This window comes from Curcuma longa, chromosome 17 (assembly GCF_044706935.1).
Source record: "Curcuma longa cultivar G26 ecotype Majalengka, Jawa Barat chromosome 17, ITB_CL_G26_1.1, whole genome shotgun sequence".
Classification (NCBI taxonomy): domain Eukaryota; kingdom Viridiplantae; phylum Streptophyta; class Magnoliopsida; order Zingiberales; family Zingiberaceae; genus Curcuma; species Curcuma longa.
This window is the reverse complement of record NC_133877.1, coordinates 8,797,737-8,863,693: the sequence shown is the minus strand read 5'-3', so window position 1 is coordinate 8,863,693 and position 65,957 is coordinate 8,797,737. Positions and strand designations below refer to the sequence as shown.

Sequence of the window (65,957 nt, the reverse complement as noted above, 5' to 3'; positions counted from 1 at the left end):
GCACCAGGCGGAGAGTCTAAGTGGGTCAGTGGATCGGACGTCAGTAGATCGATAGGTCAGTGAGGATCGAACATCGGAAGGAAAGTCCTTTTAGGGTCAGAGGATCGAATACTGAGCAGGAAGTCTAAGTAGGTAAATGAGAAGTCTACTGAGTGACTAGTCTTAATTGAAGATTAGGCAAGAAAAAGTCCAAGCAAGTCTAGAGGATCGAATGTTTGACAAGTAGAAAGTCTATCGAGTGACTAGTCCTAACTAAATGTTGTTGGGACCGATGCGTTCGCTAGAGGGGGTGAATAGCATTTTTCGCTCTTGCCTGCAAGACTGTCAGCGGAAGCACAAAAACAAAAGCAAGATAGAAGAAACCAACTCTAACCCGGTTTGTTTACTGGGTATATCCACCTCAACGAGGTGACTAGTCCAAGGATCCACACACACAGACGACCTTTTCCACTATGAAAAACCTCCTTTTCAAAGCACGTTTTAAAGGTGGAGAAACCCTCACACAATTAGTCTCTTCCTTTCACAAGATCTAAGTGAAGTTTTGAGGAAGAGGAGAGAGATGTTACAGAGTCAGAATTTTACCAGAAAGGTGTAAAAATGAACTGTACTTTTCTTTGACGTCGTCTGTTCTTTTTATGTACATCAGTCGACTGCTCCAAGGGCCAGTCGACTAATGGACTTCAACGGCTCTTTAATATGTATTTAATCAGCCAACTGTTGCTCCAACAGTCGTCTTTCAGTCGACTGCACCATCACCAGTCAACTGCTCTAATCGACTGATGGACTCGACTGATTTTTCTATTTGGTCACCAGTCGACTGATGAACAGTACCAGTCGACTGATCCTTCTGAAACCTCTGTGTGTGCTTTTGATCAACCACCAGTCGACTGCATCAACAGTGCCAGTCGACTGATCAAGCTGAAACTCCCCTTTCAACTTCTTCTTCAGCCCTTAGCCTTGACGCAAACCTTCAAATGTCTTCCATAAGCCTCGTGCCTTTCCTTGCACTAGCTTGAGACGTTTTTCTCAGCTTCGTCGTGCTAAGTCTTCCTTTGCCAAGAGACCGCGCCTCTGGGACTTCATCCTTTGCCAAGAGGTCGCGCCTCCGGGACTTCACCAAATGTCAAGACTTCATTCCTGGACTTTCCTGTGGACTCAAACCATATAAGTTAGATCACCAATATTGCCTAACTTAAATTTATTTTAGCCAAACATTAAAATTCAAATCACTTGGGGCAAGATTGCACCAACAATCTCCCTCTTTTTGATGTTTGATAAAAATTCATTTAAGTTAGGTCTTTAACATAGCATGTATTAAATACTAACAATTTATTCTAGTGATAATGAATCAATAAACATTAATAAGCATAATGAATCAATAAGCATGAACAACATGAGCATTAAATCATGAATAGCATTAAAGCTTAACTTTAAACAATTCATTCTCTCCCTTTTTGATAATCATCAAAAACATGGGAATCCAAGGAGGTAGAATTAAAAATATATTGAATAAAAATCCAAGAGGGAGCTTAATTTGTCAAAATGACCAATTTTGGCACAGACTCCCCCTAAAATGGCAATCATCCTTCTTCTTCTTATCCTTCTTCTTCCTTTCTTTTGAGTCTTCTTTCTTCTTTAGATTCAGACAGTTCGGCTTAATGTGTCTCTTCTTGTTGCATTCATAACAAGTTACGTTAGAGTTATAATTTGAACTTTGAGATTTACCTCGAGGTGGTGTGAACATCTTCTTGACATCTCTCCTAGTGAACCTTCTCGACTTCCCCATCATCCGTTTGACGTAGTGTGCCACCTCTCTAGCCGACATCTCTTCGTCACTGTCGGAGGATTCTTGTTCGGACTCGGATGATGCTTCCTTCTCCTTCTTTTTCTTTTTGTCCTTCTTTTCTACAAGTAAAGCTATACCCTTCTCTTTTATTGACAAGTTAGCTTGCTCATGTAATTCGAATTCACAAAATAACTCACACTACAAAAAAACAGGTATTTTGCGACGAATTTTTGGGACGAATAGTTTTCGTCGCCAATCAGCAACGAATTTTGGGACGAATCAAAATTTCGTTGCTAATCTACAACAAACTTTGCGACGAAAAAAATATTAGTTGCCAATTTAGCAACTCAATATATTCGTCGCAAACTTCGTTGCAAAAACTTATTCGTTGCCAAATTCGTCGCCGAATTGCGACGAACAAGAAGTTCATCGCCAATTTGGCGACGAATAAGAAATTCGTCGCCAAATTGGCGACAAATAAGAAATTCGTCGCAAATTTGGCGACGAATAAGAAATTCGTCGCTAAATTTGCGACGAATTGGCAACGAATAAGGTTTTCGTTGCAAAACTTCACTAAAATCTGAATTTTCCTTTTCTTCTCCCAAGCGAACTTGGCGACGAATACACTATTCGTCGCCAATTTGGCGACGAATTTAATTGTTCGTCGCCAAATTGGCGACGAATAAGAAATTCGTTGCCAATTTGGCGATGAATTTGGCAACGAATAAGGTTTTCGTTGCAAAACTTCATTAAAATCTGAATTTCCCTTTTCTTCTCACGCCAATTTGGCGACGAATACACTATTCGTCGCCAATTTGGCGACGAATTTAATTGTTCGTCGCCAAATTGGCGACGAATAAGAAATTCGTTGCCAATTTCGGCGACGAATTTGGCAACGAATAAGGTTTTCGTTGCAAAACTTCACTAAAATCTGAATTTCCCTTTTCTTCTCCCACGCCAATTTGGCGACGAATACACTATTCGTCGCCAATTTGGCGACGAATTTAATTGTTCGTCGCAAAATTAGCGACGAATTTTATTATTCGTCGCCAAATTGGCGACGAATTTGGCGCCGAATTCGATTCGTCGCAAAACTTAACCCTAGATCCGAACTTTTCTTTTCTTCTCCCACGCGAACTTGGCGACGAATGCCCGATTCATCGCCAATTTGGCGACGAATTTTATTGTTCGTCGCCAATTTGGCGACGAATGGGATTATTCGTCGCCAATTTGGCGACGAATTTGGCGACGAAGTTGGTTTCGTTGCAAAAAACTTACTAAATCCCTAACTCCGAACTTTTCTTTTCTTCTCCCACGCGATCGAAGTTTCTGCCGCAGCGAAGTTTCTGCCGCAGCTCTCGCCGAAACTCCTCTCCCTCGCCGGATCTCTCTCACTCGCCGGATCTCTCACTCGCCGGATCGCCGGAGCTCTCCCTCGCCGGATTTCTCCCTCGCCGAAGCTCTCCCTCGCCGGATCTCTCCCTCGCCGAAGCTCTCCCTCGCCGGATCTCGCTGATTTCTGGCCGAGTTCTCTCCGAAATCTTTCCTCCTCACGTGGTAAGCTTCCTCCTTCCTTTTTGTTTTTTTTTTTCCTATGTTTTTCACCGCCGGCGCTGCTGGAGAGACATCGTCCACGTTAAATTGCCGATAGTTTGATGCGTTGTTTATGATTACTACAGACATGCAGAGACAACTTGTTTGCAATGGTTGCAGGAGCGTTCTTCTTTACCCTAGGGGAGCCACTAATGTATGTTGTGCAATATGCAACAACATAACTGCAGTCCCCCCTCCAGGTGCTTCTTTTGGATTTTTTTTTTCTTATTGAATGGGTTGATTTCTCTACATGTATGTTTTCCTTGGGTTTGTGTATTATTGTTGCAATACTATCTTTGCTACAAGTTCTAAGGCTATGCTTGTATTAGGAATATTTTCTAGGGGTTAGGTAGCAAGTCATAGAATCAATACCCTGAGTTTCTTGATGTTAAAGTACAACCATGGTTATCCTCCTCTCTCCACACTTATTATATTATTTCCTCTGTTCTTAATGTTTTAACTAAAATGTGTATTTTAAAATATGGTTGCCAAAGAAGAAGCTTTGAATTTGTTTCTTCCACCATGATGTGTATGGGGTGCAGAACAGTTTAATCTCATATCCTAGTTCTCCACCATTTTGTAACAGTGCAATTCTCCCATGCCTTTTTGCCGCATGTCTATCTTTATGAGCATTTGTTAACAATGGTAATACCATAGTTCAAGGCTACACCAATGAGTTAATTATGTTTTAGTTTTACAAAATGCGCCATTCCTCTCACTTCATAATTGTGCATTGTTACGCCATAGGCCACTCTCTGCTTGTATATTATATATGTCAATGTGGAAGTTTAAATCACCAGGTATGCAGGAATGGAGATGGCACATCTTGTATGTGGTGGCTGCCGAATTCTATTGATGTATAATAGAGGTGCAAAAAATGTAAGATGCTCCTGCTGTAACACAATCAATTTTGCAAGACCAGGTCTGTGTTTTTTTTACGTTCTGTTAACTTTTACATATAATTATTATAGTTCGGTGACCCCATAGTACTTACCTGTATTTTGTACTAATGAATTTATGATTAACAAGACTGAATGTTTGTCATGCATATGAACTTGCTAGTCATTCTAGGTTCTCTAATTTGCATTTTGTTGGCCCTTTGGATTGAAACTTTGTTGGTCCTTTGGATTGAGTCCTCTTGTTCAGATGATTTGTTCTTAAAATGCTTTCTATTTTCAACAAGATAGCCATCTGGCAGTAACAATAATAGGATGCAAATGTTCATCTTTTTAGATCTTTGAAGACGTGATGTATGGAGAGAGGAATACTTAAGACTAGAGGTAAGTAGTACAAACTTTGTCTGAAGTCCTTTTTTATTTTTTGTTCTTATTATTAGTTTAAATTGGTAAATTTTGATTAGGAGGTCCAATACTTGTTAGAGATTATTCAATACAAAGCTTTTTTTGTATTATATCATGTTTTAGAGAGCTACATTCTCTACCAAATCTGGCATCATATAGGTGATAGTCAAAATCATTCATTTTAGTAGAGAATAATTTTTAAAGTGTATTTTATTTAACATAAAATATTTCCTAAAATATATTTTATATATTTCCTAAAGTGTCTTTACATATTTAGTTTATAGGTTTAAGTTTTAATTTTAAGAATGATACTTTTTCTTTATCATGTTTTCTTATGCAGGAGAAAAAAAGATACTGACGGAGAAAGAAGCAGAGTCTCCGGAGAGCAAAAACGAGCACAATGATTCTATTGCATCTTTTTAATTCTTTATCCTCAACCCTCTTGACATTACATATATTGATATATGTATGTGGATGTGGATTGATATGTATAATAATTTGTAGAATGTGGATTGACGATATATATAGATGTGGATGTTTGTGATTTTAATTTGTGTGAATTGATATGTGTATGTGGATGTGGATTGATATTAATATGTGTACAGGTTATTTGTAAAATTTGATTCGATCCGATTGGATCGTGTATTGTATCTATGGGATAATCATCAAATAAAGGGGTAGGAAAGAAAAATTTTGATTTTGCGACGAATTTTGCGACGAAAATGATTCCGTCGCCAAATTCGTCCCCAAATTCGTTGCAGATTTGCGACGAAAACTAGATTCGTCGCCAATCTGCAACGAATTCTGCGACGAAAATGATTTCGTCCCAGAATTGTCGCAAATCTGCAACGAATTCTGCGACGAAAATTATTTCATCCCAGAATTCATCCCCAAATTCGTCGCAGATTTGCGACGAAAATCAGATTCGTCGCAGATTTGCGACGAAAATGGAATTCGTCGCTAATCTGCGACGAAAACATTTCGTCGCAAATCTGCAACGAAAATGATTCGTCGCAGATTTGCGACGAATTCGATTTTCGTCGCAAATCTGCGACGAAAAAATTTCGTCGCAAATCTGCAACGAAAATGATTCGTCGCAGATTTGCGACGAATTCTATTTTCGTCGCAAATCTGCGACGAATTTGGGGACGAATTTTAGTTTTCGTCGCAAATATCTGCAACGAAACGAGAAATTTTGTCGCCAAACTTGGCGGCGACTTTATAGCAACGAAAAATAATTCGTCGCAAAATTCGTCGCAAAATATTCTGCGACGAATTTTTTTTTAAAATTCGTTGCAGAATTCGTCCCAAAATCAGTGTTTTTTTGTAGTGTCATCTAACTTGACAATAGATAAATTCCTTGACACTTTATAAGCATCAACCATAGATGCCCATAGAGTGGTTCGAGGGAAAGCTTGAAGAACATACCTCACCAGATCACGGTTGTCGATCTTCTCACCTATGACATGGAGACCATTCATGATCTCCTTGAATCGCCCGTGCATCTGACTCACCGTCTCGTTTGGCTTCATTATGAAGGATTGGAGTTGTCCAACCAAGAGATCCCTCTTGGCTCGTCTCGATTCGCTTGATCCTTCATTCAGTTCGATGAGCTTTTCCCAGAGTTCCTTGGCCGAATTGAATGGACCGACCTTGCTTAGTTGCTCCTTTGAAAGTCCACATTGCAATGTAGTCGTGGCTTTCGCATTTGCTTGTGCCTTCTTGCATATGTCTTTGGACCAATCTTTTATAGGGAGAGGGGCTCCAGAAGCGTCCTTCGGTTTCTCAAACCCATCTACAACACTGAACCAATTTTCAATATCATTCATAAGATAATACTCCATTCTACCTTTCCAGTATGCAAAGTCATTGCCGTCGAAGTAGGGCGGTCGTGCGGTGTTGTATCCCTCTTGAAACGCCATTGATATATTTTTTCGGTTGAACGTTGATTCTTCCGAAAAGAGCCTTGCTCTGATACCACTTGTTGGGACCGATGCGTTCGCTAGAGGGGGGTGAATAGCATTTTTCGCTCTTGCCTGCAAGATTGTCAGTGGAAGCACAAAAACAAAAGCAAGATAGAAGAAACCAACGCTAACCCGGTTTGTTTACTTGGTATCCACCTCAACGAGGTGACTAGTCCAAGGATCCACACACACAGACGACCTTTTCCACTATGAAAAACCTCCTTTTCAAAGCACGCTTTGAAGGCGGAGAAACCCTCACACAATCAGTCTCTTCCTTTCACAAGATCTAAGTGAAGTTTTGAGGAAGAGGAGAGAGATGTTACAGAGTCAGAATTTTGTCAGAAAGGTGTAAAAATGAACTGTACTTTTCTTTGGCGTCGTCTTCTATTTTTATGTATTTCTCGTACATCAGTCGACTGCTCCAAGGGCCAGTCGACTGATGGACTTCAACGGCTCTTTAATCTGCATTTAATCAGCTAGCTGTCGCTCCAACGATCGTCTATCAGTCGACTGCACCATCACCAGTCGACTGCTCCAGTCGACTGATGGACTCGACTGATTTTTCTGTTTGGTCACCAGTCGACTGATGAACAGTACCAGTCGACTGATCCTTCTGAAACCTCTGTGTGTGCTTCTGATCAACCACCAGTCGACTGCATCAACAGTGTCAGTCGACTGATCAAGCTGAAACTCCCCTTTCAGTTTCTTCTTCAGCCCTTAGCCTTGACGCAAACCTTCAAACGTCTTCCACAAGCCTCGTGCCCTTCCTTGCACTAGCTTGAGACGTTTTTCTCAGCTTTATCGTGCTAAGTCTTCCTTTGCCAAGAGGCCGCGCCTCCGGGACATCATCCTTTGCCAAGATGTCGCGCCTCCTGGACTTCACCAAATACCAAGACTCCATTCCTGGACTTTCCTGTGGACTCAAACCACACAAGTTAGATCACCAATATTGCCTAACTTAAACTCATTTTAGCTAAACATTAAAATCCAAATCACTTGGGGCAAGATTGCACCAACAGATGTTAGGCAAGAGTAAGTCCAAACAAATCAAGGGATATTTATGACATTCATATAACGATCCATGAAACATTCTCATGGCAGGTTAATTCAATACATATTCTCTAATATATACTCATGTGTCAACTTGATATCTTATATCTATGACTTGTGAGATTAAGTCATCAGTTAACCTACATGCTAGTCTCAACGCATTAATATTGCCCTTATATTAAAGTTTGACTAGAAATAATTAAGAATAGTATTCTATATATATCTTTACAACCTCCCACTATCAATTCAACCAATTGATACGTTGTAGACTAGAACTTACTACCCTAGGACATTATTATACTTATTCATTTGACACAGATCTGAAGTAAATATAATAACCATAAATTTTATTTTTTATTAATGAAATATGATACAAAAATTTTCTTATTAATCATCTCATAATTGGCTCTAGGGTTAATACTAACACAATCGACTGATAGGAGGGAATCAATCCTGACTTAAAGGCTATAAAAGATGGGTTTCGAGGAGCTTTTTAACGCCAATTCTTGGGGGGTTTGGAGTAAAGTGTTGTTGTATTTCTAGACCAACAAGAGGCATTTCTAAGCAACAAGAAAGCATCTAAAGCAAGTTTCTCATTATAAAGTAGTTTTCGATTTTATTTGTTTTTGTATCTTATTTTGTTATAAGAGGCTTCTCCAACTCTGGAAGGTATCCGAAAATGAGAAGATTATAGTAGTAGGAGATCGTTAGAGCTAGGCCTTTGATTAGTTGCCTTAAGAGGCGGATACCACGTAAATCGCGAAGTTGTGCATATGACATCAAAGTTTGAGTCAAGTTTTCTGTTGCACATTCAAACGATGAGCACAAGATCGGGATGAGCAATCAGAGCTATTCACTCCTTCTAGCTCACAAAGTCGTAACATTTATGAGAGCACCATAGTATGCACCACAACCTACCCGTGGTGCATTCCACGATCGTGGCACTTCAAGATGGTGTCTTCCCTTATTTTAAAGAAATTTTGTTAGTCTCTCATTCTTTTTAAGAAATATTATTAGTTGCTCCTTTATTTTAGGAAATTATGTTAGAGTTGCCCTATATTTTAGGAAATTTTATCAATATTCTAAAACTATAAAGGAGGCAAGCGGCGATGGCTACAAGACATCTGGTGATCAAGGAGGGATCTCTAGACTATGACATCAATGACTTATAACTCTAAAGGTCATGAAGTAATTTTCTTAATTCTAGGATTATGAAATAACTCGATGGTGAATTAATAATTATAGTTTATTATTCTTCTCTTTTATCGTATGATATGCTTGATCCTTGATTCAGATTTTAGTATACTTAACATGCTAATATGTATTAATGTACGTTAACATATATCTTAGAGAAAAGGGGAAGAATCGAAAGGTGAATTCTGATCTCGAACCTCTAAGAATTGGAATTGAGGGTCACGAAAATAGTCCAAACTCTCTCGATACCAGTGACTATCATAGAGTGTAAAGGATCTATCATAATTCGACTACCATGAAAGTAGGGGCTATGTTAGGATAGATACACTAGTGTTCTCGAAAGGGAGCATATAATATCTTAGAATAAACCATCTTCAAGCATGATCTAACATTGACTTAAGAGAGAGATTCACAACTAAATTGTTAACAAACGTCGTGATGAAATCGAAGCCCTAGGATTGTCTCTAAAATTGGTTTTCTCACTATTTTTAATTCTACTTTCTTCGTTTGTTTGCTTTCTTTGTTTGCTTGTTTTCATAATAATTCTCTCATTTTGATCTGTCTAGATAACCTCCGTTATATGTAAATTAGTAGTCAATAATACGGTCCTGAAGGATAATATTTTTTTACTACTTGACGACGATTGTGCACTTGCAGTTAGCACGCATCACCTCGCAGGATCGAGCTCCTCTCCTTGGGCGAGTCTGGATCGGTATTATGGTAGTTTACTATTCTTATCATCTTCCCGACCTTGAGTGATCGAGTTCCTCTCCTCGGGCGGGTCTAGATCAATGTTTAGTACTCTTCTTATTTGCTATGAATTAACATCCCACTTGAGAACATCCCCAGAAAGACGTACTTTGGGAACATATTCGCTTGGGAACATCTCTGGAAAGACATTGTGTCTCGAGAACATTTTCTCTTGAGAACATCCCTGAAAAGTCATTACAGCTTGGGAACATCCTCGAAAAGACGTTGTGACTTGGAACATCCCCACTCAGAAATATCCTTGGAAAGATATTGTAAACTTTATGCCTTGCAGCCTCGTTACCAGCTAGAGCATAGGAGTATTGTTGTTCAAGAACGTCCTTTATATACCCCATTCGGGTCACAGGAACATTTCATTCAGGAATATTTCCCCTAGGCTAGCTCCCTCCTACTCATAATTCTAATTGTCTCTGACAGGTAGCAAGCGTGAGCCCCACACTAGCCCATGCCTTTGGCGGCTTGCAGATGAATGTGATAGCTTATGTGGACAACTTGCTCCACGCCTCCTAAATCCAACTTGGTTTGACTTCGCTCCTCAGCTCAACTTGGTGGGGGGACTAGTGATGCTATCAGGCTTTGCTCTCCTTCCAGCTTAGCAAACCTAAGGACCTGAGATTTGATAACCCATTATGACATAGTAGCTCACCTCTATAAATATGATAATAAGGGAAGAAAAAAAGGATAACGGGTAACAACTTCTTACTGTGCATCTTCTTTAATCATCAAACTCTTCTCCCTTGGAGAAGGCATTGCACTTTCTTGCAGCTCTTCTTTCTCGTGAGAGCACCACATTTTTCTTTATTTCATCTCTGTGCTAACTTTCTCTTTTAGATCCATACGACTTGACCGTCTGAGGGGTCACGTTAGCTCTTAGATGACTGATATTGACGTGCAAGTGAAAGATGCATTCGAGTGTGGGTGAAAGACTCATTCGGGTGCAGGAGCACAGTAGGAGTTGTTGGTGTGGCAGTCTCATAGCAGCTCGTTGGACGTAAAGACTCTACTACATTTGAACATGAAGGGAAATTAATTAAGGTGTGGTTGGGCATCTAAATGGAGGTGAAATTATTGGTCCGCATAATTTTGTCGTTTGTGTACTATCAATCAATTTCATGCTCATGATGCTGAAATTCAAAAGAATACCCGATCGACATGCATGCACCAATCATGGCAGTGTTGAAAAATCGACTTGTACCTTTCAACATCTAGAAGTATATATATATATATATATTCACTCTTGCCAAAAGAACATGTACACCGTTGACAATTGCATTAATTTAACTGTTTGTTTCGCAACTAATCGGATCGTGACAGTGATAAATTAAAGAAAAAATATAATGTTCCATTGCTCACATTTAATTATATATGCTTTCCAATTAATGGATGGATATATTAAAATAATAAATGAGAGAGTTCAAATTTTTTTTAATGCATAAATATATTGACCAAAAAAATCATATCATATTCTCCATTCGGAAAAAGTTTTGCAATTTTGGAAAAACTGTTTTTTTTATTAAATAATCTTTGATTTTAACTTAAATAAGGTACATATCTTTTTCTTGTGCTTAGAAAATCAATCACCATTTGTATAAAAGCTATATATTACTTTTTTTTTTCTTTCAGAATTACTAATAAAAAAAATTTGTATATATATATATATATATATATATTTTGTTTTTGTTGGAAGAGCTTGTTTGAGTTTTTACTTGGACGGTAGCGAACCATCCGAGTAGCGATGCCATACCACCGCTGGCTTTTACCCTTTCTCACTCTTGATGTCTTGGTTCTTCAAATCCCTCCACGTCTTCACTCATGTACATGCAGTGCTAAAATGATCTAGTTAGAATCGGGATGGGTTAACGATGTCAATGTTAATCCTAGCTAGAGTGATTGATTAGAGAATTTTTATATTATATTTTATTAATAAAGGTAAAATTTTGATTATTATATTTACTTTATGTTTGTGTCAAATGAATAAGTATAATAATATCTTTGGGTAGTAGGTTCTATTCTATATATATCAATTGGTTGAATTGATAGTGAGATAATGTAGAGCACTACTCTTAATTATTCCTAGTCAAATATTAATATATAAGGGCAATATTAATGCGTTGAGACTAGCGTGTAGGTCAATTGATGACTTGATCTCATAAGTCATGAATATGGGATATCACGTTGATACATGGGTATATATTTTTCTTTTTGCAGAAAATATATACTGAATTGATCTGCCATGAGAAAATTTCATGGATCGTTATATGAGTGTCATAAACTTTCTTATAGTAACTATTAGTATGAATAGTTCTTAGACCTGAAGTTACTACGGTTCCCTACATAAAGAGTTGTATAATTTGATATCGTCAAACGTTATCTGTAACAGGGTGGACTAGTGTAAAGTCGATCACTGGATATGCAATGAATTATGCTGAGAAATGTGAGTGATGTAGATGATATCTATCTCTCCCATATGACGGGAGTGATATCTATGGACCCTTTGATCAAGTAAGAACTATTAGAATGCATGACTATACTCAAATGAGTCAATATAAGATATTGAACTCATTTACTTGAGTGAGTCTACTCAGAGATCAAGAAACACAAATATTGATAAGAGGATGACACGGTCTATGTCTCATTGATTAATCTCGATATCGAGGATAGAATGACAAAGTCATACATTATAATAGATACAGAAAGGTTAGGTCAGATCTCGACATTCTCGTCATTTGGGTAGCAATGATGCATTGCTAGATGTCACTCATTATTTATGTGTCTAAAGCGGTTTAGATGCATTACCAACGTTACGAGAACCTATTGGGTCACACACAAAGAACGCAATGTTTCAAAGATAAGTTGATTTTAGTTTGACTAAAATGTGATCTGAAATTGGATTAAAGATTAATTGAGTTAAACTCAAATGAATCCAATTGGATTATGAGATTGAGTCTAATCCAAATTAGACTTACTTAGATTAGACTCAACTACTTAATAATGGATAATATTCATTAAAAGAGTTTAATGAAACATTATTAAAGAGGAAAGCTAAGAGACATTCTATTCATTGGATGAATAGAAGATGAACAACCAAAAAGAATACCAAGAGTTTTTGGTATTCATTGTGATTTATGGGCATTAAGAGGAGGGAAAGTTCAAGGGGCAAAGATCCTTTGTATTCATTGGATGAATACAAAAAAACTTCTTGCAATTTTGAAAGAGAGAGAGTGCTCATCATCCCTCTTCTTCCTCCTCTCCTTCTTCTTGGCTAAAACACACAAGGTGTGTTTTTGGTCCTCTTGTCTTGTGAACCATTCTAAGTTGCTAGCACAACTAAGGTGGTTTATCTCCGAGATTGAGATCGTGTTTGTGTGGATACTATTAGAGGCATAACCATTCTGATCATGTAGAGATCCGACGAACCAAAGACTAGCGGGATACGCTAAGGGCACGCAACAAAGGTATAACTCTTAGTTAGAACTTTGTATGAATTTTTCGCATGAATCATTGGAAGGGATCCTATTTTTCACTGCGTATATTGTTATTTTTCGCATAAGAGATCCCAACAGATGATGGGCAAAGAGCTTGAATAGATCAGCAGTATAGGTCGACAGTAAAGTAGAAGTTGAATACCAAACTAGGATTAGGGTTGCATTTGGATCGTTGATATCTTGTGCTTAAAAGAAGAGAGTTGGAAGGGGGTCGAGATAGACCTCGACGAGAGCTCTCCGATACTCAAGTCAGATCTCAAAGACTCAAAGAAGAGTAGCAAATAAATGAGATATAAGTAGAATAACTTACCTCTTGATGTTAACATCATTACCTTATATAGAAGGGAGAGTGGTGAAAAACTCTCTCCTTTTCTCAAAGGACGCACCTCTTACATTTGTACCAAGGGCTCCTTTGTAATCGTTGCAATTGTTTCGTAATAACTGCAACTACTACATAATCATGAAATATAAAGCCTTCATAAAGACCCTCATGTATCAGAGCTAGCGTTCTATTTGGGTGCTCAAGCACTCAAGAGTGTAACCCACTCGGCAGGCGACACTCGACGGTCGACCCTTGGTAGGCGACACTTGACAGTAGTAGGTGACACTTGACAATTAGCAGGTGGCACTCAACACTCGATAATCGATACTTGGAGTGCTTGTCCATTCGACTCCTAGGGTGCTCGACCACTCGATAGGCAGCACTCGACACTCAACACTCGGACGCTCGACAACTTGGGTCCCAAGGTGCTTGACCACTCGGTCCTGCTCAGGAGCTCAACCCATTCAGACTCAAGTTGCTCCCACTTAGGCTCAGGCTCGAGCAGACATTTGATACACACAACCCACTCGGGCTAGGATAATAAACCCATTTGATAATCTCGACAGATCAGTTGAGTGATGTAGGCATGTTCTACTGACCTAGCATAGATTAGATAGTGATGTTATCGAATGGTGGATAGGAATGTGGCATGCCTCTATCATTATTGAATGGTTTAGAAATGTAGGGTGTTAGAAAATTCTTAAATTTGGTAAAACACATAATTGCAAAAGAATCATTTTTTAAGAAGCTCCCATAATGACACTTTGTTGTTTCAACTCTAATCTAGATATTATAGACATAAAACAATGGCATTGGGGAATCTTGTTTCCTCCTATATGATTTTAATGTTTGACAATAAGTTATAGTAAGTCGGTTAGATCTAGTGATCTTTATTAAATTTGTAGTTCTAACATCTATAGTAGGTCATGGAATTAAAGACAATTATATGGGGCAAGTTTGTGTAGGATCATTGTGGTTGATGGCTACATTATGGCAAAAGGTTGAAGTTGTCACCATAAGCTCCTTCAGAATGATCTCACACACTTTGAAATGGAATAAATCACGGGGGATGTTTATCCTAACACAATGATCCTTTTGTATAGGAGAGGTTAGGCACCAAGTGATGTATTTTTGCATCTGCTGGGAATTGACCCCAAGGTTGATGACACATTGACTAGAGGAAAGGGGATCATGTCGAATTAGATCACCATAGAAATAAAATACAAATAATAAAAAAAAAATATTAACAATGCAATTTTATATGATTGATAGTCATGTTCTTATTTCCATGGCCTATCGCAAAGACCACTAAGAAAAGATATCATTTATTAGAGGTGGAAAAATTGCAAACTTAATGATTAGAAACATTGTGGTTATTCAAAGTTCATGATTGACTATAGAAACATTGCAAACATTGTTGTTATTCAAAGTTCATGATTGAATACATTGCAAACTTAATTACACCCTCACAACCCTAGCTACTCAAAGCTCATGATTGAGCTTGACAGCCAACTACACTCTAGAATATAAATTCTAATTATAATTAATACTTTCACCAGTGTTGATGTTACTTTCACCAGTGTTGTCGTTATCAAAGATGGTATTTGCATTTGAATGCTAAGTCAAGTGTGGAATTATCATTAAAATATCTATGGAAAGATCCAACTAAATTAATTATTTAAAAAAACAATATGATAAAAAGGTAGAGACTACTGTTGGCAAGATTGGAAATAAAAAATATCAAAAAGTGTACATCCTATTTTTTTTTCATCTTTGTTTCAATAATATTATATAGTTTTGTCAAAATTATTCCAACAATATTAGAATAATTCAATTAAGATAAGAAATTTTAATTAATGTTAAATTAATTTTGACTAATATTGGACTAGTTTTGATAAATTAAAATTACTTTGAGTAGAGTTTCATGTTGTTATTTTAGCTAAAATTATTATAACAGTATGTAAATAAAATTATTTTTATATTTTTTATTTTTTTTCATAATTAATATATTTAGTGAAGTGATTGGAAGAATAACAGTCAAACACGTACGTTGGCTATAGAATCCAATAATAACTCTTGGCCAATAGGAACACACTGTTGACAGTTGCATCTAACTGTTTATTTCTCAACTAATTGGATCGTGATAGTAATAAATTAAAGAAAAATGTTCCATCGCTGACATTTAATTATGTTTTCCAATTTATGGATGGATTAAAATATTAAATAAGAATTAAATAAAATGAGAGATTCAACCTTTTTTTTCTTGATGCATAAATTGACAAAAATAAATAAATCATATTCTCCATTCGGAAAAAGTTTTGCAATTTTGGAAAACTGTTTTTTTATTAAATAATCCTCGATGTCTTTTTCTTGTGCTTAGAAAATCAATCAGCATCTGTGTAAAAGCTATATATTACATAAAATTTTTCTTTCAGAATTACTAACAAAAATATTTTGTTGGGTTTGTAGTTTATTAAAAGAAGAATAATTACGTTAGAAATATGGATGAAAAAGGTGGATGGACAGAAGAGATTATTTTAATTTCATATTGAGAGTTTTATAGTTAGATAATTAATTTATATTGTTGCATAAATAAATATATATATATAATTTAGAGCCTGAATTGTACTGAATTAAGTTGATGATTCATATGAGAGCACAACTTATGCGTGTTGAAAGTTATATGGGTTAGGGCAAAATTTGTTCAATTAAATCTATTTTTGTTATTTGCTAATAGAAGAATTAATCAAACGGTTAATCATGAATTCGTAACCAGTCGAATAATGATAGCCGACGATAGCATTTTGATCCAAACATTAAAGGTCATAACTGGCCTTTACTTGATCATTAGCTAAGGGAAGGTGCTCTTATATAAGGAGAATAAATCTTGAGCAGAAGGAGGAGCGAAGCTATAACAAAAAGATCTTCATCCGCCTGCGTTCCTCCTTGCTCTTATTCTCTCTATCATGCCTCTCTTGCTCGATAGAATACCCATTATAGCATTCGGGTATCTCCCTGTTCGACGTGGCTACCAATGCTTGGTGTGAATCGTGGTTTGCCGTTGTATCTTAGGAAACAGACAACCCACAACAACCTCGAACACAGTTGGAGATGAAATAAATCTATTTTAAAGAAACTATGTTGAACACAAATCTCAACTTTTCAATTTTCGAGATTAGGAAACTTGGGAATCCTTTCCTGAGCACTTGAACTCCATGCCCGAGCACTTGGCACAAAAGTAACAATTGGTAGTCGGGCGACTTTTCTCCCAACTCAACATTTGACATTCCACTCAATAATCAAGCACACATATTCTCGATTCAAGTAGTTGGGTGACTCACACCTGACTTGGTACTCGGTGGCTCGACCACTCAGCATGGACCCAGAGGCACTCAACCTCCCCTCAAGAGTACTTGTCAACTTTTAGAATACTTAGTGACTCAATGGGTACTCGATTGACTCTGCTCTCAGAATATTCAGTGACTCGATAATTGGATTACTCGACTACCTCAGTGCTCACTCTATTGCTCTGCCTTCCAACTAAAATTCAAGAGCACTCGAACACTTAGACCTGTTAACGATTATTGTTCTGACTCGAGAAACATCCCTAAACTCTAAACCCTAAACATCATAGACAAATACTTTCTGCATGGAATTCGAAGCATGATATTCACGCTGCTCATCGAAATACCTTACTACTGCATCATGCCCCAAGAGGCACGCATTCACATCCATGAATCATACTCATGTTCAAAACAGCACCTACATCCACTCAAACCGAACCACTCCGTTACCTGAATGGTGTTGAACATTAACTTCTTATTTACATGATAAATTAATTTATAATGGTGCACTCGAAATAACTATCCAAGTTTCTATCCGATCAATTGGTTATAAAAATTAATTTTCAACCATTCATAATAAAATTGTGCCGCCAAGGAGTTAGATTCAATGATCAAATTCCTCAACCACAGAATTGATGCTATTTCAAAAGCCAATGACCCAGACTTACCATGTTCGCGGATTGCGATCACTGTCGAACTGTTGGATCACAAGCGAATTAAAAAATAAAATAAAATAGAAGGGTAAATTAGAATTAAATCTTAGTTTTTTTTTTAAAAAAAACTTTACTAAACCTTCAGAGTATTTTATAATTACCTAAAAATTAATAATAAACAACAAAGTGCAATCCCGTTGACAATGCGACAAAAGGAAAGGACTAAAAAACAATCTCTCTTCTTAACTAACTCGCTAAAAAAGAACCACTATAAATTACAATATACAACATGCAATGCAACAATATGGGTTGCATTGAAGAACAAGAAAACGGATAAAAATGTATGGACTGAAAGGGGCATAGGACTTCAGGGCATCTGAACTATCACTAACCAGCAACATACGCCTGAAGAACAAAGTGGAACTCAGGATGAACAACAAATTTTTGGCATTAGAATACAGCTACGATTCATCTACAGCTTCAGCCTGTTATATATCTACCGAAACTGGAGAATCTTGTATTGGTGAGTGAACTAGGTACTATTGTATATTGTTCCTTGCCTCCAAATGTACACTCTGATTGCTAGGCATATTTCTTCACATGCTTGTTTCTCTCTCTAGCAACAAACTGGGTCAAGAGTTGGATGCCACTGCCCATGAATCATTCAGTCACCACAAAGGCCAAAAGGAGGGGTTATCCTCAGGAGTGAGTCATCAAGAATTCTTTCTGGTTATCATCTAAGTGTTGTACCATGAATGGAAGATTTTGTTTCAGGAGCCTGTAAAGTTGTGGGAACAGATGGCCTTGTATCATCTTGTGTTTCATCAAGAAGACCCAGCACCTTCAGGGTTTGACTGCTCATAAAGTTAAATAACAAAAATAAAATCAGAATAGAAAGGAAAATGTAGCATGTCCTTTGTAACATATATACTATCATTCTCCATCAACCTGGGTTCATTTGTCGTAATTATTTGGTCAGTTACATGGTTTGAAATCACTAGATCACTCGTGATACTATGGTTTGAAATATTTGCACGTTCAACACATGTTAAAACATGTCAAAAATGAATTCAGTTATTTTTTATAATTAATCCCTCAACAATTTTAATTCACTTAAGTATCTAATTCCTATATTCTAATTTTTTAAATAAATAAGTTAAAGTTAAATGGAAGAAGATTAAAAGAGTGAAAATTATTTGAATTTGCCTTGACAAGCACTAAAGTAAAAAAAAAAATAAAATAAAACTCTTATTTAATTCATCAATCTAATTGATAGTATTATTTTTTTTAAAGTAAAAAATTATGTAAAATTCATTTGAATCTATCTTGGCACACTTTATCATATGTCAAATCATGTTGAGTATTGAGACAGAATATTTCTATTAGATTATGTTTCATTTGCCTATGTAATTGTTTTAATGGCTTTTAGAAGTGAAATTAAATTGAAGGAGAGTAAAGGAGTAGAATTTATCTAAATTTATTTTGAAAAAGCTTGATGCATGAGAAAGCATGATGAGTATCGGCATATAGTAAGGTGGCCGAAACCATAACAATCTGGATGGGACCAAAACCCCAAAAGGAGCAATATTTTAAACCATAATCTTAATAACATTAGGCTCTTGCATCTTCACAATGATTTATTGTATAGATTGAAATCATATTAATATATTTCTCTCATGTTATTCTTTATTTGAGCTACACTTAATTGCTACTATTTTAGCTTTTATAACTTCTAATAATCTTGTGCATCCATCTTAGGACTCTCATTGAAATATACATAAAATTACCTCATGTTTAATGGAGATTGGAAAGTAATATAGTGTAAAAGGCTGTCAAATGAGAGTTTGGATCAGTATTTAATCCTCTCTTGCAAGCAATAAAATAGGTCACTTTCATATCTTGAGCGCATTAAGGCTAAAAAACACAAGAATCATTTACAATATTATTTGAGATAAAAATAATCCAAAAACAAGCAATCAAGGTTAGTTTTAGATGCAACATTAACCTACGATGGAGAAAAATTAGGCCCTGTACACTGAATAAACATTTGTTTAGCCCAAAAAATCATGTTGACAGCAATAGCATTGAAAGCATCATTGTGGCCCCATGTTACGGCACTACTTTGTACTTATCTTCTAATTCTACCCTGCATTAAATGTTGTCTTTTCTGATGCATTTCTCTTTGTGTCTCTATGTGGCTGTAAAATTCTTTCTTGTTTGCAATAAACAGTAATTAGATTGGCAGATGGGCAATTTATGTATAGTGAAGGTTTCAATTTAAATCAAGAGTTTCAATCTTAGACCAGAAAAATACTATTTTGATATTGTATCATGTTGTGCTAATACAATTTCAGTATTCTTTTTCTTTTTAAATATGTGGAAATATTAATTAAAAATATTTTCATTAATATTTTCTGTAAATGTTCACTATTGAGTTTATATTATAGCTTTTATATTTCAGATGTTTATTGTTGAGTTCATATTTTGATATTACCTTGTAAGTTTGTAGCAACTATCAACAAGGTATAAATTCAAAATCTATATTATTATTATTATTATTACACATAATGAAAGTCTTAATCACTCATCACTTGAAGTTTTATTGTGGAGGCATTGAATTTGAGAACTTGCATTTCTAGAATGTTCAATCTTCGATTTCAACATCTTTAAATAAAGAGTTCTAAATTGTTAAAAATTTGGAGTTTTGGTGATTATGAGCATTGTGAATGTTACATTTATCTGCATCTCTTAACCTCAAATTATTGTTGAAATTTAATGTAATTTTTGTATTTCAAGAATATACAAAAGTGTCATCTAAATTTGTTTAAAAATGTAGAAAAAATATTCATATTGCATAAGTAAAGCACAAGTGGATGATGACTATGACTTATTGATATAATGTATATTATATATAATAATAATAATAATTTGTAGATGAATGAATGTTTATATGTTTTTGTTTATTTAAAAAAAAAACTTTTTTAAGTTATGTGTATCAGTATGTCTTGATTTACCATTGAGAGTTGGACTTGAACTTAAACTGACATCATTTGAATTGGAATTATACAAGGATAAGGCTATACATGCCCCCAATCATGATGCATTAGAGTTATAATAACAAGGCTATGAGTATGTTGAGCTTCAATCAGAATGAATCTCAGATTAACTCTCGTATATCTCTATAATTAGAATATTTTGTCAACCACCCTTATATCGACATTGATATTGACTCTTAGTAGTGCTAGTGTCATGATCATCATCTTGAGTTGCATATTTATAAGCTTACTCACATGTGTAAGGCTCAGGCATAGTCAAGGGAACATAAGTTTCACAATCACTAAATGTATTGTCACCATCATCATCTCCATCAATAGTTACAATTCTATCGAGATCACTATCACCATATCAAACTTCTTATCAAACTGCAGTTTCAAGAGGCAATGATATTTCATCACTCTCATCATAATCTTATTCATCAATTGCATTTAGTTGATTTTTAGTTAATCCTCAAAGCTTCATAATCATCTTCCTCACCAACATCTCTTGCAACTTGCATTTTTTAAATATGTTAGGCAAGGAATTGAGATGATTGTGGTGGATCTCTTCATCAACTAATGAATTCTCAACCTCGAATGCACTCCAATAATCCATCATTAGATCATTTTGACGAATCCAATAAAATATATAATGGGTCTACATCAGTGGTGTCTTGCTCTTCCTTCTCTTTTATTATGTCCGTTAGTTGAAGACGCATATTATAATGAACGTTGGTCATCTTCTTCAAACAACAATAAGAAAGATGATTTCTTCACACTTTTATATAAATGAGAAAGAAAGTTGACTAATTTCTTGCATAGCCACCTGAATATATCTTTCGAGAATTCATATTGCCAAATGAACATCTTTTGTCATTTAGTTGCCCCATCATCCAGTGATTATGTTGCAAGTGATTATACCAACATAATATTATAACTTAGTTGATGAATGTAGGTGTGATGCAGGAGGATTCGTTGGATCTATTTTATTATTTTTAGTAATGTTCAAGGTTTTTAGTAATTAGGGCATTTTTTTTATAATATTTGTCTTTTGTATTTTAGGATTTTGAGTCTGTTTAGGGATTTTAGAATTGCGAGTTTGTTAAGAATTTTTTTTTTCGGTAAGGATTTCTTTCTTTCTTTTTTAATTAGAATTTTAAATCTATATATACGTCTTGTTAGTTGATGTTTAAGAAAAAAAAAATTAGTTAAATAATATTTTCGGTAGTGCTGTTTATTTTTCTATTTTCTGGTATTTTTCCGAATCAACAGGTTTTAGAAGATTGATTTCGGCGTTCGCAGTCGAACCAACAGAATCAATATTGCCTGTAGGATAATCATCATGCCATCTGGAATTAGTCGGTATCAAAGCTCTTAGATGTCATGGATGGTCGTCGTGATCGTGATCATGACAGACAGATTCTAGTCGAGGAAGTCTCGCACCGTGATCGTAGCACCCAAGATGAGATACTTGAAGATCTACAAAGACAAGTTACAAAATTAACTTATATTTGAAACCTTGCACCGTTCTGATTTCACTTTTCCTTGCACCGTGGTCATCTGACGACGTGAGATCTTGAAGGTTACAAGCTCCCTTATTCTAATTCTGATTCCACTTTTCAAATCCCTATCACAATCGCAGAAGTTGTGGTCAAGAGGAACGGTATGGAGATATTGGATTTTCAGTTGATCTTCCCGAGTTTTCTGGTACGTTCAAGATGAGGAATTCATTAATTGGCTTAACAAAGTGGAAAGAATTTTTTATTATGAGGAAGTGCTTGATCATGTGAAAGTCTAATTGATTGTTATCAAACTCAAAGATCAAGCATCAGCATGGTGGGAGCAATTGCGACGCTCACGAGATAAACAAGGCAAAGTTAAAATCATTAATTGGGAGAAGATGAAGAAGAATATGAAGAGTCACTTTCTTCCTTTCGGTTGCACTCAATATTTGTCTCAACGACTTCATACATTAAGGCAAGATGCAAGATCAATCGATTATACGGAGGAATTTTACCAGTTGATTGAGGAAGACATGAAAGACAAGACTAAAGTGATTAACAAGCCGGTTTATGACAATGATGACGAAGAAGAAGACCTTGACGAAGAGGAGATAGACCTAGACGATGCACTGATCGAAGACCAGAAGCCCACTCTATTTGACGACAATCAACAATCTAGTTCTTCGATCGACAAAGCCTCAGTCCCCATCGTCTCTCCTTGCATCGATCCGACTCCTCAATTTATTCAATATCCAGATGGGACTATTACTCAATCTCCAACCTCTTCAATTACTAATGAAGCAGGAATTCCAGTTACGATGAGGGCTCGACCAAGACCACCTCTAGATCCATTATCTGCTGCTGAAATATTTGTTGCAGTGGCAACAGTTCGAGCTGCTGGAACAACTCCAGAGGTGAGAGATAGTATGCGGTTCATCGAAGCTGTACTGTTGGAACCAGAGAAAAATAATATTGTTGCACTGGCTGATGCATATTACTTCCCTCCTTTTCAATCTTCACGACTGCCATGAACTAAAGGCTCTCCTGTCATCTCCACAACTCGAGGTGGCCATCACAGAGGAAAAGTCATATCATCTGAAGTTGTTCCTGACGTCCAACCACCTATGGATGCTATGGAATATGCAGAATGTGGAGCTGCTGTAAAAAGCAATCCTTCATTCATAGAGGCAATGAGAAAGAGAGGGGTGGAGGATATGGATCTTGTAATGGTTGATGCTTAGAGTGTTGGTTGCTATAGCAATGCTGATGGTCATAGTCGAAGATTTGCAAAACCATTAATATTTTGCAGAACTGAGAGTGATTGTCCAATGGAGAATGGTTATGCACGTCCAGGTGAGGGCATTTATGTTCTTGTGGATATTCAAAATAATGTGATTATTGAATTTGAACACAGAAAAGTAGTCCCTCTACCTTCACTAGATCCTTTGAGGAACTATACTGCTGGAGAAACAACAGGAGGTGTTGATCGAAGTTATGTGAAGCCTATACATATTCTTCAGCCTGAAGGTCCAAGTTTTCACATTAGTGGTTATTTTGTGCAATGGCAGAAGTGAAATTTCCGGATTGGCTTCACCCTGATGGAGGGACTGGTGATACATTCTGTGGCATACATTGATGGTAGTCATGGAAGGAGACCTATAGCACACATATTAAGTTTTGTTGAGATGCTAGTGCCTCGTGGAGATCCTAATGAACCTCATTACCGAAAGAATGCATTTAATACCGGTGAAGGTGGCCTCAGAAAAAATGCACATTCTCTCAAAAAAGGATGTGACTGCTTGCTACATCAAATACTTTGATGCCCATTTTACAAACTATCTGGTAGTGCAGAAACTATTGAGAATGGTGTATGTTTGCATGAAGATCATGGAATCTTATGGAAGCATCAAGATTGGAGGACAGGCTTAGCAGAGGATGGTAAAATTGAGGCTGAAGTAAAATTGATTGGAATATTAAGTTTGGGAGCATTACAACCAGGTGAATCAAGAAAATATGGTACAACAATTGCTCCAGGACTATATGCACCAGTTCATCAGCATTTCCTTGTTGCTCGTATGGATATGGCTGTTGACTATAAAACAAATCAAGCCTTCAATCAGGTTGTTGAGGCTATGTGTGATATCAATCCTTCTTGTGCACGACATTGGATTGTACAGAACACTAGGACTGTGAATCAAACTGGTCAACCTACTAGTTATAAGCTTATGCTTGACCCCAATTGCCTTCCATTAGCTGGTCCAAAGGCAAAATTTTTTATAAGAGCTGCATCTCTAAAGCATAACCTTTGGGTTACCTCATATAATTGTATTCGTGAATTTTATGTAAAATATCTTAACATGCATATGGTGCCTCTTCATCAGGCGATGAATTTTTGTACATATGTATCTCACTTAGTGCATCAAAATCAATCAACAATAGCAGCTAATAGCAATACCCTCACATGTGCCGAGTTAATACAAGATGATTTTCCTCCTGGACTATCACCTGATACTGTTTTAGACTTGAGAACGAGTTTTTTTAACTCGGAACGACTGATGTAGGAGGATTCGTTGGATTTTTTTTATTATTTTAGTAAATTATTATTTTTAGTAATTTTCAAGATTTTTAGTAATTAGGGTTTTGGTAATATCTATCTTTTATATTTCAAGATTTTGATTCCATTTAGGGATTTTAGGATTGCGAATTTGTTAAGAATTTTTTCGTTCTATTAGGATTTCTTTCCTTTCTTTACAAGTTAGAATTTTGAATCTATATAAGCGTCTTGTTAGTTGATGTTTAAGAAAAAAAATTGATTTAATAATATTTTTGACAGTGTTGTTTATTTTTCTATTTCTTGATATTCTTCCGAATCAATAAGTTTTAGAAGATTAATTTTGACATTCGCGATCGAATCAACGGAATCAATATTGCCCGCAAGATAATCGTTATCTTATTCGGCGTCAAAGTGCCTCTAAATTTTCCTTTTAGCTTCATAAATTAAATAATAAACATTGTCCATTTGTAACTTCTTGTCCATGTTGGCTTTGTGTAGAAGAACATATAAGGACTTTATAGTCATAAAAATATATACAGTGTAGTACTAAAATCTAGCACATATATAATATTTTGTATCTCAATATCTATAGAGATGCTAGAGCACCGAGAGGCTTTCCAATCCTTAGAAGTGATCATGATCTTCAATCAAATTTTTTTCTAGGACAACTTTAGCAGAAGAAAGTGATTCACTTGCTACCAATCAAAGAATTTAAAGTGATCATGATCTTCAATCAAATTTTTTTCTAGGACAACTTTAGCATAAGAAAGTGATTCACTTGCTACCAATCAAAGAATTTACCCACTAAAAAATTTTCATTAATTAGTAAACTATGATAATGAAGGAACTTTATTAATGATTATCCTCTTTTCATTACCGTATTCACTATAGCGAGTTTACTCATATTTTTCTATCATCAAATCAATGCATTGTGTTGCATATGGAGTACAAAACAATGTTAGATGGTCTTGCTCCAATAACTCTCCAACCCTCTTAAAATTGACATCATTGTCTATAACAACCTACACAATATATTCTATACTTATTACTATCCATCAGGATGCATATACAATATGCATCATCTATTTCAGTATAATAGAAAATTGATAATGCTCATCTATGTAAGTCCTATCTAACACATTAGCATAATTCTATATAGGCTTTATTACATTTTGCATGATAGAAAATTTATATATGTTGTTCTCAAGTTTGTCTAGATACACAGATCTGAGGTTAAATACCAAGATTATACTTTTGAATGTTGAACACTATACTATATTATTGGATGAATTTTATGAAATTAATTCATAAGAACATTTGATTTTCTAAAATGAAGTTATCTAAAATTTCTAAAACATCCTAAAATTATTGAAGAGTTTAAGGATAATTTTAAAAATTATGTTGATGGTTTCAAGTTATCTTTTGAATATATATATATATATATATATATATATAAGTTCCCAACCTTTTAAAACTTATTTGAAACCTTTAAAATTAGAATTTTGGAATTATATGTTGTTGTTAAGAGTATCTTAAATTTACAATAATTCATGGATTAGAAAATCTAAATTATTTTGCAAATTAAAATTATTCAAAAAGTTTGAATATTTTTAGAATTTTAAAATTATTTTTTAATTATAAAAAAATTGAGATTGTTGTCTCAAAATTTTAAATTAATTTTAAGTTTGATAAATCATAGTTCAAATAAATTTGAATTAAACGAGAATGAATGTAAATAAGTTGTATTTAATAATTCTAACTTTAATTGATTAAGGTCTAATTCTTTCTAACACTAAATTAAACTTAACACAACAATGATAACAACAACTAAGCTTTGCCCCACTAGATGGAGTCGGCTATATAGATCGTTCTACGTCATTGGACTCTATTTTCTACTATATTATCATCTACATTTAAATAAGTTTTATTTTGTTTTGTTGTTGCTAATCAAATTTTTTTTGGTCTTCTCCTTCCTCGTTTGATGGATGTATTTGTTATAGTTTCACATCATCTAACTGGAGCATTTATTGATCGTTTAAGTACATATCTGTACCATCTTAAACGTATCTCTCGAAATTTTTCCTCAATAGATGCAACTATAATTTTTTCTATAATGCTCTCAATTTTTACCACACATCCATCTTAACATTCTCATCTCTACAACTCTCATCTTCTACTTATATGCTCGAGTCATAACCCAACATTCAACGTCATATAACATAGTAGGTTTAACCGTCGTTTTGTAAAACTTCCCTTTAAGTTTTAGAGATATTTTACGATCACATAAAATACTCGATGCTCTCCTCTATTTCAACTATCCAGTATGTAAGACATCTCTCTCAATCCTTTCATCGTCTTGCAAAAATGATCCTAAATAGTTAAAGCTCTTAATTTCAGACAACTTATCATCTCCTATCTTAATAATTGTTTTGTTACGTCTACAATTACTAAACTTAAACTCCATATATTTTGTCTTTATTCTACTAAACCTAAAACATTTCACTTCTAGTGTTTCCCGCCAAGATTTTAGTTTAATATTTACTCCTCCATATGTCTCATTTATCAAAACAATATCATATGCAAACAACATACATCATGGTACTGTATCTTGAATGTGTTCAGTAAGTTCGTTTATAATTAGTGTAAAAAAAATAAAGACTTAAAGTTGATCCTTGATATAACCGTATCTTTATTAGAAATGTTTCAATTAATCCGTTTGAAGTCTTCACTCTGGTGGCTAAATCCTCATACATATCCTTAATTAGTTCAATATATATTATGTTAACACCTCTCTTTTCTAGAATTTTCCATATAATTTCTATTGGAACTCTATCATAAGTTTTTTCTAAGTCAACGAATATCATGTGTAGATCTTGGTTTTACTCCCGATATTTTATAATTAATTGTCTGAGAAGATGTATAACTTTTATTGTCGACCTTTTAAGTATGAATTCAAATTGCTTTCGGTCACCATGGTCTTCTTAATCTCTTTTCTATTACTCTTTCCCAAAGTTTCATAGTATGACTCATTAGTTTAACACCCCTATAGTTTGTACAATTTTGTACGTGTCCCTTATTCTTATATAAAGAAACTAGAGTACTTACCTTCCATTGATCAGATTTTTTTTTTTCAATATCATGTTACATAAGTTTATAAGTCATTCAAAACCTTGTTTCCCTAAACACTTCCATACCTCTATGGAAATATTATCTGGTCCATCGACTTTCCCATTTTACATCCCATTTAAAGCTTATTTTACTTCTGAAGATTGAATTCTATGATAAAAATTTAAGTTTTTATACTCATTTAACCTACTTAAATTACCTAAGCTAAGTTAATCACCTAAACCTTTATTAAAAGTTGATAAAAATAACTTTTCCACTGCTCTTTTATTTCACCATCATTTACTAGTACTCTATTGCATTCATCTTTAATACATCTTATTTGAATAAGATCTTTTGTCTCTCTCACTTTAACTATTGTATAAATGTTTCTTTCCTCTTTTTTATCCAAATTTCGATATAACTATTTAAAAATTTTATTCTTAGCTTTATTCACTGCTTTCTTAACCTCTCTCTTGGTTATTGTATATTTTTTTAAGTTTTTTTTCGTTATTACAAATATATAATTTATTATAAGTTGTTCGTTTTTCCTTCACTTTCTCCTGTACTTTCTTATTCCACCACCAAGATTCCTTACTTGATGGTGCATGCCCCTTTGACTCACCGAATACACTCTTTACTACTATTTTCAACTTTGATATCATCTTATCCTATGTCGTATTAGAATCACCGTATATTTCATCTAATACTTGTACTCCTACCTTCTCCTTAAATATGTTTTGCTTCCAATCCTTTAACTTCCACCACTTAATTCTAGTAGTCGTATATATTTTTCTTTTATTAATACTATGTTTGAGATGTATATTCAACACTACTAACCTATATTGGATAGTTAAGCTTTCTCCAAGGATGACCTTGTAATCTTTACAAATCTTTCTCTCTTCCTAACCATAAGAAAATCAATTTGCGATTTATTATTCCCACTTTTAAACGTGATCAATTGTTTTTCTCTTTTCTTAAAAAATCTATTAGCTAGAATAAAGTCATATGCAATCGCAAAATCCAATATTATTTTTTTTTTCATTTCTTGTTCAAAACCCATAACCCCCATGCACCCTCTCATTTTTCTTATGTTTTACTCCGACATACCCATTTATATTGTTTCCTAATAAAATCATTTCATTTGATGGAACATTTGATAATACTTCATCAAGGTCATTCCAAAATTTTGATTGGTATCTTCATCTAATTTTGCTTATGGTGCATATATACTAATTACACTCATAGTTTCTTTCTCTACTACTATCTTGAGAGTTATAATTCTATCCCCTTTTTAACTACTCTTACAACCTCATCCTTTAACGAATTATCTACCCACTCCATTTCTTGTTTTATTCTTTCCTGTGTATCATAATTTAAAACTCGAGTTCTCTATCATCTTTGTTTTCTTGCCTATTCATTTTGTCTTTTGTAAACACAAAATACTAATTCTTTTCTTAATCATCGTATCTACTACCTCCATTGCTTTACTAGTGAGAGTTCCTATGTTCTATGTTCCAAATCTTAGACTATTAGTTTTTCTATAATATTTGTTCTTAACCAACCTATGGTATGAGAACTTTGGTCTATTTACAGTCGGACCCTACAATACGTTCTTTTTAGGGAACAATCTATCATTAGCACAATAGTTTAATAGATCCATTTATTATGTATTTGCTTTAGTTTAACACTGACTGGCAACCTAACACAATCCTCCTTTATCTAGGCTTGAGACCGGCCATGACAAGGTTAATTCGTCATGAGCAGAATTCTAAATTAGACTTAATCTCACTTTAATATATACAACTTTCTCTTGTCACTCATGGGCTCATCATGTAGTAAATAAATAAATAATAATAACAATAAATAAATAAAATTACACACCACTGATATATTAATTAATTATATCAATTTAATTAATTAATTAATAATATATAACACTGATATATATATAAGAATTACAATTATATAACAATTATTAACTGATATTACTATTATATTATTATTAATTGATATATATATAACCTTTATAGTAGTCAAAACAATATTATAAGTAAAACTATTATAATATAACAAAAGTTGTTATAATTATAATTAATGTACATATATATACATATATAAATTTACCTAAAACAGGTATTAAATAATAATGCTAGATTCCCCCTTTCTCATTCTTGCAATTGCTCATTTTCTCCCCTCTGGCTACGGTTCTAATTCAACCGATGACTACCTCCTCCAAGGCTCCGACTAACACTCTATCCTTTAATCACATCTCCCACCCTCAATAAAACCCAGTACTTACGCATATTGTTGCTCTGAAGCCAAAGGATCAAACACCAACCATTGCTACTTGTAGCAAATTGTTGAGCCTCTTAGCACAACAACTGACCATGAGAATCCTATGCCTTTTCTAGCCAGTTGGCCCCCACTTGTATGATTGACACAAAGAATTGAGTGATTCAATGTAGTATTCCGTGTCGGCTACAAACACATGAGAAAACCAGTAGTCGACCATGGGAATCCCATGCAATATGATCAACACAAGTTTGCTGGTGGGATTTGGTATTGGTCCCGTATTGAAACGATAAGGCAGCATGGGTCTACACTGAACGTCATGGTATTTGTTTTATCTTTTGCAAAATGTAAGCATATTAAAAACTCAAAGGGATCTTTGTGAAACATATCAACCTAGAGATGCTAAATATGGATTCTTTTAGCTAATGTTTAGATTGTAGACTTTTAATTTCCATTGCATGTATTGTGTGTCCATCTCTTCAATTCTAATAGACAAGCGATGAAATTTGTGTAAAAATAAAACTCCACCCAGTTGGATTTCAAAGGAATCTCAACTTTGATGTTGGTTCTATATTTAATAAAACTCCACCCAGTCAATATTGTTTTTTTAAATGAGAATTCGTTTTAAAAATATTAGTTTGCATATAGATTTTTTTTAATGTAACCTCTTATATTATAATGGACTAAAATTATTTGTGAAAAAATATTGTAGTTATAAAACTATTATCTTGTTCCTAGTAAAGCATGTCAAAATCTTCTGAGATGCCCGTTGTATAATGAAATTTATTTCTTATTTATCTATTAATAAAGGATTTTTGATTTTGTCAAACAAAAATTTGACAAGCTTAGTCATACAAAAAATATCAGAATAGATTTTTAGCATATTACTAAATATAATTTGATTTATGTCCAAGAATAATTTTGCCAAAAGCAATTAAGCATCCTAGGAACATGAATTTACATACCTAAGGATCCCTAAGTGCGCACTTATAAGAATAGCACAGCTAGCATCTTAGTCATGATAATTGATAAGCAGATGTGCAAAGAATTCCTTTCCCAACTATGTAGATGCTCTAAGTTATCGTAGATGTTCAGCTATTTAAAATTGGATTCATTAAAAGTTTGACTATCAAAGTGCGCATACTGAGAATTTGCAATGAAAATCTATATCACAATGATAACACAGTACAAACTTTGATGAGAAATCATAAGAACTTAAGAAATGTAAATACCTCGGCAATGAGGTCCTCATGTTTGGTTGATTGGCGTATGCAGAAAGTGGAGTTCGTAATTGAGGATGCCGAATTAAAGCACTCTCAAGGTGGGGTGATGGCAACTGTTAGAAGTAATTTGAAATAAGCAAAATACTAAAAGGAAATAAGGATATAATTTGAATGGGGAATTAATAGACCTGAAGTAGAACATTAAAAGAACGTGGTTGTGTCTGTGCAGCACATTTCAGAAACCCCACCCATAATTTTGGCATCTTCCATATCTGCATGAAAAAAAAAGAAAGAACGGAATGTTGTATGTAGGCTTTGGTTAATCAATCGACAAATCATTAACAAAACAAACCATGAAAATTCTGTTATGGGTGACAGGGTAGAAGCCACCAAGAGAGTAGTTAAAGCAAAATAATATCTATAAGAATGCGCTAGGATGTCTGTTATAAGGAATGGAGACATCGTAGTTTAATGCCACGTGGATATTGTGGGCTAATAAACAAGGTCTACAAGCGTCAATAAGTGAGCTATTATTAACTCAGGCTTGAGCTTGTGGTGAAATTACCAAACTAATATTATAGTTCCCTCATCTATGCAGATCATAACAACTTGTTATATAATTTTAATATAACAATTGTACCCTGCAAGTTATTGTACATGTAGAACTGGATTCCATGGTGGTACCAAAGCTTGTCATCCTTGGATTTGATGACTTCAATGAGGACATTGTTAATGCTAAATAAAGTAATTATTTAAAATTTTATTGCAATAAAAAACACTAGGTCTCAATTTAGAGATTTATGGCTCGATCAACCACATGGGGGCTAAAATGCCTCAATCCCTTTTGAGTTCTCCAATAATATTTAATGTTTGTGAAATCTAATTGCCATCAAGTAGAATCAATTCCAAAACTCAATGTAATTCTTTTAATGCGCAAACATATCTTAGAAGTATTTGGGTAAAAACATATTTCAATATTAATGCATCTGCAATTGAGTACTTGAGCAGTTAGTTTGTGAAGTAATATAACTACATATAAGTTTTAGGGAAGAAATCAAAAGGGCATCCCTTACTTTTGTTATCGTAAAAAGTGCATCTTATTTTGAAAAAAAAAATATCAAAAAGGTGTCCCATCCTCTTGTTCATCCTAAAACTATACCTATTTTAGTTATTGTAGCCAAGGTTTAAAATTTCGAGCCATATCGAGGTTTGAATGCGAGACCAAAACGATTTGATGCCGCATCATGCCGATACAATTTCGAAACTTTTTTCATTTTTAAATAGCGTATATAGTAATTAAAAATTATTTTTATTAATATTTGATTATTATAAATACTCACTATTGATTTTATTTAAGGTGTTTATTGCTGAGTTTATATTTCGATATTTTCTCATAAAATATTTGATATCTATTAAATTTTGCAACAAATATAAGAAGGTATAAATTCATAATTATATTTTTATTATTATTGCACATAATAAAAGTCTTAATCATTTGAATTTTTATTACAAAGAGATTGAGTCTAAGAACTTTTTTTTAATCCTGGAGGTTAGCTTCCGCCGGCCACCAAGACAAATCCGGAGGTACGAACAACACGTCGCTCCACAGTTAGCGTCATGGGGGTGTCTTCCCATTAGAGGAAATTAATCCACAATATGTCACAGCTAAAAATCGACCCATGAGTGTCTAGTTAACTGTAGAACCTCATTGCCATTACACCATAGCTTGAGGGGCGATTGAGTTTGAGAACTTGTATGTTATGAAGATGGGTCTTCAATTTCAAATTGTGATATTGATGATTATGAATATTGCTTATATTATATTTATATAGATGTATCAAATTCCCACAATTTTAATTATTCTTGTATTTTAATGTATTTTTTTGTACTTCAAAATTATTTAAAATTGTCAATTTGGTTTACGAATGTTGATAATATAGAATTGTATATTATCCAATAAAGAGAAAATAGTAGAATGGTTTTGACTTATTAATAAAATGTATATTGTATTTATATATATAGTAATTATTAGATAAATATGTGTTTACTATGTGTATAAAAAAAGATTGTCCGGTGCATAAAACTCTCGTCAATATGGGGTCCCAAGAAAGGTTATATTGTATGCAACCTTATCCTGCATTGCAAGAGGATGTTTCTGCTAGAAATAATGATCACTAGGTCATACGACAACTTTATCATTCCGCCAAGGCTCCCCCTCATGTATGTACTATGTATATTTTTATTTAAAAATATTTTTTATATTGATTTTATATAAGTTTTTAACTATTGAACAACTTAAAATTGTTACACAAAAATAAATAAACATATTTTTCTTTAAAGAAAATTAATATATCATTAACTCAAATTAAAATTGATACATCATAACACGTTAACTTGCTAATATCAAAAGGAGTGTCATGAATCCGATGTAAACATTGGTTCTTGCAACATCCCAATTAGATCAACCCATAGTTCTCTAACACCCAAATTAAATAATTATATCATGATATGCAATATTAATATTGATTTCTCTATATGTCCATCAGCATGTCTCAATTTACCAGTGGAAGTTGAACTTGAATTGACATCACTAGAATCAAAATGGGTACAAACACAAGATAAGGATAAACATACATCCTTGAGTTATAATATGATGGATCACCATATGATGCATCAAAGTTATAATAAGAAGACTGAGAGTATGATGAACTACAATCAGAATTAATCTCAGTTAAACTCACTTGCATAACTCGAAAGTCATGACTTCCCTTTGTCTCTCACTCTTATATCAACGTTGATATTGACTCCCAATAGTTTTAGCTCCATGATCATCATCTTGGATTTCATGTGTAACCTTACTCATATATCCAAGGTTTTGATGTTGGAGTCGGGGGAATATAAGTTTCACAACCACCAAGTGCATCATCACTGCTATCACTTCTATAAGTACTTGCATTGCAATCGATATCACTATTATCACTTCGAACTTCTCATCGAACTGCAGCGTAGTGATGTTTCATCACTATCATCGTGCTCTTGCTCATCAATTGCATCACATGGATTTTTACCAATTTTTAATTGACTTCTTCCCTTAAAAGCAAGAATTTTGTCTTTTCCTTTCTCTCTTTAGTAAATATTGCAAGAGTGATGCCTTTGCCTTTATTTATGAACTTTGGTTGGATTTGGGCTTGGGGTTGGGATGTTTATGAATGTCTAGGTCGAGATCCAAAAAATCAAAATTCTTAGTCAAAAGCTTCATCATCATTTTCCATTTAGCTTGTACTTTTTCAATCCACTAGGTACGAAAGTGAGATGGTAGTGGTGCATCTCCCGCTTCATCAAGTAATGAATTCTCAATATCAAATGGGTTTACATCACCCTTCTATTATTGCTCTTAGTTGAAGATGCATATTATAATAAACGTAGACCATCTTCTCCAAGCGATTTTGAATTTTTGTAGGAATGAGAGAGAAAGTTGATTAATTTCTTTCGCAACCACTTGAAGACGTCTATGAGAGAATTTGTACTGCAATCTTTTTCAAATTTGAGACTAATCCTCTATATTATAACCACCACTCAGTTGTAAGATAAATAAAAATAAAATTAAAATAATATTTATATTTGTTGATAATAATTAGTAATACTTTGTTATATTTACTTGCATCATTTTATATCTACACGGAGGATTGCCAAAAGAACAATATTTCTCTCAAAATAATCGACTTTCATTAATAGTCTTAGCAGTTAATTTTCTATTTGTTTGTAGTCATGATATTACATTTATGAGGATCACTAACAAATTGTCATTTGTAGCAAGACGATAACGGTATTGATATGTCAGATTAAAATAATATCCTAAAATAATTCAACATATATAATTATTAATAGCAATATTAAAAATTCTTTATTATTTAAAAAAATATGCACTATAAAATGAATATGTGTTTCCATTTTGTTGTCCCATCTTGATTATATCAATATAATGTTGATACTTTGTTAATGATCGTAGATGTCTCTTAATTTCCTCTTTTACTCCATGAATTAGGTGGAAAACATTGTCTATTTATGGTTTCTTGTACATATCGACTTTACGTAGAACGACATACAAGGGCTTTACTATGTAAAAATATCTACAGATTTAATAATTTTTTGCACCTCTCTACCTTCGATTGTGCTAGAGTATCGAGAGGCTTCCCAATCCTCAAAAATGAATATGACCTTCAATCCAACTTTTTTCTAAACCTAGTTTAATGGGAGAAAGTGAGTCATAAACCTAGTTGCTCTTAGTAAAAATTCTCCCCATTAATAAATTTCCTATTTAATCCATGAACCCAATGATGATTATAAAGAAATTTTGTTAACGATTGATCTCTTTCCACTACCTTCTTCACTATATCAAATTTATCGATATCCTTCATCATCAAATTGATACAATGTGCTACGTATGGTGTCCAAAATAATATTTAACACTCTTGCTTCAATAACTCTCCATCCTTCTTGAAGTTAGTACCATTATCTGTAATCACCTACATTATTATTCTACACTTATCTCTTGAACTATACTATCTATCAAACAATATATATAAGATGCATCATGATATTCTACAATTGCATCAACAAATTTATAAAATATCTTTATATTACAGTATAATAATATTCATCTGTGTAGATCCTGTCTAGCTATCACACAACAATGTAACCACGTAAAAGCCTCATTGCTTCTTGCATGAAGGATCCAAGTCTTGGTCCTCTACACTTGTTTGTCTAAATACGGACCAACAATTTCATATGTGATCAGAGGTTGAATACCAAGACTAAATATTTGGATGTTAGATGTCATGCTGCGGTAATATGTATTGTTTGTTGCATTGGAAGGAATTCAATTGTGATAAAACAAAATTAACAATAGTTTGACCGATTGATTTCTTCTTCTCCCTCGTATAGACATCATCAATCCTAGTGTATTAGTTAGTTTGGCCTGGGAATATTTGCGGATTAATATCAGCAATATCAACTACACGCCTTCATCCCATAGAAGGAAAGAAATGATCAATATCACCTTGTGTTAAAGTAACATAATCACTTACACTCCTCCCCAATGTTGTAGTAATTGAATCACTTCCACTAGCGCTAACTATATTACCACTATATCACATATATTGCTCATATTCATATTGAGTTTGAGAGTCACTAAGAGCTACTAAAAGTTCTTCATTTAGACCTTCACCACGACCTTCAAATTCATCATAGATTAGTTCTCCAGAGGCCTGCCTATCCAAAATTTCATGTTGTTGTTTATACTTTAATTCTTTTTTACCGTCAAGTTCCTTTTTCATTGCACGACGAATTTCTTAAAAAACTTTTGGACATTTAAAAACATCCGGATATCCATCAACAAGATATTGTTTTAGGCATGTGACCCCATCGTCACATCCAATCATATCGTAATGCAAACATTGCCTTATTTTGTACTCAAATTTCCACAATGAGTACTAAAATTTTCTTATTTTGTACTCAAATTTCACTTGCTCTTGACATAACCCAAACTAGTGAAATAAAAATGGTTAGTAAAATCTTGACATTGTTTCCACCATGGTTACTAGACCATACATATGTGAGGCCGCATCAAGAGTAAAATAATACAAAGTAGTGGAAAAATAATGGTGAGTTCACTCTTGACATGTTTTCCTATATGGTTACTAAACCATGTACATGTGAGGTTGCCTCATGGTCATCATGGTGGGGGTGTCATCTCAACTATACTCAAATTTCTTAAAATCATACTGGATCTCACTCGATTTATACTGTAATTTTCACAATGAGTATTGAAATTTCCTTATTTTGTACTCAAATTTCACTTGCTCTTGGCATTCCCTTCGTGGTGAAATAATAATAGTAAACTCACTCTTGACATGTTTTTCTACATGGTTACCAAACCATATGTATGTGAGGTTGTCTCATGGTCATCATGTTGAAGGTCTCATCTGAACACTATACTCAAATCTTCTAAAATCATACTGGATCTCACTCGATTGATACTGTAATTTTCATAATGAGTATTGAAATTTCCTTATTTTGTACTCAAATTTCACTTGCTCTTGGCATAGCCCAAACTAGTTAAATAAAAATGGTTAGTAAACTTTTGACATGATTTCCACCATGGTTACTAGATCATACATATGTGAGGTCGCATCAAGAGTAAAATAATTCAAAGTTGTGGAAAAGTAATAGTGAGCTCACTCTTGACATGTTTTCCTATATGGTTACTAAACCATGTACATGTGAGATTGCCTCATGGTCATCATGGTGGGGGTGTCATCTCAACTATACTCAAATTTCTTAAAATCGTACTGGATCTTACTCGATTTATACTGTAATTTCCACAATGAGTACTGAAATTTCCTTATTTTGTACTCAAATTTCACTTGCTCTTGGCATAACTTAAACTAATGAAATAAAAATGGTTAGTAAACTCTTGACATGGTTTCCACCATGATTACTAGACCATATATATGTGAGGTCGCATCAAGAGTAAAATAATACAAAGTAGTAAAAAAGTAATTGTGAGCTCACTCTTGACATGTTTTCCTATATGGTTACTAAATCATGTACATGTGAGGTTGCCTCATGGTCATCATGGTGGAGGTGTCATCTCAACTATACTCAAATTTCTTAAAATCGTACTGAATCTCACTCGATTTATACTGTAATTTCCACAATGAGTACTGAAATTTCCTTATTTTATACTCAAATTTCACAGAACTCAAAATCCAATCGACTATCTTGAGCATTTTTCGCCACAGAACCAACTCCAGTTGACTGAGATTAAATCTCAGTCGACTTACCTCGAACAGTGACGAATCTGACTCGACTGGGATCATATTCCAGTCGTTTGCGTGTTTTTCCTTTGAATGCACGAAAATCTCACCTCAGTTGACTGATATTTATTCCCAGTCGACTGAACACGAATAGAGACAATTTGGACTCGACTGGAGACCCTCCTCAGTCGACTGCGTGTTTTTCCTTTGAATGCGCGAAAACCTCACCGTAGTCGACTGAGATTTATTCCCAATCGACTGACCACGAACAGAAACAATTTGGACTCGACTGGAGACGCTCCTCAGTCGACTGCGTATTTTTCCTTTGCATTCGCGATAACCTCACATCAGTCGACTGAGATTTATTCCCAGTCGACTGACCACGAACAGAAGCAATTTGGACTCGACTGGAGACCCTCCTTAGTCGACTGCGGTCATTTTATCGTGTTGTTAAACCCAAATCGCAAATCGCGATCGAACTCTAACCACGCAGTCGACTAGGGTTATTTCTCTTCCTCCGGTGATTCCTTCTCTTCCGACAGTGATTCCTTCTCTTCCGCCGAACTCTAAAATCGTGGCCGAACTCTAACCACACAGTCGTCGGGAAGAAGAAGAAAGTCGGACAATTGATGTCACCGGGAAGCCTTAGCTCGCGAACAGTTGGGGAGAAGAAGAGAGGAGGCTCTGCGCGCGTGGTGAGCAAAGGGGGAGAAGAGGAGAGAGGGAAAGGGTAAGTTTGTAAAATCATGTATTGAGGAGTTGAAACTAAAGATTGGGGAGATTGGGGAGTGCATGTAAAGAAATTCATGGGTGGGGACTGACCACAAAGATAAGTTTTCCATTGGGTATTTTTAAGCAAGTTCCCATTGGAATAACGGTATTTTTGAGATGGAGAATAAGGATATTTTCGTGATGGAAAATAGAATGGATCCCTTTTGATATTTTTTTTTTCAAAATAGTGTTCTTTTGAAGATAATGAAATTAAAGGGCGCCCTTTCGATTTTTGTCCTAAGTTTTATACAAATTAATTTACAAAATTGGATTAGATAATCTATTATCAGAAACAAATTTTTATCAATATTACATATAACACAATCTTACAAACAAGTCTATAAACCAATCCTAAATTAACTTTATTTGCAATTAATTGGCATATTTACAGTCAACTAGCAAGATAGGCCCCTCTAAATGGATTGTCTTAATTATAAACCCAAGCTTAACTCTACTGAGCTAAATAAAAGCTTAAGGTTTACAACCATTTTAATATGAAGCCTGAATCAATGTCTGAGCTCAATTGGTAATGAACACTGCTCTAGTTCAATTGTGCATAATAAGCAAGGCTTGAATGCAATTGAGCTTGGCTAGATACTACTCTTTTACAGCCTAAACAGGAACAGCCTGCTCTACCCTAAATCTTCAGAGTTATATTTTTGATGTTAGTATATCTTCGCTAAACAATATGTTGATCATGAGACAAACAATGGAAATTGCAATGAAAAAAACCAAATAAGTGAACAATCATGTACTTCAGACATTACAAGCACAAAGTACAAAACACAAAAAATATATATATATCGACGTGATAAGAAAAGAATAAGTCGGTGTTTACCTTGAATTGGAAATGCATTTATATGATCATGTACTTAAGTTAAAGTGTAGAGGAACTGAAGCAAGTTTTAAATTTAGATCAATTTGAGGACAAACAAGCCGATCCCACCTAGTGGAATAAGACTTGTTTGTTATTTGTTGAGGGCAAACAAGGGTGCGGGTGCTTGAGGGGAGAAAAAGTTTTATCACAAAATGGAAAAACTAAATAGCTAAAAACATCACAGCTTAATCCACTATAGGGAAACAGTGGTTTCAAAATTTGCAACTGTCAGAGACAACAATTTGTGTCCAGTATGAGCATCATTGCTAGTAATGATTATACTACACATACCAGGACAAGATCAAACCAGTAGGATGGATTTTGTTCACTTATTGATACATCAATGCAGAGAAATTAGAAGAAATATTAGTAAATAAAAGGAGCATAACAAATAAGTAATTCCTTCCAAGAAATTAGAACAATTAAAATATTTAAATAATCTCTTTAATTCAGCCTAAATATATATTTCCAAAATAATGATTTCAGATATGGTAAACTAACCTCATTGTATCAGTAAACAAGATTAGGATCAGCAAAATTACAAGAGCACCTTACTCCATATGTTTACTACTTGCGATATTTTACACCACAGTATATTTTTAGTATAAAATTGCTTCTTATCATTCATTATATCCTCATCTAAGAGGAAAATTTTCCAGACGGTGCACCTTCACCATTGCACATAGATTGTTAAGGAGTTAGATATAAGTGAACATATGCAGGGTTAAGGGATTATCTGTAATATCATCTATTCGACAAATAATATATAAGGTAGAAAGCGTTATCTAGAGTTCCTAAGGAATATCTAGAGTTCCTATGGAAATCAATTTTTCCCTCAAATTGGTATAGTAAATGACTCTCTCTTGCTTAACTACTCTTCTCGCATTCATAAGCACTCTACCCAGTTGCCAAATTGGCCACTGCAGATTCATTCTCAATCGCATGGATCCATCCATGTACCTTCATGCTACTTTGCGTACAAGGATACCTCAGCTAACACAACCACATCTCTTTACAGACACAAGCTCTTCTCTCCATGTGTCACAACTTAGTCAAGATAATCTCCTTCTGGACAACATCATTTGTACATTTCATCTCGTCCACCCCACGACATCCCTTTGTGTTCCTTTGCCTGCATGCACACACCCTTAGTTTTTTATTTTGCATGCCTCAGTGCGTCACTATAGCACCTTGTTGTTCAACTGCTCCTGACCGTGATCAAACAGCCTGCTTGATTCTCACATGTGTGTCCTTCCATACAACAATTTTGCCTCTCTCGCTGACATAATTTGTCCTGCATACTCTACCCTAAGGATAGTTGGGTTAGATTTATGAAACCAATACTGAGCCCAATTTGAGCTCTATTGGGACAAATATAAGCCTAATTTCTAGCACATTGTTTCCCTGCCATTATGTGCATCATCACCATCAATTGTGCCCTTACATGTGCATCATTTTTGTGTATCATTATTTCTAGTTGACTATGCAATGCCATCTATGTGCATCATTCTATAGATCTTAAATCAGATTAGTTCTTTGTGTGCATCATTCTGCAGAAATCTCAAGTTGGAGCAATCCTTTGCATAGGTTTCAAGTAGGATAAGTTGTCTCTCTGAGTGTCATTCTGCAGACATCTCAGGCTAGATCTATCCTCTCGCCACCTGTCGTTCCATGGAAATGTTCATTGAGTATATATGTAATAAATTGGTCTCTACAATATATTCGAACGAGATTAGGAGGGAATCTTAGAAAGTTAGATATCAATTTGTAGGGTTCTTAAAAAGGTAGAGATACTAATATATTTCCTATTCATCAATAATACATAAAAGCGGAGAGGCTACTTGGTTCCTTATAAAGTGGAACCCTAATTTTTTCCTCAATATAAATTTTTCTTAAAATAAAGACTTATGGACCAATTAAAGATTTAATTATATGTTAATGATTTTCTATCCTCGTAAGTATTTATTTTATTAATTTAACGTTGACTGCATATTATCTTTGCATACATATGTATTATGTAGTGAGTCCACATACCATCACATATTTTAAAAGTTTGCTTACTTATAAAACAACGGGAAACAGAACATACAAAAGAAGAATATATCATACATCTTCAATGGTGAAACAAAACAATGTAATACCTGCTTCATCACTAGCTTTGAAAGAATACTCATAACAAAATCAACCTGCATGTGGAGCAAAACATCAAGCCTTGAGATCATGCATTTCACATTCACAATCAATTAATTGAGAAATTCACTTCCAGGGTATAGAGGAGAAGAGAAGAAAAGCGCTGCAAAAAGAAGAATCAAGGAGAGATGAGAAAGAAGAGGGCATCCAGGACATAATTAACCCAATTTAGTGTAACATAATATAAAATTATACTGACAATTGCAGAATTACTATTATTCACAAGATAACACACCACAAATACCACTAAGAATGCATAAGCAAAAAAACAAAAGGTAATCCTGCATCTCGAGTACATATATAATACATGTTCAATAATGAATATGAACCATATTTGCAAGTGTCCACAAGTATGGAACAAAGAAGGTTAGGGATTCTCTAAATTGAAATTGGATTGTTTAAATTTGGTCAGTCAAGGAGATAGCAAAGACAAACAATTTTCTCCACAATATAAGGTGGACTAGTAGCTCGAAGCTTAAATCTCATAAATGGTGCATTAAGATATTCAAGATGCTTTTAAACAACAATATAATCACCCATGTCTTAGCCTTTCATTTCGTTTTGAAAAGTAGGAGGCAGTTTATAATGTTCAATTGTTCATCATAAGTGGACATTATTAATTCGTGCAAAGTTTTCAAGTGATTCGGATAGGTGACAATGGATGTGGAAGTGATTATTCACAATATTAGAAATGCATAGTGTTTTGACCATTAGGACCAATATTCTCGCCTTGGTTGGTACTATTTATATCCAAGTTTTAGAATCTCGAGTCATGCAAGAGTTTCAATCTCTAACCAGAATGGTATAATTTTGTTATCGTATCGTGATGTATTGAAGTTTCAATCTCTGACTGGACCAATACGGTTTCGGTACCATATCATGTGCTTGTACAATCTCGATACTTATTTAATTGAATTATTAACAATAACATAATTATAATTTTCTATTCTGTGTTGTTAATTAATATTTGTTTTTCTCTTTACATTTGTTGATTAATTTGATCACCTTAGTCTTTAGAGTTAAAAATGTTTGCAACCAATTAAGTTTTAATTTTTAACTTTAATCATTTGTAATTTTTATACTTCTTTTCTTTGCAAATAGACATTGCATTAAACAAGAAAATGATAATTTCCTTGCTGCTCAATAAATTGAAGCATATTTTACTTTCAAATTCTACAACATAGGATTTCATTGTTAAGAATGTAATTTTATTTGAAATGAATATATTTCTTTGGGTTTCTATGAGTTTTTGTAATTGTTTTTGGAATTTATTCATGAGCATTGATAAAAAAAATTGAGTATTAAATATCCTTTCAATTTTTCTTTATAAAATCTAAATAAAACTCGAAGATGTAATATAGTGAAAAATAATTCAAAATTTTGTTATTAGGTTTTAATTTAAAATTTGTTTTGGTCAAACCTTTGAGTTATGGCCACAAATACATAGCAATACTAATGAGTAAAACAACAAAAGATAAATTAATAATTACCAGAGATGGAAAAGCATCAATTGCTTGAATAACAGTTCTCATGAAAAGAAGAGGGAGGGGCACTTGCTCAACCTGAGTCAGGATATTTGATTAGCACAGTCTATGAAACCAACCTAAAATAATGACACATTATTCCTGCATACCAAATGGTTCAATGATTTTGCTAGAACATGCTGAGTGAAAACTATTCGCTGCTCGAAACATGCTGTGCAAGCATCCGTTATCTGAAGACAAAAAAGTATCCAATCAAAAAATAAATTTAATCTCAATAAGCAATATTATAGAATAATATATGAAAAGAGAGATGACTTGACTGGCCTTCTTAAGCGCAACACCATCTCTCTGAGGGTCAATATTATGAATTGCAATCAATACTTCGGCAGGGGTTAATGCAGGACCAGTATGTGCAGATCCCTAAGAATTCCAACAGTCAGTCTAATATATGATCTAAAAAAAAATCAGCTTCCAGTTAGTTGCCAAATGTTACATTTCTTCTCTGAATGTTGGAATCAACATACCACTTTCAAGAAAGAAAATAAAACATACGTCTAGAGGTTAAAACAATAGGTGTAAGACTAACGAGATTATGAGAAGCAAGATCAAAATAGAGCACCTGTGTGAACAAAGGAACAACTGGGAACTAGATGGCATGATAATATCTCCATCTCAATATTAGAAAAGTAATTTTCAAAAGAGAATAAGCAATACAACACAAAAATAGGAGAATCCTATTATAGAGATAAATTAGAGAATATATAATCGCATTATAATAAAAAGAGCTCCATTACAAAGTGAGACATCCATTGTTCTAAAGAGAAACTTAGTTGCGACCTAAGCAATTTTGACAAGGACTGCTTCAAATACCTAATATGTGTGTTCTTTGACAAACAGGTGTTTCAAAAAGCAGTTCAAGCGTACTGATCAGCAAAAGCATTCAACAGGCTTAGGTAGAATTTTTCACAAATTTCTCTTCTACTATTGTTGCTTTGTATCCTTTGGTTTTATACTTGTAATTGTAACTTGTTTGATTGGGTATACATTATTTGTTATGTTTTATTGTGCTATGTGTTTCTTTACAATGAATAATGGTGAATTGTAAGTGTTTCCATATCACTTGTTTGTGATTTACTAGTTAATGTAAACTAGCTTTGATTGATTAATATATTTTATTGGATATATGTTGATCATTTTTAATGTTTATACAAATTTAACTATTATTTTAAATATTTTTTACTCCTGACCACATATGCTCCCACAGACAAATATGAACTATGTAATTGGTTTGTCTCCTCCCATCTAATACCCCCTTTTAAAACCTTGGTGACATCAAGCATTTCCTCCAAACCAAGAAGAAAAAACACCTACCATGGAAGAATGTTTTTTATAAAGATAAAAGCTAACTCTTTGAATGCATACAAGAATAATAACCAATATCCTTGGCAATAAAACAAAAGGAAGATAAAGTGTATGAGAAAGTTATCTTTCTTTGGAAGTCAGAACCAAAAAATTAGAACCCTATGTTAATCTAGAAACAAAGACTAATAATGATTCCTATATTTATCAAAATATTATATCCTATGAGAAGCAAAAGGTTGAATGTGCATAAGGAGCCAATTTTTAAATGGGTGCACCACAAAGAAAGCCTCATAGAGCTCCTATTAGAGTTTATAGCCACTATCTAAATTCAAAGGAAAAGAACCTTATTGCAAACGATTTCCCATCTTGTTTGTAAGTTAACAGTTAGAATAGTTTGTCCCATGTGGGATATTGAGTAATAGGGCTACTATACAATCAATTGAATCTATCTATCTCTCAATAATACAATTTTCTATTTCAACTCTATCAGGGTTAGGATAATCTTGTTAATGTTTTGCTTTTATCAATTTTCTTAGGTCTGAGTTTGATATGATAGAATGTGTCTTCACCTTCTCTGTGCCATACTTCCCTTACCTCATTAGCACAACCTCTTTTAACAGGCTACCATCTTTCCTCCATTGTGTCACCTCCTCACTAGATTTCATGGCTTCACACCCTTGGATCACCAGCTGAATGCATCCCTTATCCACCTCCTTAAATCAGCACCACTTTTCTTTCTCATATTCTATGTATATCTCACTAATGGGTGTCCACCATTCTTGAATCAATTGGTTAATTACTAGCAAAAGAAAAACGATGAAGGTTAAGTTTGCTCCATCATTGCATTACAGAATCGCTAACAGTTAAGGTCTATTCAAGTAAATCTGGCAATCAAACCACCATGCTACCTCTGGCTTAACCACTCCAAGGAAGTTTATATTATAGTGTAAAACCCCCGATCACCCCTATGACCACCAAGACCCCATATCTGCAGCCTCACCCACATCTACACATGTCCTAACCTCACCCAATACTAGGTCTTAGGACCACTAGAGCCCACATCCCAAAGGAGGTAAAATAGGCATACATGATTAGAACAAATTAGTAGGGATAATTTCGGCAGTAAAAAACAAGAGGCAGCCCTATGGTTTTAACGAAGAAATAGTGGCAGGTACTCATACAAGGGGACAAACTTGAGAAAATGTTATATCAAAGATTAAAAAAAAGGTGAAATCAAATAACCCATTAACAATTTAAAGTATTTATTCTTCACCATATGCATGTAAAGTGCCTCTCTCCTCTTTATCTCAAGTAAGCAAATCTCTTGATTCTTTTACTATATCATCTTCATTTTTCATTTGTCTTTTGACATCATGTGATTTATGTGAGACAATTATTGTTAGTCTCTAGACAATTATTGTTAGTCTCTTCCAAGGTCTCTCTTCACTCAGTTATCGTTGACAATATTTTCTCTCTCTAAGTAAAATGGTTGGAATCTAATTCAATCTCCTAAAATCTACCCAGTCAGGAGTTTGGAAGTTTAATATCTTTTTTATTTGCAACACTTTTATCAGTCTCCCCATTGATTATAAACTTATGGCTGTCAATTGAAATATATTGAGAATTGATTACCTGAGTTGGACCAGTACCAGCATAGACCATCTGACATTTCCTAAAAAAATCAATGGTCTCAAGAAGATCAATAAGGAAGTTTAAACTAGATACCAGCATAGACCATCTGACATTTCCTAAAAAAATCAATGGTCTCAAGAAGATCAATAAGGAAGTTTAAACTAGATACTCAAGGCGATTAGATAGACGTTATTAACCAAAAATTGATAATAAGATACTGTTATTGATGTAATAATGATAATGATATGATATTGTTGATATTATGATACTTCATTATATGTTACTATTAGTATCCTAATCTTAAAAATTATACTATTTATCATATCTAATATATGATATTTAATAATCTAAAAATGAAATATGCAACATTATTTGTTATCTCATGTATGAAATTATTTTATTTTTCCTTTCAGATTTTTTTCAGATTTCAAATTTGACCAATATGATATGATAGATACCATAGTTTAAAACCTCGTGTCGTACCAATCGGCATAGGTAGAATTTATCATTCCGTCAATCGACCGACACTGGCATGATCCCGTGAGGTGGCACGATCGAACGAGGCACCACGCGAGACCCCATGACCACGTGAAGCACCACACGAGACCCCACGACACAAGCTCGAGACCATTGGATTTGTTTTCAATTTTTATTTTTTCTTTATTTTTTAACTGATAATTCCTTTTTTTTTAATAGTTAATCCTTTCTACTTCTTCCTCGTATTTTAATTTCTTTTTTTACTCCTTTCCTTCTTAAATACATGGGAAAATTTCCTTTTTTCATTTCTCCCTGTATTAATTTTTTTTCTTATTGCTTTCCTCCTTAAATACATGGAAAAAAATTTTCCTCAATAAAATGATTAAAATAAATTCTATTCAATTTAATTTAAACCTACTTGATCTTAATCATCATGTCTAGACTTTAGTAAATCCTGAATTAACTTTTACTCAATCCTAATTTTTAAAATATTAATTTAATCTAATAGTAAGTATTTATAATAAACAAATATTATAATAATATTTTTTAATTAATATATTTTATATTTAAAAAATATCAAAACCATATCAGTACGACATGATACAATACAAAAACCATATCATTCTGGTCATAAATCGAAACTCCGGCATGGCTCAAAATTTTAAATCATGATAGATACTTCATTTCTTTTATTACTTGAACCTGATATTGGTACCAATTTTGACAACCATGGTAATATTAAAAGATAGAGAAGTCATTGTCACTTTCAATATTCTCTTTATCCTCTATTGAGTAAACAATAGAACGTTATTAAGCATTGTTTCAAGTCTAAGTATCATCCAGTTCAATCCACATCATCTGGCTACCAACCCATACTTGTATTGTGTCAGCATGAGTAAACTAGTAAATGTACTGCTTGCCTATGCCGATACAGTTTGTGGTAGCAACCAAGATAGTGGGTTGTCTTGGCTGATACCGGTTGAGACAAGAAGAATATCTCATTTTGTTTGTCATACAAAGGAGATACAAAGGCACCAAGATGCATCCATATTCTAATTTCAATTGTGCTAGTTCCAAGTCTTAGGTAACTGAGATATATTTATAGACATGTGGAGAAATTAGTTTTAATGCCAAATGTCCTAGGAACATTAGTTAATTTGAGGCTTGAAAATTTTGTTTGGTTCATCTCATTAGGATGTTAAAAGAACCAGTGTTGTCATCAAATACACAGTAGCCATTTTGATCAGTAAAGTATGATGATTAGTTAAGATGTTTGTCATACTTTTATAGGTTGTTGCTATAAAACTTAAATTAAATATTTTCCAATTGCAATTGGCTTATATTTGAAAGTAAATAACTTATAAGAAAATGGATTATAGAACTTACATTCATTTTAATTGATCTCAGAATGTTTGTCAAGTGTCGGCATGGCAAGATATCAAAATTGTACCATTTCAGTCAGAGACCAAAACTCCAATGCAGAAAAATACTTTAAACCTTATAAAGTTACAAGTCATAAAAAAGGGCAGCCCGGTGCACGAGGCTCCCGCCTTGCGGGGTCCGGGGATGAGAATTTTCAAAGAGATGACTTGTAACTTTAAGAGATGACTTGTAACTAATAAAGTTACAAGTCATCTCTTTGAAAATTCTCATCTTTACAGTAATATGGATTTAGCGATATTGACTTCTTGTCATATCAATAGCCACTGGAACCACATATTTTTCTCTACAACCCTTTACAATTTGTCACTTTTTTCGACAAACTATCTTGTGATATCTTCAGTTTGAGAGGAGCTAAGAACATTACACTAGAAAGACTTGACTCCTTTAAAGATCGGATCAAATTATATCTTTGTCAAACTCAATTGTATCAAAGTATATTTTTGTCAAATTCAATAATCAACACTTTTGAATATCAAAGCCCCAGCTCAAGAGGGAGTGTTACAATGTCCTTAAAGTATTACAAGTAACCCACTTGTAGGATATCTTGACTCTAAATGCTTCTGGTTTAAACTATGGTAAAGATGTAAAATTGTTTGGGAGTGTGTATATAAAGAGAGTGTTTAGATAACAAAGCAATAGCATATACCTGCAAAATACGAGCTAATGCAGCTTGAAATTTCTCCAAGGGAAGATCAACTAGACGTGGAAAAATAGGCAACACCTGAGTGCAAATATGCAAATGTTAGATCACTCAGTAAGACCACAGGTGCGTTCCCTTGTAATGAAATCTTTGATCATATCTCAGCTATATCAGCCCTCATATAAAACCATATGCCTAAACTGGTAAAGAAGATGAAAAATGGAAGAAACTAATAGAACAGATTGTAGCTCCTTCTGGTCCTAATGAAATGAATTAATCACCATTACCATTAATAGACCTTGAGTCACACAGAAAAGTTAGGGCATGTAACAACTGATTTCCCCTTATACTAATTACTAACCTACAATATAAAAACTTAGAACAAGATGGTTTTCCATTCTAACAAGTAGTAAACTTTACAAAATGTCGAGAAAATTTAAGGTATATCTCTTTTTTGAAGAAACTCCAAATCAAAACAAGAAGATAAAAAGATGTAATAAGACCTCATCCTTCGAAAAAGAAGACAGCATTGGAATGAGAATGACCGCATCCTGGAAGGAAAAATAGATAGGATGTTAGAAAAATTCATAGCCATCAAAGAAGAGCCAGTGTCACATCACTCTTCCATATATTTGACAACCAAACAAAATTAGATGCAATAACAAAAATTAAAAAACAAAGAAGCTACAACCTGCAGTTTAGTCTCATAAAGATGTTTGACTGCAGCAATTAACTCAGATGAAGGTGTTGTCTCTTCAGTCAGAGTTTCCAAGACCTTAGCCCAATGTTAACATAACCATAACAATACAAGTTATTGCACGATCACCATCAACTTATAATATGTTCATCAGAAACTCACATACCAGAACTATTAGATTTTTACTTCCTTCTGATGGATCAGATATTAATTTCAACAGCTGAGAATAAGTACTAAGATTCTTTACGATGACTGGAATGTGTTGATGAATAGACTGCATGTAGAAATTTGTTTGTCATCATTAATAACTATTTAAACTTTCCAAATACAATTTAAAAGAACATGGCAAGGAGTGGCAAAATACCTGCTTGACAGCCTTTGGAGCCCTCCCATATATGTCAAATGCAAATTGGAGAAGACTTGGTTTCTGCCACAAAAAGAAGAGAGAGTACAAAAGGAACAGTTAGTTGATATTCTTCAAATAATGAGTCTGTTCCTTAATTTCAAACACTGTCAATAAGCACAGTTTCATACACAGACCTTTGAGCAAAGAGCAAAGAATAAGGATGTTTTCTGTTGTGCTTGTGACAAAGATAATGCTGGAACCTTCATTTCAGAAGTTTGGTTATCCTTATTATTTTTGCTCTCAGAAGAAGCAGGCTCTGAAGGCCTGGGGCCACCAACAAGTGTGTCCTGAGTCTCCTAACAAATCATTTGATTGCAGTTTTACATCAATTAAAAGCACCAACATGAATCTAAAGTCCAAGGCCATATTAGAAACCAATATACTAATAATGCAATGTCAACAGCCAAAGCTAATAACAACCACCACAAATGTCCATGCTTCAAGTAAACTATTTCTTCTGGTCTCAATTGTGATAGCGAGAAGCATCATTAAGCAACCAAGATGATTAATCTTATTAAAACAAGCATTGAAAAGATGTAAAGTAATTGCGGGTGAGCAGTTTGAATATTGGCCTGTATTTTCTTTCCTTTTTCCATTATTTGTTTAATCCAAGGAAATAGAGCTTAGTGTACTGTCTAGAAATGCCATTAAAGTCTCCCAAATAGCACATAAATTCTCGCGGATAGCACATGAATTCTCAACTTACGCAGCTTGTAAAGCAGTCAAGCAATGAATCTGGTGCTGCACATGAAATATAAAGTATTGACCTGGTTACTTTTATTGTGGACTCAAGGACCTGAACTATGAATACCACATAGTATGTGCAAATTGCAAAAGTACAATGATGCATATAAATGCAGGTAGAAAGTACAAACTAGGGTATGTAACCCTAAATAATCTTCCATTACTCATAAGTGGTATCAGAACCTCTGTGATTTTCATCTCCCTCATGTGCATTGTGACCCATCACCAGAACCACACACAAATATCAGCTGCTTTGTCTCTGGCATCTCTTTCATGACCCATCCAACTCAACTTGATAGTCCTCCACACAATCACCCAAAAATACTCTTAGCCGCACCTTTTCCTTGTGACACTCCTTTACTCCAGCACTTCGCACAATGTTCCTCGATACAAGGTCTCCACATGCCACCACCTCACGGGAAATTCCTCATGAGTTTTCCTTCGTGTGCCACCACCTCCTAGAAACCTATCCAAGATTTTCTTTTGAGTGCCACTCGTCCACACACGGTCTCTTCCAGTGATATTTCTTAATCCTCATAACCTCTTCCAACAGCTGTCCCCAACTTTGAGTAGCTTCTGATAGAAATCTCCTAACCATCATTGTAAGTCTCTCTTCGATACTTCCTAGAATTGTTCTATTGGATCTTTCTTGCCCCATAACAATTACTACAAAGAAACAAAAGGAAAGAGTTATGCTTCATGAGCTCCAGCATTTTAAGTTTGGCTCATGGGAACCAATTGAAACTCACATCACAAGGATGCTAATATTCCTAAGCCACCTAAAGCCTCATGGGAGCAGATTAATGCCTTATTACTTGCTCTTTTTTAGGCAACCACTGATTTCAAATTCATGAGCATATTTCATTGCTTCTCCTTCCAAGCCAAGGGTAGACGGGCAATATTTTTCATGTAGACCTCCAAAAAGCACACAAGAACCCACGATGCTCCCAGTAAGTAAGTCTTCTATGCAGATTGTATTATATGCAAGAAGTCTCTAATTGTGAGCATCTTCTAAAACACAATTGTAGTTAGGGAAGATTAGAGCGAACAAGCCACAAGCAACAATCCTCTACTTCCATGAGTCATGATACTTATCAAGATTTCTGATTCCTTCTCCTCTACCTCATTATAATCCTCCTCTTCTGCATCATTCTCCTCCATTTTCAACCTAGGTTTGTGCTTGGCATAGTGACTGACACCCGACACAACTAACATGTCTTGTTCCAACCAAAATTCAAAAGCATGGTTCAGAATAAGATTTCAAATCTTTCACTCACATTAACTGATTGTAGGTAAAATCAGAGAGGACTTTGAGATCACTTCCGATGTTAGAGACATGAAAGCATGATATTCAAGATTGTGATTTGAACCTTAGGATCTTATAATCGTGCAACTCAAAAAGACAAATGGCAGATCCTAAATAGAGTCGAAATCAAACTAGGAGCTTAGCAACTTGCAATTTGTTCCTACATTACATCACTATTCCTATATATAATCTTAGACTTAGACATTTTAAAACTTGCTACTCTAGTAAAAAAATCATTTTTGGTACCATTTGAGAAAAAAATTCAACTATATGAATTGCTACTTGCTAAAAGGGTAGCCTTGTACAATGGTAAAATTGTTGTTGTGTGACCTTGTGATCACAAGTTTGAGTCGCAAAAACAATCTCTTGCAATGCAAGGTAAAGTTACATACACTAGACCCAGTCTGGTCTGACCCTTTCCCGGAACCCCACATTGGTAGGAACTTCGTGCACCGTGCTTCCCTTTTATGAGTTGCTACTTGCTATATAATCATACAACAAGAAATATATTGCATTGTTTATACATTTATTAATATTATATATTAAAGTGTCTAAATGTTTAAATGTTATATATTAAAAGTGTTCATATCATAATCATGCGTTGTTTATACATTTTTGAAGTGTTCATATTGATATTATATGTTAAAAGTTAGTAGATATGATAATTATAAATGTCTTTTAAGTTAAATTAAATAGGATCCTAAGGTCCTACATTCTATTCCACAATCCATGCTTACTAACCTCTCCTTGTTCCTAGATAAGATATTGATTCAGGTAACATTGCATGTAAGATCACTTTGGCAAGCTTTAAAACATTGTGTTCATATATTATTCCTTCTAAGTTATAGTTAGTAAAGACCCAAATCTTCATATACTCCACCATAATCGAATGTATGCAAATGTTGTGAACTTCTACCACAATAACCCCACCGTCCTCTGATTCTATGGCGGATCAATGTGCTTTACCCACTCAATTATCATCTGAAAGATCATGTAATGGTGCAAGAGGTCGTGGCAATAGTGCTAGTGGACATAACAAGTTACGTGCTCCGACAATGGGAAATTTCAATGTCAAGTATGTTTGCTTCTCTCTCCATGGCTTCCACCTAGCCATAAATTACCAACTCATGGCCCAATAAGATGTTGCTTCTCAAGATAATCCATCAACCAATGTCACTCAAGTTTTGATTCCATCATTGCAATCCCTATTGAAGAGTATCCTTACTTCCTTTAGTTTCAAGCCACAGTCAATGGCTTATCCCAGCAAGTTACATGGGCACACATCTACTACCTACTTATACATGTGGTCGTCCCCTTACAGCTTGGGTTCAAGGGCCTATGATCACATTTCTAATATCTTTAATTTCCCTTATTATGTTCTACTAATATCACAATATCTAATAAATCTTGATAATAACTTATGTGCATTGGGAATTTTACCCTTTCACCTACATTGCTTCTATATTTTCTATTATGTATACCTGAATTTCTTATGAGATTATTATACATTACTAAACTTAATCCTTAAATTGTACTGTATCATTCAATGCTACTTTTGTTTCTTTTTATTCAAGATTCAAGGACAAGCAAGGTGGTAGGAGTAGGGCACAAGTATCAGTTGGATATGCATTCTTCACCAACTATTGTTTTTGAGGAGTCATCACGTTTTGGGCTAGCAACATTATACACAAACTGAAATATGATTAACAAAGACATGGTGTGAAAGTGGTACAACATAACCCAATAATATAAATAGGTGGCAATAATTGACCTAATTACCAAATAAATTAGTTAAAAAATTAATTTTTATAATATATCGCAATTCTTTAAAGAGGTTAATTAATCTTAATTCATTATAAAATTAATTTTTGAAAATATATAATCAGTTTTATAATATTTCAAAATACTAAATACTATAATAAAACAACATGACATAAACTTCCATACTTATTCATCTCTTTAGATACATAGTCATCTTGGTTAAAATCCATAATATATGGTTCTTAGTCTATCTAGTTTTCAATATCTCAAGTACAAGTGTCAATTAGGAAAAAATACTAGGTCTTTGTTCCTTAATATTGTCTAAGTGTGCATTTGCATCATTTTTTAGTTGATTTTGATGCTTGAGGTCTAGGACATTTAAGGTCCACTTTATGATTCAAGTATTTTGTAACTCTTATGATGTCGTGTTTCTCCTATAACACTATGCTTTTCCATATATAACTTCTTTAGCATTGAGATTAAAACTATTAATGTCCCAAGGGAGACAATGCTAAGGATAACTCCCATACTTTTTAATCATTTCTTTCAAGTGTAGATATTGTTCATCGATCTTTCTCTTTCTGCCCTCACACACCACAGCAAAATGATCTACGAGAAAAGAATAATTGTTATTTAGTTAAAGCAGCTACTGCTCTAATACAACAACAACCAAGCTTTATCCCACTAGGTGGGATCGACTATATGAATCCTTCTACGTCATTGGGGTTTATCCCCTACTATATCATCATTTATATTTAAATAAATTTTATTTTATTTTATTGTTACTAATCAAGTCTTTTTTTTGTCTTCCTCTTTCTCGTTTGATGTGCACATTTGTTTTAGTTTCACATTGCCTAACTAGAGCACCTATTAATCGTTTACATACATGTTCGTACCATCTTAAATATATCTCCTTGAGTTTTCCCAAAATAAGTGCAACTCCGACTTTCTCTTCTAATATTTTTATTTCTTATCTTATCTATTCTTGTATGCCCGCACATCCACTTTAACATCTTCATCTCTGCAACCTTCATCTTCTGCTCATGTGCCAAGTCATAACACAACAGTCAACTCCATATAACATAGCAGATCTAACCGTCATTTTGTAAAACTTTTCTTTAAGTCTTAGAAGTACTTTACTATCACAAAAAACACCTAACGCTCTCTTTCATTTCAATTATCCCGCTTGTATTCTATATAAGACATCTCTCTCAATCACTTCATCCTTTTGGAAAAATAATCCTAAATACTTAAAACTCTCAGTTACAAATAACTCATCATCTCCTATCTCAACAATTATCTCATTACGTTTAATATTACTAAACTTAAATTCTATATATTCTGTTTTTACTCTACTAAGCCTAAAACTTTTCACTTCTAATATTTCCCGCCGAGATTTAAGTTTAATATTTACTCTTTCACGTGTCTCATCCACCAAAACAATATCATCTATAAATAACATGCAATGTGGTACCATATCTTAAATATGTCTAGTGAGTTTGTCCATTATTAGTGTAAAAAAAGGGACTTAGAATTGATCCTTGATGTAACCCTATCTTTATGGGGAATATTTCGATTAATCTGCCTGAAGTCTTCACTCTTGTCATTACATTCGCATACATATCCTTAATTAGTTCAATATATGTTATGCTAACACCTCGCTTTTTTAGAATTCTCCATATAATTTCCCTTGAGATTCTATCATAAGCTTTTTCTAGGTCAACAACATCATATGTAAGTCTTGCTTCTGTTCCCGATACTTTTTAATTAGTATGTAAAAAATATATGTTCCCTTCATCTTATGAGGGATGATGTCATTCTTGCCACATGATAGCTTCTCAATTACATGCTTTCCATGTTTTTCATGTACAAATTTTGATCACCCCATCCTCTTCCTCTAGTATGCTTTAAATAGTCTTTGCCTATCTATTATCTCCTTGACAACATAAGAGTTATTCCTAAATTTTATCGATGTTTTTATTAGCTATTAAACCTACATTTGTTACTATCCAAAGTCACACCATGTATTTATATTTACTAATGTACTTTTCTTTGAGTTAACTCAATTCTTCACCTATCTGAATTAGTGTAGCAGATGCTTCATGTTACTCCATTATTTCCTCACACACCTCCAACACCAAGGTCCGCATCCTCAACTAACCACTTCCTTCTGTATCATCAGCCAATACTTAACCATGCTCAAACACTTACTCCAAACTCTAGCCTTTCCATCACCTACCAGCATGCTAGTCCTCCTAATTCAGACATTTTCATTGTTCTTGATGGTACTTATTAATGTTCTACTTTACACACTTTCTTTCTCGATATTATGTTTCATCCAATTATTATGTTTTCTAGTTCTCTTTCTCTTCGTAGCCGATCCCTCAAATTGTCAAACAAGTTATTTCTTGTTTATGCTATCTACAAAGATAATCAATGAGATAAACACTATCCACTCTAACAATATTTGGGAGTATTCAAATTTAATTGGTTCAAATTTTCCCATTTGAGATATCTAAAATATATTACAAATAAAAAGGAAAAACCTTGCTCTGGCACGAATGTCACTAATGTTGAAGGATATGACAAGTTTAATACCATGTTATACAACTTGTGCCTTAGAGAAATATCAAACCAGATAAAACAGTGATTGAAGCAAGTTCAGTAAAAATTCAATCAAAAACAAAAGAAAATAAGGTCATTCCCTATCTTGCATTTATTCTCTTTTTATGCTGGTGGATCTCTTTCTCATTTAATAATGTCTAGAACCTTGGGTAATTTATCAATGAAATATAGAGCAATTTGAATCTTTTGAAAATAAAATTCAAAAGAAAAATGTTATAAAATGTCTTACAGAATTAGAAGAACTATTTTTATTCTTATTGCACAAAATGATAAAGGAGTTCCCGGAAACACATATACAAAAACATCATGTAGGAAAGGAAATGATACAATTGGTCAAAGCATGAATTGAACATGATCTCCCTACCATTTTACATTTCACAACATATATAATTTATTTCACTATTAAAGTGGTTATTCTTATTCTTAGTGATGAAGAATTCGTCATTCTTAACTCTTGGGTTCATGAATTCCTCTATAACTTAACTTGACTCAGACAATTAAAGCTTTTTTTATTCTTTAGTTATTGATTTATGGGTCGTATTTCACTCGAGCCGTGGTTGGATACTAATGATACGTTCAATTTACAACTATATGATTGGATCATAATGAACAAATTATAGTTGGTCTTATTTCCATTTCCAATTATTCTATATGCAATTGTAAAAAGTTAAATTTTTCATTTTCTAAATTGTGCATCTCATTCGCTTGTAATTTCTCATTATATGAATGAACTAAGAGCTCATTTGACCTCATTATATCTATAAGATCAGAACCCTCCTTCCTGTATAAATATAAAGAAAGCATTTAATTTAAAATAATTCTTTATACTTCCATCTGATCACGGTATTATACTATATTCCAGTACTGACTCAATGCTCACTTAGTGGTGAAGGAATCCTCTCAAATTTTTTGTGTGGGCAATCTTGACCATTATTCTCCCATGGCTAACATTGGTGATTGTTTTTATTACACCTTAATCAATTTGATATTAAAAATGTCTTCTTCATGGCGACCTTCTAAATAGAGTCCCTGATTAAGACTAAGGTCTACAATACCTTAAACACATTCAAGAAACAAGTTTCTTGTTTCAAGACTAAGGCCATTTTAAGATTCCAGAGTACACTGATGCTGATTAAGCGCTACCTTGTCCTTAGAGATAAACTTAATTTCGTGGAATCTGTAAGATGCACTGTTGTAATAAAATTGAATACAGATAGCATGTATCAGGATTTTCGGGTTGGAGATATATAAATCAAAATTGATAAACCAAGCCGAATTAAATCGAAAAATTAGCTTATCAATTTGTTGGTCTGGTTTTCATTTGTAATATAAGCAAAATTATCAATTTCAATTCATTTTCAGGCTGAACATGTACAAAATGTTCAAAACAAACCATTAATATTTTATATAAAGATTATAGATGTGTATATAGTTAAGTTATTGTGTTAATTAGAACGTACTCTTAGTGGCATTGCTTTGTTGTGTTCATCCTTTAGCAGACCTTAAACGAAGGTTCAAAATTGAGTAATAGACATTTAAGAAACATAACAATGCAATAAGATAATACAATGGTAAATTGTTTAAAATTCACTAATATTTTTTAGGAAATCAAAAAATGGAAAAAGAATTATAAATTAAACATTCAATTTTTTTTCTCTGTTACACTTTCATAAATTGACAAAAGCAATTTCAACATTCAAATTGAAGAATCCTGTTTGGTGAATGATGTTAAGCAAAATTAAACCTCTGTGGGTAATAATCACCAAGCCAAGTTCTGCAGAGAAACGACTAAATGGCTGATCAGACGCCTACAAATATAAAACTAAACGCCATTATTTATCTATGGGCGATCTTACATTTTTGTCAGGATTATGCAAACTAACCGCCCTGGTCTGTCAATACATGATTAGAATGATAGGAGGCAATAACTTCAAAAGACAGCATACCAAGTATAGTCAATATGGTAACTAACATTCTACTACAAGAACATACTACTAGAGAAGCACAAAAGATGGTTTAACTAACAGAAAGTGATCAGCAAGCAACATGATTAATTATGCAACATGTCAGAGAATGCAAGCAATCATGTGAAAATTGTGAAAAAAGGAATAAAGCTGCAAGGAATGATAAATGTTTAGTAGTCCTCGAAATAAACTAAAGACAACTAGTGCAAACATACACAACGAGTATAAAAAAAGAAAAATTTTAACAGTTATAATGAATAGTCAAATATAAAGGAAATAGTCAAAGCACTGATAGTGGAATGATAAAATTACTTCTGTTTGTTGGTCACTAGAGTTTTGAGTGCTAATATTCTCCTCAAAATTTTGAGGCTCAACGACTGACAGTAGCATTCGCATAGCAAACTGTTCAATACTATCTGAAGCATAGTTCAGCAGATAAAGCTTGTTTGCAACCTAAGCATAGAATGATAAAGCAATGTTAGTATCAATGAAACCTGGTATGATTGACACACAACAACATTTAGGAAAATAAAAGCAGAATTGGCATAAAGATTTGCAAGTATATTTCAAGTCAAGAAAAAAAGGATAAACCAAGTAAGGAAAATGTTGGCAGGAATTTCAGGTTCCACTGCTAAGAACAACTCCACAAACTCTAAAAAATACATACCAATCGAATAGCTTTGGCTCTAACTTCTTCTTGAGGATGAAGGGCACACTGAAGTCAAACAAAAATACATTAGACAAAGCATTGGATGTCAATGAACCCAGGAATAAAGATGTGAATTCTCTTTAGAAAGTATCTACTTAATCACAAAATTTAGAAAATTGTTAATGTTTTGCATATTTAACGCTTCTTTGGGAAAAAAGGGTTTTCATCGTGTTTCTTACCCAGACAATAAACATTCACAAAAAGGAATGAATTGTAGGAAGAACTCATTTATGACACCCTTTTTTTTTTTGAATAAATTCATCATGAATAAAAATGATACAACTTGGGATACAAGTGGATTAGGTGTCCACAGTTTGGGCACTTCCTAAAACTTCAGCCAATTAAATATTCACTATCTTAACTCATTTAAATACTTATTTTGGATGATAAAAGGGTACCCGGACACTCGGGCACCTAACTTAATTGGGAAAAATATGTAGATACCAACCAGTCAAGCAATTTTAAGCAATCCTGAATCTGATTATTAAGCATAATTGGGCATCCACGTTACAGAGTATTATGTAAATATGTGGAGCTATAAGGGTGTACCCTGAATATTCGTATTCCTTAATATAGGTGGAGGGGCTATCTAGGGTTATCTGATTAACAATTCCCTCCACAGACTGAAACCCACCTAAACCCATCAATACTGGATTATTGGATACCCATTGTCATCCCTAAATATAACCCACACATATTTCCCATCTGTGAAATTAATTGCCAAACTAAATACATGATCATAATGAAATATGATTAGTTACTCTAAAATTTTTAGTTTGTTGTTTGTTATTTTATGTCATTTTTATAGGGGAAAAATCAGCAATATGACATACTACTTGATTCTCCAAGAGTAAAGAGAATGAGACATAAGTTCGCTCACAAAAAATCACCAAGTAGAAAGTCCCTTGATAATCTAGGTTTTCTTAGCATATCAATTCGTGGTCTCTTTCACAATCTATTACCACAGTAAAGACATACCTTCAGGGCAATATCCAAGCAAGCTTGTCTATAAGAAGGACGTCCCAAAATTAAGCTCCATGTTGCAACAAGACCTTGAGTGACACGATCACCATCAAGTGTTTCCTCCAAATGGTGCTCATTACAATTTGAATGGCACAAACCCTCCAACAACTTCAATGAAGAATCAGGCAGTATTGGAGCTTCAACAAGCAGTTTACTAAAGGACTTATCTGTAGCTGGCAAGGAATCCAACAATGCCTTTGCCTGCCAATGCAGTAGGCAACCAAAAGAGAAATGTTTAATATAACAAGAGAGTTAATTCTGCTTTTGAAAAACAAATATTTGTGTCATTGGACATATGCTTACAATTCCCAGAAGAAATTTCTCGTAACGACTTGCTGCTGAGTAACAATTGTCTGCCTTGGAAATTACAATTGCTTGCAGGTAATAGAGGGCATGCATTGCAAGCTCATGCCCCTGCAAAGGTAAAGTTGCACAAAAAAGCAAACATATATGACAACATTAAAAAGGAGAAAGAAATATTCACTTTATTGGGTAATACATATGAAACACATTTTATTGATGTTTATTAAGGTAAACACTAAGAACTCAAAAATCAATGTCCCTTCCCAACACTGTCATAGGAAGAAATGAAACTTATCAAGAAGAAATAACCCTTAAGGTCCAACAATCCAAGCTAACATTCTTATCAATACACACATACAACACCAAAAGGAGAAAGAAATATTCACTTTACTTCCCCATCAAACTATCATATTATTAAATATTAAGGTTAATCAGTAGCTCAAAAATCAATGTCCCTTCCCAACACTATCATAGGAAGAAATGAAACTTATCGTAAAGAAATAACCCTTAAAGTCCAACAATCCAAGCTAACATTCTTAATACGCACATACATGTCAACACCATATGGTTGGCTATCTTATAGCAAAAGATATCTAAGTTATCTTGGTAGATAGATATCTGGGCAATTCCCTGTTCAGTCATGGTTCATTAATCACGAGAAACATCTAAATTGCTGCCTTCTAAACTAAGTCAATGATATTATTATCTTGCATTTTCTATATCTTGTATGCTTTTTGGATGTTTACTACAAGGAAAGCATATATAAATTTATTAGAAAATTTAAAATAAACAAATAGTTGGAATCAAGTTATCGTTTCTCTAGCAAAGGCATACGAATTGACAAACAACCTCATTAAAAAGGGCAGTCTATTGCACAAAGCTCCCACTAACGCAGAGGTTGTTTTCACGACTTGAACTTGTGACCACCAAGTCATACGGCAACAACTTTACTATTGCGCCGAGACTCCCCTTCTAAACAACATCACTAAACATTCAAAAAAACAAATCCTAAACACCAATGGCAATGGTGAGAAGAACTGTAATGGTTCATTTATCCACAATCAGGAAGAAAGATCTATCTAATGGACAAAATAATTTGCACAAAGGCATAGCGCCATAGTTGAATTGCATCACCAACCATAACAAGTTGAAGGCATAAGTACCAAATATTAAAACTTCCAAATTAGCGAACAATCATCATACTCTTTAATAGCAATCAATAAAAGCATCTTATTTAGAAGCATTCAAATTGATAAAATTCACATAGCATGTGGCTTTCTAATTCCATGAATGAAGACCTAACTAGAAATACTTGGTTTATTTATGTTATGTCGCACTGCTTTAAACTTAACTGATAACACATAATAAAATTAGAAAAAGTACCTTATGATGAGGATAATCCAATACAATATGTTCTTCTACAAACTTAAGAATGTCGTCATCAACCCCAGTCTGCGAAAAAGAACATAAGAGCACCAAAAACAAGTCATCTTATGTAAGAATTAAGCATAGATGATAACATTTCATAACAAAGAAGTGGCAGATCATATTTAAAATGTTTCAAGGAAGTGGTGAAGTTGTTCACACTTCCCTTTAAGGAAAAAAGAAAATTCCATATGGTCAGGCAAGAAAATATAAAACATAACCATAATTGAGAAAGTATCAATGTAGTTATACAAATAAAACACAAACATAATACCAGGAGTGATGGCACTTAAAAAGGTAAAAAAAATTGCCTAATTACTGCAACAAGTTAGTAAAAACAAACTGATAAGGAAAATACTCTACCCTTCAAATCACACCATGGAAATGGCCGAATGTACTAAAGATAAAGTAATCTACACCAAGGTTCAAAATCAAGATTTGGATCCCCAGCATGTATAGTGAATGTTGGGTGCTGTTGTTGGTGGTGTGACAAATCATAGAAGGAGAAAGAGCAGAGAAGAACTGGGAAAGAGGTGAGCCGTATGTGGAGAGGGCACAGAGGACAACCTGCCGAGTCAACATTGGAAATGTCCCTGAGGAAATGTGAATCCATATTGGAAGACAGGCACAAAGATAAAAGCACCGAAACAACACGGGAAACAACATGCAGCTTCAATGCTGGAAGACAGCACAGACAAAGGCTGGAATCAATGCAGGTAGATAGCATAGAGATGGTAGAAGCTCTCTTCGTGTTCTCCAAAAGCTCGCCTCATGTTTGATTCAGCGATAAAAGCTCATCTCATGTTTGTTTCATCACTGGAAGCTCCCCTCATGTTCAATTCAACGTTGGAGAATGGTTTCATTGTATTGAGCTGTTTCGCATGCCAGTCGATTAGCGGAACGAGAAGTTTCACCCATGCCAACCAGCAAGGAACAAGATTTTAATCCATGATCTAGATTCTATATATCAATTATAATTGATATAATAGCAAAACTAGTAAGAACAGTGAATAATTGTTAGAATGGATTGCCTCCAACAGAAGAAAATTTAACAACTGACAGACTGCATAAAAATGCACAAAAGTCAAAAACAATTAGACTGGATTGTTCTTACATGTGCAATCAGACGAGCAAGCAATGGTAGGCATGCTTGACTAGATCCTGTGACATGGATTTTCTTATAATCTTCAATAATCCGTGTAACTACCAACCTGTGCAGATTGCTTTTCTGTTCATCTATCAATTCAAATAGAGGTGGATGTGCAATCAAATTATGAAAATTCTCTTCCGGAACCGATGAGTTACTATCAGCAGATACAAATTCATCGGATTCTGGCGGATGAACATCATCATTAGCAGTAACATCTGATGGCGTAGATGCTGCCAGCTGTTCTTCAACAGCTTGTTCACAAGTTGAGCTAGCTGGTGTATGGACATCTGACGATTGCTCCATAGCCATGTCCTGGTCCTCTGAAGTTTCTAATGATAGCATTTTGCCCATTCCCTTAGTATCTGGTATTTCAGAAGGCTCCACCTCAGTTTTAGAAGTCAATGGCATGGAAGATTGTTCAGCAATGATGGCTTCTGCAGTAAGAACAGCTTTACTAGAGTGCTGAGACGGCCCAGGCTGCACATCACTACTACTCTCTGAGTTTAAGGGTGCAGAGTGTAGACTTCCAACTGGCCCTGGCCGACGTGGATCAAGACGACGAGGATCCTATAGATGAATACTATATTAGTGAATCAACTATCAAGTTTCCAGATCTCGCCTAACAACAAACAGAACAAGATATCAATACAAAGAATAGAAGATAATTATACCCTCCTGGGATCCCTCCTGACTTCAGCAGCAAGGTTAGATACAGGAGACGTATCTGGAGTGCCAACTCCATTTGACCCAACAGCATTGGATGCCAATTCAGGAAGTAATGAAGGAATTGGCACAGAAACACTTGTTGTGATTGGCACAACCTGTGAAGAAAAACTGGAAGAGGGAATCTCTTCATTTAATGGTGCATTATTGTGCCAGACTGATACTACCATTAAGTTCTTAGGTAGATGCTTCATAGTTTCTATAACTATATCGGCCATAAGGTCAGCATGAATATTGGAGACAAGAAGCTCAAGGGATTCAGCCCCTCTTTTCCCCTCAGCCAGGAGAGCACCAATCATTGAAATCATCTTTTCAGCAGCTGATGAGTCACCATCCACTAGAGAAGTGCTTGATGAATAATCACCATTGCCATCATCATTATCATCTGGAAAAGCAGATGTCATTTGTGTAGAATGTGCCATGTTTGATGGTACCTCAAATCGTATTCTCTTAGAAGGCAACTCCTCAAAAGGAGCATCACTAGGGAGTTGTGAAATCTTGCTCCTAATCTGATCCCCCATTTGCAATTCTTGAACAGCTGGTGACACTCCCTAGAAGAACAAATAAAGAATAGAATAAATCTTTCTACTATCCATATCAATTATGATTTAGTTGGTGAATCTTTCTACTATCCTTATCAATTATGATTTAGAATGTGCCATGTTTGATGGTACCTCAAATCGTATTCTCTTAGAAGGCAACTCCTCAAAAGGAGCATCACTAGGGAGTCGTGAAATCTTGCTCCTAATCTGATCCCCCATTTGCAATTCTAGAACAGCTGGTGACTCTCCCTAGAAGAACAAATAAAGAATAGAATAAATCTTTCTACTATCCATATCAATTATGATTTAGTTGATGAAGGGGGAACTATTTTCATTACCTTATTGGATCGAATTTCATGGGATACACGGTCCATAGTTCTCGACATTCGCTCAACTTGACGTACAATTTGATCAACTGATTCACCCGGGATTATTGCATACAGTGCTCTGATTATCTTCTCTTTTGACTGAATTTAACAGAATTAATAGATTATGGAAAAGTTCAATGTATATTTGTAAAATGAAAATCTATAACAATCTGAACATCAACCAGGGACAAATCTGCTTATCCAAGTATTTATCTTTATGGTAAGAAAGACTATGAATAACTTAGAACAGGATGTACTTTAATATTAAAAGGAAAAAACACATCACTACACAAGGATTAAACACGGGACTTTACCTCAGTGAAAAATGGGTGATTGCACCGTAGAAATCCTACAAAAGCAGTCCTCAGAGAGTATCGTATGCTTGAAGCATGACCTCCTTTTTGGGATTCAAAATTAGGATTCAAAGAAATCAAAGCAGAAAGAATAACATTGTATCGAAGAGGTCTTCTCTTTACAATTGTTGCAAGACTGCCAAACATAAAAAAGATGTTCAAGAATAATGATGAATACACAACTCCATTAGCATTGCACAAACAAGAAGACTTGGGGAAAAAACTACCAATAAAGGAATATATATACACTGATGTAAATGAAACTTTCAAAGCTCAGTTAAATAAGAGTAAAAATGACCATGAAAGAAAATTGATTGGTAAAAGTATCTTGATGCAAACTGAAACGGTTAATCTCTTTGATGACTTACAAAAAGTATTAGACGGTAGACTTAGAAACAAATTCAAATACTGGATAATTAGGTTCGCTAAATCATTTGATTGTCCCATCATGTCACAGATTGATACTTGTCTTCAGCAACAGAGAGAATAGGAATGAGATCAGAGATTTATGAGTGTTAACTCATGAATAGGGATGTGAAAATGGTCAGCTCTGTACAAGGACCCAAATGAAGCTGCGATTCTGTTACTCTTTGGTTACTCATCCCATACCATTTAGGACCCTGGAGGTTATATCTCATCAAAGATCTATAACTCTTTAACCCTATGTTTCCACACTTGATGATGTGATATGTTTATCATCTAGATCCATCTGTAGGTCACCATAGAGTGATTACTGTTTGAAGGCACTAAGTCCATAACCAATCACATAAAGACTACAAAATCAAATATGCCATAACCACACAAAATTTAAAAAAAAAAAAAAAAAAAGACACGCCTTAGTAATTAATACTTATCAAACCCTAACATCAAATACCACTATGATATCACCAAGGTTCAAAATCTCGAACTGTGTCAAACTTTCGGGTTTTCACAATAACAATATTGTTTTAGTATGTTTTGACATGGTATTGATAATGAATTGAAAGCTAAAGG

The 65,957-nt window shown here is 34.2% G+C and overlaps 1 protein-coding gene and 2 pseudogenes across 1 annotated transcript; 1 reads left to right on the top strand and 2 right to left on the bottom strand.

Annotated features, from left to right (window-relative positions):
• Positions 1-17,683: 17,683 nt before the first annotated feature.
• LOC141848595 (uncharacterized) lies at positions 17,684-64,706 on the bottom strand. Its single transcript, XM_074736644.1, has 23 exons — positions 64,582-64,706; positions 64,376-64,492; positions 63,650-64,252; positions 62,943-63,545; positions 61,787-61,855; positions 60,404-60,514; positions 60,056-60,301; positions 59,036-59,083; positions 58,681-58,821; positions 50,103-50,264; positions 49,927-49,989; positions 49,729-49,836; positions 49,557-49,640; positions 49,369-49,416; positions 48,872-48,946; positions 43,636-43,731; positions 43,461-43,541; positions 43,318-43,389; positions 41,779-41,823; positions 31,360-31,443; positions 31,181-31,284; positions 18,211-18,314; positions 17,684-18,109 (listed from the first exon to the last, which is right to left on the bottom strand). The coding sequence occupies exons 1-23, from the start codon at positions 64,627-64,629 to the stop codon at positions 18,093-18,095; spliced, it is 3,129 nt and encodes a 1,042-aa protein (XP_074592745.1). The 5' UTR covers positions 64,630-64,706; the 3' UTR covers positions 17,684-18,092.
• LOC141811421 (diamine oxidase [copper-containing] 1, peroxisomal-like) lies at positions 22,396-24,558 on the top strand (annotated as a pseudogene).
• Positions 34,806-40,143, bottom strand: LOC141811420 (uncharacterized; annotated as a pseudogene).
• Positions 64,707-65,957: the final 1,251 nt, after the last annotated feature.

What these genes read in the sequence shown, in the direction of transcription:
- LOC141848595 (XM_074736644.1), bottom strand. Translation starts at nt 64,629, where the DNA reads ATGTCGAGAACTATGGACCGTGTATCCCATGAAATTCGATCCAATAAG. An exon ending in CTAAGAGAATACGATTTGAG is followed by an intron (nt 64,253 to 64,375) that starts GTACCATCAAAC and finishes TTGTTCTTCTAG; the next exon opens with GGAGTGTCACCAGCTGTTCA. An exon ending in CTAGTGACCAACAAACAGAA is followed by an intron (nt 50,265 to 58,680) that starts GTAATTTTATCA and finishes ATGATTTGTTAG; the next exon opens with GAGACTCAGGACACACTTGT.